The sequence below is a fragment of the Pholis gunnellus genome (genome assembly GCF_910591455.1).
Source record: "Pholis gunnellus genome assembly, chromosome: 11".
NCBI lineage: Eukaryota > Metazoa > Chordata > Actinopteri > Perciformes > Pholidae > Pholis > Pholis gunnellus.
The window spans coordinates 6,808,643-6,880,731 of NC_136538.1; the positions used below are offsets into that span (position 1 = coordinate 6,808,643).

Sequence of the window (72,089 nt, forward strand, 5' to 3'; positions counted from 1 at the left end):
GGCTCAGGATGTTTGGTGCCACCAGACTGATTTTAGGATTACCAAATCCCTCCTTGAATATCAAATTGTTCACATTGATTATTTACTTAGTAGAATAAAAAAGAGCTTAGCTTACAGGAGAGAAAGGGAAATGTAGACATCTTTATTTAAAAAATATAGTGAAATTAAATGTATTATAGTCGTCATTATTATTATTATTATTATTATTATTATAATATATATATATATATTGAATTGCCTGTGAGGGTGACAAAAATAAGATGTTATTTACTGCTTTTTCTCGTGTTGGAATAATGTTAAATATTTAACTGCAAGGTAGTAATGCGTGTTTGATACCTTAATTTGTTTGCATTAAATCATACTGGGAAGTTTGCTGAAATTGATTGGATGGCCCTACCTAGAACAGACGGCGGAGCAGAGCCTTGAGCCTTGACTGCGAAGCCTTGTGCCTTGACGCTGGAGCCTGAGTGTAGACGGCGAAGCCTTGAGCCTAGACGGCGGCCGCTTGAGCCTTGACGCCGGGAGCTTTGCCTTCATGGCTCCGCCGAGCCTGCTCGGCGGAGCAGCTCCACCAATCCGACAGGTTCCGCCGAGCATCAGGCTCGGCGGAGCGGCACCGCCGATCCGACAGTATCCGCGAGCGTCCGACGAGCGGCTCTGCTGATCCGACAGGTTCTGCCGAGCGTTAGCCTCGGCGGAGCAGCACCGCCGATCCGACAGTCTCCTGAGACTGTCGGCTCGGTGGAGCTTGTCGGCATTGGCGGAGCCTGTCGGCATCGGAGGAGCCTGTCGGCATCGGCGGAGTTTGTCGGATTCGGGAGTTTGTTGGCATTGGTATAGGCCTGTCGGTTCAGTGGAGCTTGTGTGCCAGGCGGAGCTTGTGGCTCGGCGGAGCTTGTCGGCATGCCTGTCGGACTAGACGGCGGAGCGGAGCCCGTCGAGCCTGTCTGCACTTGACGGCGGAGCGGGGCAGGGTGGGGCGGAGCGGGATGGGGCGGGGCGGAGCCTGTCGGCAGTTGACGGCGGAGCGAGCCTTGACTTGACGGCGAATGGTTTACACATTTGCTGTGTTGTGCTTTTTAGAGTGTATATTGCTCTTCTAATTGTGATATGTAGAAGTGCTTGACGTGTTAAAACCTGGCCACAGCTCACAAATATATATATATATATGTGTAGCCAGGCGAAGTGGGTGTAGGAAGGTTTTTGTACTGTCACTTTAAGAACCGTGAAGCGTGAGCTACGCGAGAGGACTGAGTTCACGCGACATGTGTAAATAAAGAGCGGGAATCAGAGGCTGCTGAGGACTGAGCTGATTAGAAATACCTGAACTACGGGTCAGCGTAAGTTACGAATAAATGCAGAATCACCTTGAAATTGGGGTTAACTGTTTGTTGTTAACTGGTGTTAAGTTGTACGCATCTGGTGTTGAGTTGTGTACATCTGCCTCGTTTAGAGGGGAGACGGAAGCTGCCGTCAGTTCCATGGGTGTGGATCAGAGCGCACAGGTCGATTGCTGATGAGGGAGTGAGGGAGTGATAAATTGTGTTCCTGTGTAAATGAATGTTGTCTGCATATCTTGGAGAGTTGAACAGCATGGCCCAGATGCCGAGGTTCTTTGTTTCTGTTTGGCAGGAGGAAGCCACTACTGTTGTGTTTTATATGTAGCTATATGTATATCGTAACCTTAAATTCAGTAAAAAGCAATGGTTTAGGTTTGCTGTAAATTGTAAAGTGCCTTAAAATCTGACTAATTAACGCTGTACTCTGTGAGTGCAGTCGGGGGAAATAAAAGACCTGTTATGTAAATACACTTAATCAGAGCGTTATGTGCTAATTAGCGGAGTTGCGAGTTACAGGTTATGAAGGGTTTAAAACTCCAGGCGGGGCGCTCTAGCACTCGCCTGTACAAAGGAATGAAAAAACTGTAACTCTGAAGGATACGCTTGGGCAACTATACACTGATATCAAATCTTGGAGTAAACTGCCAGCTGAGAACAGTACGTACCACAGCTTGAGATAGCAAAACGTAGACGTCACACTTTGGAGCCTGTTAGGCTTTCACAACATACACACACACTGAAGACTCATCGAAGGAGGATCCCGGACGAGAGCCAGTGTGAGCGGATATGCTCAGTGCTCCAACCAGGCCGTCGCTCTGCTAAAATCGATCCCGCCTGCAACTTGACTTTGACCAATGGCTCCTCTAAGGAGAACCTACAAAACTTACCGCGCTGCCGTGTCCAAGCGCCTTTTCACGTTGCTCTCACTCGGAGAGGAACTGTTAGGACCGTGCACGTGTAACTGCTCGGCTAATATCTCTGTGATAAATAAAACTATTGCTTGAATCTAAGTAAACGCCTCAAACTCAATTTGTTAACTTGTCTACACGACAGACCCACATAAAATCTAAATGTATCTGAGTGTTTGGTCTCATCCTTTTAATTAGGCCACATATATACAGAGGGGACGAGTCAGGGTGCAGGACCCTGGTAAATAACATTCTTGTCTACGGAGAAGAGAACAACCTCATCCTCAACACAGACAAAACCAAAGAAATAATAATAGACTTCAGGAAGAATCCTCCCCCTCTACAGCCTCTTATCATCAAGGGGACCGAGGTGGAGAGGACCGACGGCTACAGATTCTTGGGAATGCAGGTTACTTCGGACCTGAGCTGGACTCCTAACACCACAGCCACAGTAAAGAAAGCCCAGAAAAGGCTTTATTTCATCAGGCTGCTCAGGAAAGCTGGTCTGAGCCGTCGCCCTCTCACCCAGGCCTACAGAGGACTGGTAGAGAGCACCCTCACCACAGGCATCACTGTCTGGTATGGCATGATGACTTCCTGTACGAGCGCTATCGATTCTGCCGACACGGAATCATTTATTTACAAGACCTTCTCAAGCCATACATTTAACACCACACGCCGCATATGAAGGCAAATCACTGTCAAAATCCGAGAGCGCAAATGAGATCCATGCGGCGCGAAAATCAAACAGCCGCGAGCGTATTTTACTTTGACGAGCACTTTTATATCACTCCGCGAGCAAAATTCACTCTCGTGCGAGTGAAAGTCGCTCGCGAAGTTTAAACCTGTTCGCTCGCGAAACTTTAATCTGCTTGCTCGCGAGTCTTTTTCTTGCTCGCTCGTGAGTAGTTTTTCTTTTTGACAGTAAGTGGGCGGACCCAGTCTCACTTGTATCTCTACATATAATTGGTTAAATTCCTCGTCTTTGGATAAACCGGATATCACTCTGACGCAGATGCTAGGTCTGATAGAGGTGGTTTTCAATTCAATTTAATAGCGTTATTAAATACAATAATACAAAATGTGTTAAAGTCAAGTTGCTCAGATTGGTTTAAATTCACTCCATCATTCTATTACAGACAATGTGTGTTTGATAGTCAAACCTCTTGTGACAAACAGCTCAAAGACACTTTTTGATCTTAATTGATTAAAACATGATGATCATATTTAATCATACTGTTATGTTTACAGAAGTTAAGAGATATAATATGAGCAACAATTTGGACCCGCTCAAGGATCTGGAGCCGAGATTAGGGACCACTATTTGTATATTAACTGTTTGCCCAACTTAAATCACTGACAAGTAATTAGTGGATGAAAAAGTATTCAGATCCTCACTGCAGTAAACGTACTAATAACATACTGATGAAACAATAATCCACTACGAGTAAAATACCTGCAATCAAAACCTTAGTCAAGTATGTTATTATCAGCAAAATGTACTTTATGTGCAGAAAGTAAAAGTACCCGTGCAGTAAAATGTACATTATTTGCCCCTGACCTGTAGTGCAATCTGAAAATCTGAAAAGTCAGATGTGATATCCGGTTTATCCAAAGACGAGGTTTGTAACCAATTATATGTAGAGATACAAGGGAGACTGGGTCCGCCCACTTACTGTCAAAAAGACAAACTACTCGCGAGCGAGCGAGCAGGAAAAAGACTCACGAGCGAGCAGGTTTAAACTTCGCGAGCGACTTTTGCTCGCTGAGTGATATAAAAGCGCTCGTCAAAGTAACAGCGCGGCTGTTTGATTTTCGCTCGCGCATGGATCTCATTTGCGCTCTCGGATTTTGACAGTGATTTGCCTTCATATTGACTCACCATTCTGAATAATGTTTTAGTGCTTAGTTTTTACTCGCTCCCATGTCCTCTTGATAGCTGGGTTGCAACTACATGATGGTTGAAAGCACTCATAATTATATGACAGTATTATTAGTACACCATAGCATATCATTATTGTAGAACATGATTAAGGTGGACTCATGATAAGAATAGAGAGAATCACACACAATTTATTTTCACTGCTTCAATTGATTGAATTACTGATTATGAATAATACATATACTGATATGCCCATACACAGATTCGCACACGCATATTCAAACTCCTAGTTGTATATGGTAAACTACACATACATGTATATACACATATATATAGTACATGATACATAAGTGCATACAGTACATATATCCTCATAAGTATCTATTAATTCGTATCAGTTAGATACTCTTTGGGCTTGTTTTTATCTACTTATTCTGAAAGAGTTGAGATAATAATTTTCACTATAAGATCTCATTGGATGATGCGTTCCATTAAGCCTACTGCCAGCAGGCACATTTAAAGAAATATCATCTGATTGATTGGGGTGATGAGGCACTTAAAATTAACCTATACATTTTCCCAACACTTACGCATTTAACTTCCTCATATGCGTTCATGATCATCTCCTGCTCATCAGCGGACAAAAAAGAGGCTCTTTCTTTGAGTTTATTGGCCGTTGTACTGTTAGAAAATCATGGTTTCTGGTTCGAATTAACGAGATTGTTTGAGCGCGGATCAGCCTTTGAGGACCCGAGATAGCCTGACATCAATCATCGGGTTAATTTAAGCTGGATGATAGGACATTTGATTGACTTAGTTGAACCACGTACGAGGAACGGGGCCCAAGCCAGAAGGGGGCGATAGCGGAGCAGCTGATGTCACCCACTCTGACCTCCAGCTGTTCTGCTTTAGGCAAACATTTCACACTTAAGTCCTTATAAGCCTCACAAATGTGCCTTCTGATACAAAATTGATAACTTAAAACAGATATTTAGTCCTTTTGCACGTTTAGGAAATACAACTTAGCTCCAAACACTAAGAGAGCCCTAAAGCTCTCTCATTCATTGTAATGTTATTTAGTTATTTCACATCTGAAAGTCTGTGACACATTCCCCTGCACCTCAGACAACAGTATGTTGGTTGATATATCTTCTCCTAAAGACATCTAACCAACATGTTTCATTACAACGGCTTACTGACACTATACTCATCTCTACATTTCAGGTTCTTTGGACTTTAGTTGGTGTTAATGAAAGAGGACACAGACAAGACTGAACTCAAGATACTTAAAATCGAACAAAGTGTTTATTCATAACAGGAGTATTCTGACGCAGCAGATCAATACGAGCTCGGACCTCATCAAAACTATCTGTGACAGCAAAGAAAAAGGCGCTCCCCAAGGGGGAGTCACAATGATTTATATGTTCTTAAGGGCATTTTGTGATTGGTTGACTATTGGTGGAGGCGGCTCTTGGTTTAAACTTTCTGAGGGCCTCATTGGTGCACAGGATGTCCGTCCCCACCGGCACACGGATAGCCAGCCGCTCCAGCGATGAGTCAGATCAGTGTGTGTGTGTGTGTGTGTTTGAGAGTTCATTCTAAAGCCAAGGTCCCTTAACTACTTCTTAGTCGAAACTGTTATTTTGTACCAGGCAGTGGCAAGACCGGGGAGTACCTGGTTCCTGTTTTGTATTAGATAATGAGGGGGCCCTACGCAGGTGGAATACACTGCCTCACTCTGTGACTTTACACTTAGAGACATATTATGATTACTGCACATAGCATATGGTTTAAGCTTCACTAAATGTGTTTACGAATATATAGCAGTGTTTACAAATATATAGCAGTGTGTGTTTACAAATATATAACATATTTATTTAAGCTTATTCTTAATGTTTACATTGGCCAAGACTAATATTTAAAGGCAGTTTAAGATTTTATTGTCATGAACACTTGTATACTAAAAGAAGAAAAGTTCTAAACAAGTTAACAAAAAGAAACATGTTTAATAAAAATAATTTGATGTAGATTAGTTCAGTAGACACATCATATGTTCTACAATAAGAACATTTCATATCATTATGCCTTCAACACAGAAGCAGATCCACTCTGCTCAGTTTCTGGAGATTCTCCAGGTGAAGTTGCTTTGCTTAAATAGCTAGCTACTCGACTGATAAGTTAACTTGCTAAACACTGCTATGCACTAGCCTAGACAGCATGCTAGCGTCATTAGCATATTAGCATCGATCGCTCGCATGTTAGCATCGATCGCTAGCTTGATATTATAACCATCACCATGTATATACAATAGGCTATGTAGCCAGACCCAGACATACATTATACATCAAGCTAGTTGACATCTGTCACACTCAGATACAATATTTTACTTGACAGACAATCCGTTGAACTTGAAGATCTGAAGACTGAACTCGTGAACTGTTTTTTGTTTCGTGGAGAAAGTATTTTGAGTATTTTAAATACAAAATTACTCCACTCTAAAGTATTTTGTTACAAATTACGTTAGATTTTTAATCGGCCCTATCAAATACAAATTACAAAATACTCAAAAGTAATTGAAATACGTATTTCAATTACAAGTAATAGAAATACTGCCCATCTCTGCCTGTTTGCATCCTACCTGACACTTACCTGTGTGGGCAGACCAAAATAAACTCAAGACTGAATTGTGCACAGTGCGCACGGCATTGCATGGGGCGCACAGCGGATGTAAAACGGTTACCTGTGAAGACGGAAATTAATATAATGAAGACTGGCGGTGCACTGGTGCACGGCAGATATAATACAGCTACATGTATGGGCAGAACACAATCGGATATAAAGGGAATCAAAGGAAGAGTGACGGGGCACGGGGCACGGGCCACACGGGGGGCGGCTGTATACAGCCTTCAGAGCCCCTCCCCTCTCTACTCCCTGTCAAGAGGAAACATGTGATCATGCTGAGGTTTTTCTTAACAAGTGGATGCAAAATGTAGCAAAAATGCATCAATTTGCCGAGTTTTGTGGCTACATATATTTGGGTGAATTGTATGATATGATGTCAGGACAGGACCCGAGTTGTCGCTTTTATTAATTCATACAACAAGAAAAAGATAATATTTTGTGTCTACTCCCCTCCTGAGAACCTGGTGAGACTTTCACATTTAAAGGTTCACTCGGGAGCCGAACCTCCCACTCCTGCGTCTCAATGATCTGCGCATTCGCATTAAGGGTCTACGTTGTGTGCAGTCACGCTAAACAACTTTAGACATTTTTACTAAACTATAGAAACTTTTCCTCCAGACAAACTAACCGTTAAAAACCGTTTGCTCACTCTGACCTGCGCTGTGTTGACGTATTATATATATGTTAACGTATTATATATATATATAAGTTTAAATGAAGTTACGTTATGTCATTACTGTCTATATCCTTGTGTACGGCAGTTGTTATATGGGGAACATATTGCTGTTTATTTTCCTTCACATATATAAAGTGCTGTGTATACTTGTAAGTGTTATCAGTGGCCTGTAATGTTAACACAGCTTATGAATAGCATTTCTTATTATTCTTACTATTATTTTTATTTCCCTCGCTTGTATAAAATGTGACGGGTTGAAGTGACATGAGAGGAGTATGGAGCGCGCAGACAGGTGAAGCACTCTGTGTTCAGTGGGCTCAAAGAGTAGGATTTCCAGGCGACTGTACAGCAAAGAGCACAATCTAACTTTGTGCATTATAAATCGGAAACCTCACTGGACTACTGCAAGAAAGAGCCACCATCTAAACGGACCGTGGTGAGATAGCGTGGCTTCTACAGATTACGGAACAGCGGCGTCTCACCACGCAATTCCTTCCACCTGTTGATAATATTATGTTTGGCCTCGGGGATTTATTTATCGTCGCACTGTTTAAATTGAATTAAGGAACTTTGGGACTAATGGGACACTGGGTTTGGGGTATACTTTGTGAATGTTACGCTTGTTTATTGTGTCGGAGTACAAGTGGGGGTCTCACGGCTTTCCTCTTTTGTTCGCTGTAACTTATGCCGACCAGGTCGGACGTGAATACATTTGATTTGCATTAATATATGGTGCTATGTGCAACAAACTCTGTGTTTTCGTCTATATAGGATTTAATGTGACATTATAGTGAGGAAACGGGAGAGCCTTTCAGCGTGTTTTCGTAGCTTTCAAACATATTAGGCAGTCACACAGTGTCTGTACACACCAGGTATCACATCTGCCCGTTCCCTCAGCTGTAGCGTGCACTTTCCCCCTTAGGTGTTCATAGTAAGGTGAATAGTTCCAGCTGAGCATGCATTATAGTGAGTTTATTATTTGAATGTTAATTCTGTCATAAAACTGATTGAAGCAATGAGTGTGGCGATTTATTCATATTTTTGAATCGCTCTACATATTTTTGACAAACGTGTTTTAGTTTGATGCTTGTTCCAGCTGACCGTTTGGTCACGATGGAGAGAGAAATGCCATCTGTTAAACATCATCAGAAAAATATAAAAATCAATCAACCCTAAAACTGACCAGCAACCAATCAATAGAGGCAAGATATGAGTAATATGATCTTGTCTCTTTGAATTTGTACAAAAAAACCCCAAAAAAACCTAGCAACTGCATTTTGTATCAAGAGGCGTGAAATTGTTGAGTGTCTTGAAGTTCACCTTTTATGCAAAAGGGACTTTTTAAATATGTGTCCCCAGTGTGTCACAAATGAACCCTCTCTCTCTTTTTCTCCTGCTCCATCTATCTGAAAACCTGTGGAAAAAGGAACCGATCCAAATAGGGTGCAGCTAGATTCAATTGTAGGTCCACAGGCTGAAGTAATGTAGTAACGTTAGCTTAAAGAGAGAGAGAGAGACTGTGGACATTATTAGTAAAGTAAATGGCAAATATTTACTGGAACAAAAGCGTCAGAGAAAGCTGTAATCTAGCTTGCAGATGTTTATTTCTCTCCGATTCGGATCAGATTCTTGCTGGAACGTGTGCTGTGTTTAGCACTAACCATCACCGTGAAAACCTTTGATTGCTGCTAGACAGCTGATTGAAATGAGCTAATTAGTGCAGTGTGACAGACTTGACACAAAAGCACTCAGGACTTCTCTATGTATTGATGTTGTCAGTTATAAACTTCATTTAAACCTTACAATGCCTCCACATCTTTCCTGAATTATTGGTATTTTCCAACATTTAAAGCCAGCAGAGGACTGTAGGTTGTTAATAGCAGTTATGCTTAGGTTGCTGGTTCAACTTTGTCTTTGTAGCTGTACTTTTAATTGGTGCTTAATGTGTTTCAACTCAGAATTGAAAGATGTGAAGAGACTCATTTTCAAAGCCATGGGTTTCATTGTTTGATGACGTCAGACAAAAGAAGGCTTGTCCACGTTCAGTTGACCCACTAATCTTGCTTTGTAATGCAGGCCCCTGGTGATGTGTTAGTGGTGTTAAATTAAGCGTTTTCACTAGCTTTTCTTATCATCCACTGTAGTGTGACCCGTCTCTGCTTTGTTTATACACACACACACACATACACACACACACACACACACACAGTCAACACAATAATGCATCATGTGTTTGACAGTTTGATGACATAGGATGTGGTACTGTGACAATGTCAAATAATTTACAACTGGGTTACAGCAAGGATGTTATGATAGCTCTCGCCATACATTCTGTGTTGCTGGCTAATGATTTGGATATATACTTCAATGTGTGGGAGTGCTGGAGACGATGCTGCTTAAAACAACAGAGACATGAAGTTGGGAGATTAGATTTTAAATGGAGCAAAGCCATAGCCTAAATGAAAAAGGATAAAATCTGAGGACTCTCATGCAGGCACATTTAAAAATGTATTTCTACATTACCATGTAGGAAAATAGTGTCATCAACTGTCATAACCCGGCTCCTATAGGCTATGACAAATACGGAAAAGACACAACAGATGATGGTAAAGTAAAGTATTTATTTGAACCAAAAAAAGAAATAGTTAACTTTATGAAGTGAGTCAGTCAGTAACATCAGTAACGTCAACGTGGAATGCGTGTGATAAAGTGTGGGTGTTACAAAGAAAACCAAACATAACCGGCAGCAAATGGCAGGGATCACTCCACGTATGCTGGAGAGAAAACCCGCCGCCAGAGCAACACTGGAGCAGGGCTTTATCCTCCAGGACCAGGTGCTCTGCATCAGTCAATCAGCCACGCCTGCAGGGCCGTCACCCCCCCCCCCCCCTTAAAGTCCACCAAACTTGACATGCCTGATGACTGTCATGACTTTAGGACTTCTGCATTTCAATATTAACTCATACTCATACCGCCACCTATTGGCAACCACAGACGTAAGCAAGATTTTATAATTACAGCGGCCCAAACACTGATTTTATTAAAAGGGTTTGTGGGCACACCATGAGAAAAAGACTTCTCTGATCTAAATATGTGCAAACTGAGATGCTTGGAGAGCAAAAGTTAGATAACAGTAGGTTTTCCAAACCATGTCAGTCGGCATTAGTATAAATGAGCTGTGCAGAGCTTCTACATGAGAATCAGGTTAAATGTCACAATGAATGCTTCACACTACAATCTAAAGTTACAGAAGAGCTTAAAATGAAAACGGTGTTAAATTAAAGTGTTCAAGTAAAAGCAAATGATACTACTGTTTTCTTAACTTTCATGTAAGTCCAAATACAATCAGGACACTGCAGGGAGTTGAACCCCATCCCAGTAAACTGACAGTCTGTTATGTTACAAACACTGAAGCGCATTCACACAGATTCATTTTCTCTATGATCTTAACAGGCTTTCATTTATGATTGTATTGGAGGTACACTCAAAACATTTGAGGCTTAAGACCTGTCAACACGATCTTGTTACGCTGCTGGCCGACGCAGGAAATATCATATAACTCGTGCATGCAGTTTATGATGGTCACGGAAATGCACGGCCGCGTCAACCAGAGTCCTGCCAGTACCTTCGACGTGCGTGAACGTGCGAGGGCCCGACCAATGCTGCTCGCAGCTTTAATTTTGAAATTATAATTGTTATTTCATTATTTTATATAATTGCTGTAATGTCAAAAGTCAATGTCAGAAAATCTCATTAATATAAGCTCATATCTGTACAGTGCGGGTTTTGAGATCTGTGAGTGCTGTCAAAGACAGAATCAATCAAACAACAACAAGGCAAACTTAATGAGTTGGACACATGGGTGAGTGACTGCTACTGTGAGTGATGTGAGGACACCTAGTGATTTATGGTGCTGACACTGCATGCATTTTATCAATGTTTTCACCAACAACAAAGAAAATCATTGCACCGTTGTTATAACTCTGCCTTTATATAAAGTCTGAGCTGCAAACATTAGCATCATTGTCACCATTTCTTGTTTCAGGATGTATTCAGCGTCGCTGTTTTTATTGTGCCACACCAGGGGTGCAGTGACTGTCGGACAGGGGAAACAGGATTTTAATAAGGGAGGTGAGGTGGATGTGTGTCCCTGTGTTTTACAGACAGAGAGAAAGCACATTGTCTACATGCGAATCTGCTGTATACTCACGATTCCAGTTCTTGCTCAACCTCTTTCTCTGTGTTTTGAAGAAGAAAAGCGACAGCAAGCGGCGGGAACTCGACTTGCCTCGATATAACTTGAATTAACAATGATTTAAAAAAGGGATTATGTATATGTATGTATATGTATATATATGTATATGGATTTGTATATGGATATGTATATATATACTGTACTGGTTTTAATCAGAGGTACAACACACATCAAGTGAGCTCTGGTCACATGTGCTGCTCCTCTGCCTGGAACACTGCACACTGATAGGTTTCAGTTTAGTTTAGTGTTGAATGCGAAGGTTGAGAGTTGAAGCCTGAAACACTAGCTTGGGATCAGGAGTAGCATTGGTTGTCATTCCAGCAACAGATCCACACATTCAGAAAAACAAGTTTCCAGAAGAATTTGTGAGAGCCCGGTGTTTTAAAACCAGCATTCCTGAATTTCGGTTGAATGGATGCATTTAACTTTCTCCCCCCTGGTTTACAACTCAGGAGAATTAGCATCCGTTTTCTTGGCCAGACCTGTGCCTCCAACCAAACCGGCCTCAGTTATTAGTTGAAGGGACAAAGCAGTCCATCACCAATGCAGTGACAGAAAATCAGCTGCAATGTCCTTTCTGAGGTGAATGCACGGATCAGAGTTGTGATGGAAGTTGCTTGAAGGCAGAGCTGAAATGCCTCAGCCTGCACCGGTTGAGACCGTTTAATAATAACTGTTGCTGTCAAGAGCTTTTCACCTCTTTATATTGCTTTTTGCAACAGTTTCCGTTTCCTTGGCAACACGCCCTGACTACAGTAGCGCGCTGAGTGTCTCTTGCTAAGCCTGTGGATAAGAACACCAAGTGCTCGCAGCTAAGATACACATCAGGAAAGCAAGTGCAGGCCTATGAGTTGGACTTCCCCCGATTCCTCACAGCGGAGTGCTATTGTGACTTCTGTTACACAACACATATTCACGTCTGAATGAGCCTTTAAACTATCTGTGAACGCGTCACGCAGCTGTCGCAGACAGGTAGATGTCTCATGCACATGAGTAGAAAACTGACAGGGGACAATTGGACTTCACACTCTGTGGTCTGGCAGTAGGGTCCTGATAGTGATGCCTTATTTCACCCTGATTCTTCCCCCACGTTTTGTTTGACAACTGCAATGGGCTTGTTTCTTGCGTACAAAGGCAAATCTGCAGGCTGCTTTGATTTCTCCCCCACCCCGTGTGAGAGCTCGGGCAGATGTGTGGTGGGTGGATAAAACGACAGTGTTGACAATATCTGCTTATCTTCTGGCTTTGACCCGATGGGAGCAAGGCCATGGCTGGATGCGCCTGCCTTATCGGCATATCTACGTCTGCGGGGCCAACCCAGGACCAATGTTTTTTTTTTTTTTGTTGTTTTTTTCTTTTGCACCGCCATGCCTCCGGGTTTCAGCTGGGCTTTTTGTTCCCCGTGCAGGCAGAATGCAGGCTGTGGGCTGAGGAACAATACCGTGTTCAGAGAGCAGGGAAGAAACTGCACGTATACAATCCTGACATCATATTATGAAAGGGAACTCCCTGTCACCTCTGTCTCCAAGCAAGACCGGCTGTCTACCTCTCTGCAGGCGAAGAGAAATAACCTTTTAGAGAGCGCACGTATACCTCCGCCAAGTCGATTAAACGTTGATCGTCCCATTCATGTGACTTAATGGACTAACTCTAAAGGTCAGCGAGGTCATCGTTGTCGCTCGGTTGTTTTCAGAGGGAAAGTTTCCCAAACCGTTAATCATGAACTTGTGCGGACGAATAAGATAAAATGAGAAAACGAAAAAAAACACAAGCATCTGACAAGATTTTTTAAATAAATACAAAATATCTAATAAAACAAGTGAAGTATTTACGTAAGGTCAAACACTAGTTTATCATTCTAACTGTCCTCCAAAAGACAAGCCATTTGTAACACTTGAATAGAAACCCAGGAAGGGACAGCTCCATGTCCACTGACTAAAGGTCCATGTGATAACACGTGTACTTAGTAACTTTTTAAAATCCTGGTGCACACTTCGTCCAAGCTCCCTGCAGGGACACACTGGTGGGACGAGTGAATCGTAGAGGTAGGTCTTTGTTTTGAACTAGAATAAGGATTTAGAGCAGCATGGCAGTAATTTGTATTTTAAAATATGTAAAATCATGATGTATTGATATTAAGTAAAGACAGAAGTAAAGGTGCAACACGTACACTGTAAACATTCTATCTGAAATGAAAACTCATCAATTAACTTATAATGATCAATGAGTGCCTTTAAGTGCATGTCATTATCACCCGTTCTTACAAATAGTATTATGCAACACGCTCCTTACACTGTGGCACCTCCGGTATTCAACTTTGCTCACTGATTATTCCCTCACGTGTTGTGATGATATGGTTGATGAGAACTCTTCCCTAGGAATACAATTCTGGCACAAAAGATCAAAATAGGGTAAAGTGCACCACTAGATCCACATCTCTGTTGGTAACATGTCAAAATAGCAACCTAACAAGTTGTTAACAACCAGTGTAATACAAACCCTTATGTGCGCAGTAATCAAATGCTTCATCACAGCTTATTATATCGTGCATACATTTCATTACAAAGGGTGCTTTAACGATCTGAGGAACATGCCTGTTTATCATTTCAGTTTAGAGCCAATGGTGTTTTCTGAGATGAGATAGACTGTGGTCCAGAAAGACAAGATGTTGTAGTTTCATTAAGGTAATAAGACAGGATTTCTCTTTAGTTCGTATAAAGGATAGGACTACTTATGCTGCAAGTATACATAGGGCAGCATACAGTATGTGAGGGCAAACGTCCTGTAGGACATATACAAGTAAAAGTTGTACTGTAAATGCAGAAATAGTGACTAAAAAGTTCAACCCGTACAGGAAGCACAAGCTGAAAAATTGTTTTTCATATTTCAAGATGTGTTGGATTACAGTGAAGAATCTTTAGCCAACCAGAGATTTTCAAAAGCTATTGCAGTCGCTATGTTCATGAGGAAGAAGTAATGTCCCCAATTCCCCAATAGTAGACAAAAGAAAGCAAGTTCCTTGTGCAATAGAATCCAGGAACTCTTCTTAAACAAATACAGAGTGGGGTCCTTGAAATATAATGGGAGCTTCCAAATTTCCAGAACAAGGACTTCTAGGTCCCTTAACCCAGTAGGTGGAAAGCAAGAGGTAATTGAAGGGATGAGCTAACCCTCCTATATTCCTGCACGTCAGGGATAACTAGCAGGACGTGCAATGTAAGGTGCAGGAGATGATGTACTGCAAATGTTGCATCACTTCCTGTGTCCAATGTAGTGTTAGAGAACACGCATTAAACATGCTTTAGACCACATAATGTAAATTTCATGTAAATCCCTTACATAAAGCTGACTTCCTGTTGTTCCTCTTGCCAGTAGATGGCGCTATATGAGTCATTTCGGTCAAGGAGATGTCTGCAGGAATGGACTGTGAAATATATAGCAGATTGGAAAATGTAGGCTCAAGTTACAACTTTGATGGCAAAATGCGCTTTATTGCCAACACTGCAAGGGCGTTCTGTGAAAACTGATGATTTTAGGTCATTTTCATGATCAAATTTCATACATGTAGGTGAAACATAAAGGAGCGGTTTAATTCTAGCAACTTTCTAGGGGGTGCTATCGAGACATTTTGCCCCCCCCCCCCCCGGAACACCAGACTGATATTAGATCTACATTTTTGCCACTTTTGCAAAGTTTCGTGAGTTTCTGATCACTTTTAGCAACTAAAAATGCAATTAATTTGATGGGTGATCCTAGGGTCCAAGATATACAGTAACACGCCCAGGCAGACCACACTAATGGACATTTTGACTCGTTTTTAGGTGACATGAGTTAGTTTGGATTGAGGGAGGGGGCACCTGGTAGAAACATGCAGACTCCACACAGAGAGCACGCACCTGTGAGGAAGCAGTGATGACGTGAAAGTGACATTTAAAAGATCGGAGGTCATAACAGGATCAACTTAGGTCAACTTGATTTTTTGCTGACGATTTATTTGCGCCAAACTTATAATAAGACGTAAGTAATTTTCATTGTGAGGGTCCCCACGAAGCCCGGAACGCTTCATTGTGGCGCATGAGCACACACGGAATGTTTTGACGGTTACACCAGTAAGCTTTCAAGCCAACAGAGGTGCCTCCACTCTTACCTGTGCAGTAAGGGCTCTAAAATGGTCTATTTTGTGGTATTTTAGAAAGAAAATGTTTACGTAACGTCTTGTTGTGATACTGTATTGCTGAAACTCAGCATATAATGCGTTTAAACCGTTTAACCTCCGCGAGTAACTTTTTTTCCCGAGTGTTAGCACAACGTTTGGCGACTTTTAGCTAGCAGCAATACTTTCGTCAATGACAGCGAATTAACATATTAACGCGTAATGACATAATGACATTATGAAGTTAATAAGCATGACGCATGCCTGAGACCCCCGACAGTCAGAACTTCTCAACTGTGGTCTGGCTTTATAGAGCTGCTGTCACTATCTGACTTTTGGCTAACACCCTCGCTGTGTGATTAGTATGTTGATCCAATTATATAAGCTAACTTTAGTTAGTTGGTGTTGTGGTCTGTTTTCAGACAGTTAGTCGTTCTCTTATCTCTCGTTTATGAACTTGCTTAAGCCTTCCTTCACCATAGGGTTTGCATGAAGTTAGCCTTCAGGGCTTTCTGCCAGGAATCTCCCAAGATTTAGGCAACCAAACTAGTTGGTGAGGTTTAGTAACAGTTCATAGTTTAGGTTAAACTCCAAGTACTTTATGTTTTTGCTTCGAGGCAGGGTAAATGACAGGAGGCACATTACGAGGACACACAGGGAGAATGATGTCCTAACTTAGATAAAGACACAATGTTTTCATTTTTGGAGAAGCCACACGTTGTTGTGTCCTTGTGCTTCCCACTGAGTCGACAGACTCGTCCTCATGTAATAACCTGTTTGTAACCTAAGTGTCTGAAAACAGGGAGGTCTGTAACTTTGTCAGCCACCGAGAGTACATTGTGTTACTGGGTTAAAAGTGGAAGGTCACTCTCTGCTCATTTTAATTAGTACAAATGTATCAGTTTACTACAAGTTACATTTAAAAAATAGTTTCAGTGTTCATTTTTTACTGTTGTCATTTCTCATCTGATTATATTATATCATTACAACAGCACCATAATAACGCAGAATGTCAAAATGAACACATACTCTGACTGGCTAGCTTGTAAATCAAATATTACCTTTATAGAACTGATTATCAGTTGATACAGAGTTAAGTATTAACATTAGATGCTAAATTGTTTGACTGTTGTTCAAAAAAGGTAATTTAAAGGCATCATTTTGGGGAATTTTTTCACTATTTTCTGGCATTTTGTAGACTAAATAATTTGTTTATCAATTGCCAAAGTAACCTGAGTCCCACATGTTCCTTCCTTGTTATTTCTGTCCGTTCTCCGCAGGCCTGCAGGATGGCCCAGGCAGACGGCAAAGTGCTGGTTCTGGGAGCGTTGGCTGGCATCGGTTTGGCTGTGGTGTTCTACCAGGGCTTCAAGTCGAGGCGAAGAGGCTCGTGGCCGCGGTGCAACCTCAACCACACTAATGCACCGGGCTCCGGCCTCACGGTGGTGGACGGCCCAGGTCTGCCCTGGGGGGGTCAGGCTGAGGTGCTGGAGCGCCTCGAGGCCCTGATCAAGTGCGTGTCCGAGCTAAAGGAGGAGATGAAGTCGTTGAAGAGTGCTCTGCCGACGCTGCAGGACCAGGTCAGGGAGGAGCTGAGGGGACGCGCCGAGGCGCGCCGAGCCAGCCCTCTCCACAGGAGCACGCCGACGCGGAGGAAAAGGGCTGCAGGCACCATCGCTGGGGCCAGAGCCAGTGGGCGGAGCTCAGAGGAAGCAGAGAGTGAGGGAGGGTGAGTACTTTTTCTCAAAAATGTGTCCTCGCGTAACTCGCCACGCTCCCATCAGATTCTTTCAAATTGTCCAAACTCACCTTTGCTGCAACATGTTCTACGTCAGTGATGTGTTTTCATTAAGTTGACGCCCAACAGTCATAACTGCAACCCCCTCACAATGACACAGACGTAAGACTTTAAAGTCTACCTTCAAGTTTACAGGATTCAGACGCTCACACAAAGTAATAACACAAAATATTTTTAAGCTAAACACACTCGCACACTCTGACCCCTAAATCAAATATTGCTATCACACGGCAGACTTGGACCTTTGATCACAGCCAGTACTTTGGATCGTTGCTCCCATGACTCATTAATTTGCCAGAGCACCCTGTGCTCAAAATGCGGTATCTTCATCACACTTTCTTTCTATTTGTACACAAATCACATTGTTGTAGATGAATATACATTTTTCCCCCTGATTTTACATGCACCCTCTACGGCTGTTAGGGACTCCATAATGCATCTGCATTGAGGTCTTTCTGTGTGTCGGAGCTGGTACAGGTAATGTGGAACCAAAGTTCGGAAACTTTTAGCCGTATGGCGTTAGCAACAGGTGCTGAGGTTAACACAACGTGCGGCAACATTGGCAATAAAAAAGGGTTCTAAGGGTTCTAAGGGTTCCTGGTCAGCTACAACAGCAACAGAGAGAGAGCGGTGTTGGCAGGATGAAGCTTCATGAAGCATTAAAGCTTTACAACAAATTTGAGAGTAAAAGGATTCATTTCTCAAGGCTTCATGTGCTCACAAATCCACCTGGCGGCGTATAAAACAGGCAGATAAATGATGGTACATATCGTATATATTAAGGCAACACTCCTTCATGATCTCTACCTTGTGATCTGTGATATAGGCCGCTGTATTTTCTGCCAGCAGGCTATTTATCTTGTGAGTAATGCATCAAATGCGCGTACATTAACCCTTTACAGTTTTAGAACACTGACATTGCCACTCCTGCCAGTATTTAAATATCATGATTCAATTATCGACCAAATCATTTCTCAACGTGTTTCGGCTTCAGACGTCATCGATCACGTCGTTGGTCTAAAACGATACAAACCTGGATACGAGCTTCACGGAAAACTTCCTGGATTACTTGACACGCGATCGTCACTACCGTCACCAGTAAGACGAGGATGATGCGTCCGTGTTGCTCCACCTGTTTATGAATGGAAACTCATTGAGTGACATTTGATCGCATCACCCAGATAAGGAAAAGACGAGCATGTTTATTTGTATAGCACGTTTCATACACGGAGGCAACTCAGTGTGCTTTACATAAATGAAAGTAAAAGTATATAGAATAAATATATATATGTGTATATATATATATATATATATATATATATATATATGTGTATATATATATATATATACATTTAGAAATAAAGAGAATCTGTGAAGTTTTGATACATTTGTTGCTGCATTTCAAATATTTGCACAATTTTAATTCCTGTTTAAGTTGCTGGTGTTCCATTAATGACTTTAATAATAGATAACAATTCAGTACATTAATGTCGATGTATTTATTTGTTGCCTTTAGTTTTATGAAGTTAGGAAAGCAATGTTTAGGTCAATCGTAATGCCGCCTTACACATAAGAGAATGATCCTGTCACTTCTGCACAGTGAGGCTTACAGCTTATTCATTTACCAAAGGTATCGGCCGATACCCAACGCCCAGGGTTCGGTATGGTGGCGGTATCGGGACTGAAAAAGCCAGACCGGTGCATCCCGAGAAGAAACTGTGCACGTAACAACTCCGAATCAGTGTCATCAATACATAGTTTGTCCAGCAGACTCCACTGTTTACAGTTCTTAGCTGCTGCTCATGAGTGGGCACAGTGCGACAGCTGAGCAGATGTTGGTCTAAGGGGTTGTCAGAAAAGCTTTCAATAACTGTCTTTGTTATGATCACAAAAGCTGTATGCATCTCTATCAATAATCCTTTTATTTTTTCTGAGAATTATCAGCATCGACTTCAGCCTTCATTTCTTAATGTAAATGATTCCAGTAGATAAACACAGGATAGATAAGCAGCAGATAACTATCTCAACAGGTGGCAAAGTGTGAAGTGATTTCAGGTTGTTTCTTTACTTTAACAGCCTCGTCCGGCCATCAGTGTGTGAATCCACAATCTCGTGGCCCTCCGAGTTCACCAGGCTAACTCTGCTCGCTCTATGTGCTAAATTATAGTCCTGACAGTATGTACATTCGCCTCAGGTGCACGCAGAGAATAGCAGACTAATCATTCACTACATGCCCAGTCATCCACCTCCATCCACGCCCAAATGCCTTGAACTTGTGCCATCCACAGATAACATAAACAACAGATGTGTTTCTTTCGAATCTCACGATCTCATAAAACACCAACAGGTAAATGGCGGTGATTACGCCTGTGCTTTAACGTTTTCGGGCTGTCAGGCTGACTTTTTATTGGACACGACTGAACACACCGGGTTGTTTGGATGCGGCGGGACCAGGATTTGGTTGGACATCGCGGCCGTCACTCGAGTACTCAACTTGATTTGACCTTTGCTGCGTCGGTGTAGGAAGTAAGGCATGTGAAGTGCCAAGAAGACGTTCTGACACTCAGCTGCTTTTACACCCTAACCACACAGATTTTAGGTGTGCACAGTGAGCCTCAGGTCAGACCTGTGCGGCTCCTCCCCGTCACCGTTACTGTCCTCGCAATGATTAATCAATTACCTTTACAACTGTAACAACATAAAGTCAGGCCAACCGAACATCCAGTGCACCCGGGATCATTAATGAGTGTTGTGTTTTACCGTCTGTGTCATCTTAAGAGTGTCTCTACAGTGCTTGTAAAAAGAAGAAAAAAACAGATACACACTTTTTTTTTGGCACTATTTTCTTGGCAAAATGTGTGACGTAGGGCCAAAAAAAATGGCATTAAAAGGACTAATAACGCCCTAAAAGCATTGCTGGTCCGTACGTTTGTAGACATAGGAAGCGAGACGGCTCATACGCGGGTAATAACACCGTATCGTATGAGTCTCCTTTCATGACGGATAAACACCTCAGGTCAGCCTACCTCTACTTGTGTTACCATCGCCCGCCTCATTGGCTGGGGGAGCAGGTGGAAGTGTAAAGACTACCCTCCAGCAGATGTGGTTCGCAGGTTTTGAGTGGCAGCCGTCGGCCACATCAAATGCTCTTTAATTACAGCCGGGGTTATTCCGCCTTTAAAAAGAAATCACATCACGCACACTGCTCCCGTAATTGAAGAGCCTGTCCTGCCGCTCTGTTATTTGTACGAGCAGAGCGTGCGGCGTGGTTACTGGGTATGGTGTGGCGAAGAAATTCCAGCCCCTTAGGGAATGTGTAGCCCCCCCCCCCCCCCTCCCCCCCGTCGGCTTGAAAGTCTTTGGAGAATAGCATCTCCACACGATATCCCCATTAGAGCAGTGATGCTAAGAGTTGTGTAATAGTTATTGCATGTTTGTTGAAATCTAAAGCCTGAAGAATACATTTGAAGATTAGCGCATTAATCGCTCGGTGCAAAAATGTTGAGTCTGCAAACATCTCGGTTGAACACATTGCCGCCTCAAAAACTTGAGCTGTATGCTGGTCAGTTCTAATAATTATAAAATAGTAAAACGTGTCTTAAACGGCAGAGTTTACTCAACTTTCTCAACTGTAAATGATGCCTTTAGTGGGGCAGCAGATTTCCAACAGGGGGCATTAGTGCAAGTATGAACAGGGCCTTCAGCAAATCCAAGTCATGAATAGGCGTAGGCTTGTGCTTATACTCTCCTGGAGATGATTGCTTTTATAAGCTTAATGGTTTTCCCGACATTTGTGTTGAACATTTTTTTTTTTTAATATATATAAATCAGCTGTCCTGTGTGTTAGCAGAGATGTGTTTAAAGTGTGACCGGTGTTACCAAATCGTCTGATAAAGCGGCGCAGCTCCAGCCTTCTGTCAGCGTAATGCTCGGAACAATTAGTGTGACATAATGTCCAAATTATAGCGCAAAAACGGGGAAACACGCCGAACGAAGGGGTTGAAAAGTTCCAGCTGTTTATTCGGTTCGCTCCTCGTGTGTCACGGCGGCTTCCTCAGAGAGGAGACCCATCAATCACCCCGTCGGTGTGCCAAGCTGTCAGAGGCCTCGTCGAAAAGTGTCTTGTAGGAACTTGTAATTTCTTGAATAGTTCCCACTGAGGTTATTCACATCATGTCGCTGTAGCTCAAGGACATTACCACTTCTTTTTCTTCCTTTCCCCCCCCAAAAAATAGCATTTATGATGTTGGATGGTTGTTGATTTAAGCAGATCTGAGCAGGAGTTTTGTTTAGTGATGGGCAAGCCTGATCAACTGGCGCAGAAATGTTTAGAAAGAGAAAAGGGAGCTCATTGTCTGCTTTGTGATTAAAAGCTTTAGTCGAACTTCCCAGTGAACGCGATGGTACGTGCCGCTCCGCAGCTGTCCGCATCCGAGACATTCACGTCTAGATCCTCAGGTTCATGCTTCAATAAAAGGCTTTTAGCCAAACAAACACTTATTTTGAATTGCACACAATGTATATGCCGTGCACACGTTAAGCTGTCTGACGTGTCACCGGTCCCGCTGTCTCTGACCTGTCTCTGACCCGTCTTTGTCGACTCTCACTCTGACCACCCACACAGTGTGTGATTTGTGTACAAATAGATAGAAAGTGTGATGAAGATACCGCACTTTAATGGCCAACGCTGGCTTTTCTGTCATCCCACAACCTCGACTGCAAAAGGCTCCTTTTTGTACCTTTTTGGGAACAATTAAATGTTGCTCTCTGAATATCCATCAGTCTAAGTGATGGACCCACAGAGAATTATCGTCCGACTCTGCAGTTCCTTTCAGAGGGTTTTAGCATCTGTTAGCATCTGTTAGCTCATTGTCTCCAGCTGTGAGCCTGGGTGGAGATTATGTGTTCGGTCGTGTGTGTGTGTGTGTGTGTGTGTGTGTGTGTGTGTGTGTGTGTGTGTGTGTGTGTGTGTGTGTGTGTGTGTGTGTGTGTGTGTGTGTGTGTGTGTGTGTGTGTGTGTGTGTGTGTGTGTGTGTGTGTGTGCGTGTGTGTGCATCTGTCTGTCCACGGCTAATCTCGCATACTACTGGACCCATCAGCCTTTTTTTTTTTTTTTTTTTTTTTTGGGATCATTTATGACCGAATGCTCAAGGACCTCTCGTGATTGCAGTGATTCACACTTTTTGAAAAATGAAAAAGTTTCGTAGCATCACAGACTGCTGACTCTGCTCTCCTCCTCACCAGCTGGTAGAAGCCGCAGCTGCATAGATTTGAATGAGAGTATCTATTGCGTGAAAAACATGGCTGACATTTGTGGTTTGTATTCATTTAATCAAACATTACAGCATTGGTCGTTGCAGATACTGCAGTGCGTGGACCTTTCTAGTCATTTTGGTTTTCTTGCCCTCAACTTCATTATTATTATTATCTATTATTATAATATATATTTTTGACATTATTAGAGGACTTTTCTTTAGGTCACCCTCATCAAGCAAGTCTCTTTTTCTTTCATTTTCGGCTTTTGTTTCTTACTTATTCCCTGAGGTTCATTCAAGGTGTCATCCTGCCTCCAGTTCAGATCTATTTCTTGCCTGTCTGCCTTTTGGCGAAGTGACAAGCCAATTGTCATTTGTATACGGTTGCATGCTTTAAAAAAAACATTTGTTTCTTCCTCTTGCTATTTTAGGAACCATGTGTTGCAACATCTAAACTGAAGTGCTATTTATGGTCGCCCATTACAATTGAAGCAACGTCATGGCATGAACACGCGAGAATAATTACTACATTCAATTTTTGCATTGTCATCATGTGTCTGTGACAAATTAATGACGGTTTTTCCCCCGACTTACCACATCAGAGGAGGGCATTAGAAAGCCACTGATGCTCTCAGCTAGGTCAGTGATAATTTAGGAGTTAACAACTGAAAAGTGTGTGTGTGTGTGTGTGTGTGTGTGTGTGTGTGTGTGTGTGTGTGTGTGTGTGTGTGTGTGTGTGTGTGTGTGTGTGTGTGTGTGTGTGTGTGTGTGTGTGGGGGGGGGGGGGGGGGGTCTCTCTCTCCAGTCAGTCAGCCCACTTTGCAGAGCAGGCTTTCATTGGTCCTGTCACCAGTGCTACACAGGCTCAATAAGCTGGACTGCGTGTTCCGAGGCCCGGCGACGTTGGGATGGTAACTCGGGTTTGTTTTGAACTGCGTAACCGCGGAGACCGCCTTTGCTAAGCTCCAGTGAGAGATCCCGTCAGTGCCCCTTTGGGTCTGTATGCTGAGTGGCCGACCTCCCCGAGTGAGCACACAGCCTGTTGAAATATGAAGGTTAAAGCTTTCCAGGCTTTCACTTTACCAAGGGTGTTACACAGCACGGCTCGCTGAATACAAAACCAAATGTTGCAGTTCTTTCTATCGTCAATATATCATACTGTTTTTGGCACAACAGTTTATTTCTGCCCTTCCAAACTGAATCTGCCAGGTATAAAATGACATTTCTTTTCACGTGTGAGTCACAGAAAGGCCTGTTGGGATATTATGTACTTAGTCGGTGTTGAAATGCTAAAGACAATATTTAGACTGCTAGTAACATTGCAAGGGCAATAATGTTTCCTGCACAAACGTATACACACTACATCAGCACACACAAAGTAATGCAAATAGATCCGTAGCTTCTTTTTCTTTCAACTCAAGTGATTCATGAGCCGTGGAATGGCGTGACAGGAATGCGCTGAACACTCAGCCGCCTGTCTCTCCAGCTCCACTGAGTAAATAACTGCAGGGAGGCTGGCAAACCGAACTGCTGAATGAATACAAGGACAAAAGGATGAATGAATTAGGAAATGAATGAATGAATGACACAAGTCCAATAATGTGACTTACCTCGCTGCAGATAAACACCGGGCCTGTCTGTTGCAAGGCAGTGCTCTTTGATACGGAGCGGGCAGACAAAAAAGAAAGACCGCAACAGTCAGAGTAAACACGGAAGCACACACATTCAGATTTTTTCTTTTTTTTAAGCTTGGGTGTGTTGGCCAATACATGGTTTGAGCCTTGCCTGCAGGTTTTTAGGGTTTACTCAGGGGTTAGTGCAGAGATGGGGATTGTAGAACGGCTTAGCACACTATTTCAAAATGACGGTATAAACACAAATAGAGATTAAAGTGAAGCCACTGTAAAGTCTAGTTTCTGGATGTGAAGTACAATCGTTGTACAATTTGGCCATAACTCAAGAAGTCGTATGCTAAATTTGACAGTTTTACACAAATGTCTCGTGAGGAAGTGATGACATTTTGGACAGACGTGGATGTAAACTGCAACGTGACTGGTTGGCCGGAGGTACGCAACCGTGAGGCAACTTGTGCTGCTGTTACGCTACGTTGTATCTTTAGCCATCGTCTTGTAGCGATCACTTGTGACCACAGTGCTGTTCAGCGAAAGTGTAATAGGCTCACGTTAAACCAGGCGGCAACCTCCGGGTTCTGCCGAGGGAAGCCGATGGGGAAGTGTCTTAAAACGTGCGTTCTCTCTACTGGCCAGCAGGTGGCGACTCCTTCCGTCTTCTTCAATACAGCGTGATGTTCATTGACTAGAATTATGTCTCTATGCCACTCCTCCGCATTCCAAATACGGTAACGTCCGTTTATCGGTTGCAAAAAAAAGCCAAGATGGTGCCGCGTGTATTCCGAGATATACTCAAAACGGCACGATGACTACGCCCACTTCTTGTATACGGTCTACAATGTTTTGGCCTCTTGGGGGCAGAGTGAACAAGTCATTTGATCCATTGTTTATATAAGACTATTTAACATATAAGCTTTAAAACCGATTTATTTCTATTCAAACAACACCACCCTGACATATTATCACTGTAAAACAGGACGGGATTCTTTGGTCTCAGCGTACCGTTGCGGGCTCATCTCTGTGTTGTTGACTTTGTCGGACGTGGCGCGTTGTTCTTGACAGCTCCTTTCTCGACTGAGAAGAAAAGAATCTCTTCAGCCCAAATGCCCTCACGTTACTACTGTAATCGCGGCACTCGGGTTTGAAGGTGTGAGTTGTGGGGGGGCGGAGCCAGGAAGCGGCCTCGGGGCACCTGTTGGTTCTGTCTGTGGCCCGCTCTGACACATCCCTCCAGAACCATGGCTCGCAGCCCAAAATACTTCCCTTAACCACCAATGACGCACATGCGGCCGCTGCCAACACTTAATGGAGGCTTTTCATATTTTGTCTTTCATTTTTCCCTGTACCTTTTTAATATAGCTCTTTATACTGCTGCTTCTTAAGTGTTAGCTCAGGGTGTTTGTACACGCTTACAGGAGTTGAAAAGGCACCATAAAACATCTAATGCAAGTGTTGCGTGCCTCACCCCGACAAACAAGTCTCCCTGTGTTTTTGGTTTTTAGTTTTTTTTTGTGAAAAAGCCTTTAGGTATCCACTTTAAGACGTCAAGAGTTTCTTAACAGCTAGAACTTCTAAACAATTAGGTGACCCACTTATGTAAACAAACCCGCCCGCCGTTTATGTGTATACAGGCAGCGAAGATTGATCCTTTTATAAATCAGCACCTGGCAGAAAACGGCTTGTAAAAAAAGCTCGTTAAGATTTTTGATGGATATGAAAAAGCTCTTCAGCCGAGGTGTTTTCATTCCACCTCACAAGTTGAACATGGCTTTGGATTGAGCTAACATTTCGACTTTTTATTGACGCTTCCTGAGGCACGACTTGCTGATCTTGCAGGACGGAGACGGTCTGGCCTGGTGTCTGGAACCACTTGTTCAGTTCGCCTTTCAATTCCACCTCAGTAAAGTTGAATTGTATACGCTGACAGCAAACTGAAGGTACACGTTTCTGTGATTGTTTGTGCTTTCAGGTATATGACCGCGCTGACGGACTCCGAGGAAGAAGAGCCAAGCGATGCGGAGCAGGGGGAGGAAGAACAACCTGCAGACCGGTTATGTGTCCTCCTCGAGAGGATCGACGGCATGCGTCAGGCCACCGAATCGGACAAAAGGGAAATTCTCGCCCTCCTTCTGGAGCAGAGAGAGGAGGTATGTTGACTCCTGCGTACATTCGATTGACACATGTGATCCTGTAGCTCAATCAATACGGAACAGTGTGTCCTAACACTTTGATACACTTCTGTAGTTCGGACAGAACTCAACCTTTCTTTGGCGGCTGATCCGGGCTTACTGTGATGTTCACGACATCAGCTGCACTCTGGAGGAGAAGAAGACCCATGCGGAAACTGGTAATCTACTAAACCTTGGTTGTGTTATACCTCATTTGCCACGCACCCTACTCTGGATGTGAGATGCTATAGCGTCATGACCACCGCTGTTATTCTGACCAAACCCCAAATGTCAGTATCATGCAAGTCTGTATTCCTGCAGTGGCCTCAGTTACTTTAGTTTGAGTTGTTGACCCACAATGACGTCAGAAAAACAATGTTTGGCAACTTACAATGAACATGGACCAGATAGGATTAACATCCATGTTAGTAGGAAAGCACACATTGGTGCTAATATGTCATACTACATACAAAAACTACGTCATGGTTATTTATCCAATTTATGTCCTTTTAATGAAGTGGAATCTCTGGCTGTTGTGGTGGAAAGAGCACTGTGCATTAATTGAAGATTGAGCATTTTAAAGGCCTCTTTACACTGTATGATTTTGGGCTGTTTCAGATTAATAGAGAAACAGTGAAATCATTGTTTGTCGATCAAAAACAATGTTCCACTGACGGCAGAATTACTGTTGAGCTTCAGCAGGCCGCATCAAAAATCTGAAAGTTTAGGACCAAAATCTCAATGTCAGTTCGTTTTGACAGAAAAAGAACATATACACACATACAGTTCTAAAATAATACAACTTAGATAACATAACATAAACCGGAATGAATACAGCACACAGATGCAGACTAGGCTGTTTATAAGAAGTGGACGTAGTCATCGTGGTGTCACCCATTGGTTTGTGGGCTGCAGTTTTGAAGCCTCAAGTTCGGCGATTTGGCCGTCGCCATCTTGCCTTTTTTGCCTGGCGGCGGCAGCGACCTGTCACAAACTTTTAAGACACTTTTGCCATGGCTTCACTCGTCAGAACTGGAGATACAGACGTATGCAAGATCTAAATCCATACATTTATGCAATGCATGCATGCATACATACTTACGCATGCACGCACATACACACGCACACACAAGTCAACAAGGACTTGATACTTCATACATTCTCTCAAAACCAACGTTGCAAAATTGACATTTCATGATGCCATCTTTACCCTGGTGGCAACCACTTCCTATCCTATTCTTTTTCAATGTATTGAAGTACTAGTTTTTTTTTTTTTTTTTACCACTACAATTTACCAAACATTCATCTTACAAGGTTAAAGATGGATCTCGTAAAGTCCTGCATGGACTGAAGTTTTTTTTAGAGCCATCTCAAACAATGTGACATATAATCCACCTTGACCCATCAGCAGGAAATTACTTTACAAAGTGTGTATTCCACACACTGTAAATGGACTATGCACTCGACAAAGAGGACACCTAACAGTCTTAAAGTCATCTTCCTGAGGACAAAACATTTTTCTCGCTGATCTCCCACAGGCCCCTTTAAAGCAGTTTACAAGGACTTCCCGTGCTTTGTAACGTACTCCATAATGCTTTTTCTTCTATTATCTCAAACAGAGGCTGTTTTGTGATTCTGCTGACTGGACTGACCTGTTTCTCTGTAATCCTTCCTCATCAATGTGCCTCTAATCAGAGCCGGCCAGGTGCTCGCCGAAACGGGGCTATTTAAAGCAACAGGGCATCATATTTGACATTCGTTCTGATATTAGTGCAGCTGGAATGAGACGCTTTCCACTGAGTGATGAAGGATTTACAACTTAGCGCTCTCCTTGGATTGCATTTCATGTCACTCGTGTTTGTATTCTTTAACGCAGTGCCCTGTGATGTTTCATTACCTATGAATATCCTGTTGTTCGTCTTCACTAATCCACGCTCTCTCGTTGTGTGGTGTGAGAACGTCCTTGGTGAATCGAGTGTGTTGAGTTTGTGTTCCAGTGGAGCATCATTATCTATTGTCCGTCTTTCCTTTTGCTCTTAGGGAAGAAGGTTGGCGAGGAGGCGGTGAGCCTGAACCCTACGTGTGCTGAAAGCCATCAGTGGTAGGTTTGCCTCGTTTCCTTCCTTTCCACATTCAAAAGCTGAAACTGCAAAAATGTCAAAAGCAAATCAGTCACGGTTGCTTGAAGATACACTTTGATGGCATGTGACTCGCCGTCATTGAGCCCCATGTTTTTGTGAATCGCCCGTGGTTGCGTTCTAATCCAGTTAAACTGTTTCAGTAAAACGCCATGAGACAGAATGAAAGCGTAGACACAGGTACTTTCCCCAGACGAGAGGCGCTGTGCTTTTGAGTGACGTGTCGGGCCTCGAGCAGCCGTTCCTCAGCATTTGAGTGGATGTTCACTCAGGCATTTCTTTGAGCAATTCTAGCAAATTTGACCTGAATGAATCCAGAGGAACGTCGCAGAAAACACACGGGGGGGGGGGGGAGCCGGAGTGAATCAAGTTTGAATTGTGTCCGTTTAACTTTTGGACCAAACCAAAACGGACCAGAATATGCAAAGAAAAGTGTAGTCAAATGAAAGAATTAAATCGTGGCAGAGCATCGCTGCACGCTTTGCAGTCATGCAGTCATGTTAGACTGCCGGTTACACTGGATTGATGTGATGAATGGTCTTCTGTACATATTTACAGCGGTGCATATTTAGTGCCGGGGGTCTTGCTGTTGATCGTTTGGCGCTGAAGCATTGTGTATTTGTGACCAGCTCAATACATTTGTCTGCATTTCATGTTCTGTCTTCTTGTTTCTGTGGTTCAATGTCTGACTTGTCCCACAGAAATAAAAAAAAATACTTAAAAGACACATTTTCTGCATCTGGCTGATGCTAGTGGACATTTAAAAAAAATGGCGAATTCTCTCTCTGAGTGGATATTAAGTCGAGGGGATTTTCGCCGCCGTAGGTGATTTTCAGACAAAAGAAATCGGGAGAACCTCTTCCACCCTTGTGTACCTCCCCAGTTGCTCTGTGAAGCAGCGGGGGAAAAATCCCCCTGCTTTTTAATTAGTTGTGAAGAGTGGGCCTGGTGGCATGCATCCCATCTGTATTTGTGCAGGCCCCAGTGGTGCATTCCTCATCTGAAACAGCGCTCATGTCAAAACTTGACTGCTGATTAGACACGGAGTCCACGGCTGGAGTAGAGAGATGAAGATTGCACCAGATGCAGCTCCGAGATCAGTTTGCAACTGCAAAGGCTTCAAAACAACTGCAAAAGTAGACTTCTAATGCAGCTGCAGTGAACCGATACAAAGCCCTTTTTACTCTGCTTTGCTTTACTCGTGTTCAACATCGAGCCCTGAGCATTCAGGAAGTCCACACAGCAAACAGTGTGCTGCGTTTGATTGCTTATATAACAGTAATAGTTTCCCCAGTGTGTGCATTTGTTACCATTACATTCCCTGTGTAAGGGAGATCATGCAGTTACTTTCTGCAGACACGCGTGTGAAGTTCTCCCGTGGAAAACCGGCCCAGACCGCCCGCTTGGAGCCAGCCGCCCTGTTTACTCTGTTCGTTAGGGAATGATTAGCATTAGCTCATGCACATACCGCAGCACTCGAGACGTCAAGGGGAATAGCAGGCTGAGTTTGTTTAGTTAATTAAGAGCAACAGCTTTGAAAAAGCTTAATGCTTAATCCTATATCCACTAATGGAATTTGTAAGGTTCTTAAACCGAGCAGAAACGCGGTCCAAATTGAACGGACAGGGCAAAGTAGGTAAAGCCGCGCTCCGGGAAGGGGAGGAGGCAGAGGACTGGGGACGGTGCCAGGCGGTGTTGCAAGGAAGTTTACGTCTGAGGTAACTGTTTACTTAGTGCGCCGATGCCGTGAGAAAACGTGTCACCTGTTTTCCTGAATGCCGCCCAGCTTGTCACAATTTGACAGGTGATGTTTAGATGCTCTGCCAGTCAGTTCCCGCTCTGCCACCGAAACTACTTACACATCAGAGATCTCTGAGTGACGGCTTAGCAGGCAGGGTTAGGAGGACAGTCTCAACAAACCTGTTGTATTTGTAACTTGCAGGGCAAGTCACAGAGATTAGTAAATATGCTGGTACAACCTGTGTGTTATGTTCAGGATAATGTTAACGTTCAAACGGTAGTTTATGGATGAGAGTCTTTTGAGTCAGCTGCTCTCTGTTATGTTGCCCCCCCAAGTCAGGTCACATGGTAGCACATACAGGCCGGATGCCATTGCATAACATTGACTTATTCCCAACTTGTTTTAAAGGGTTGGATAATGTTCACTTGGTTAGCATGTTTGGGTCAGTTGCAGTTGATGCGCTTGCTAGCTTGTTTTGCTAGCAAAGGTTTGAGGTTTGTGAATCAACTGTGGCTAGGAGCAATGGTTCCAAATGTGTGTTGGGCATTGTTGAGAGAGTTGGATAGTAATGATTGGGGTCAAACTAGGGCGTGGAAGCCCGAGTGTATGAGTCATACCCCGGCTAATTACTGGCTAACTGTACCTTCTTACTTTGCTAGCACCGTCTCCTCAAACGCAGTGTTAAAGGAACAGTGTGTGAGATTTAGTGGCATCGAGTGGCGGTAATAATCCTCACTTCACCTCACTTTTTCTAAGCGGACAAAAACGTAATGATTGTTAGTTTCAGGTCACTATACACCAATGAAAACATAGTTATGCATATTATATTCAATTTCTGCCAATTAAATCCCTTAAATGTTACACACTGTTCTACAATAGACCAATGTGAAAACAACAATATCAACTGATATATTATCAGAATTTGCCCTGTTCACATTCACAACATGTTATATATTGAACTATGAGTTTGTTTTTATTTGTATAGCACCAAGTCGATGGTGAATGATCTCCGATTGTTATCATAGAACCAGGGGTTACGCTAAATAACTCAATGTTGATGTGCAGCCACAAGCGCGGCACATTTGCGAACCTCACGCAGTCTAAAACAGCCTGTGCAACCGGCCGTTTGAAGAGCTGAAGTGATGAATGAGCGTGATGTCCGTATGACGGTCATCACTTCACGAGAGATTACGCATACTTTCCCAATCTGTCATGCACCAAATCTCTGCGCCTCTTTCCCAGGAGAGGTGGACGAGGACTCTTTTGAAGTTGGACGTGTATCGAGGCAGTCAACGAGCGACACGCTGTCAGCATCTCCACGGCTCTCCTCAACTTGTCACCTCCTCATTTTTCATTTCATTTTTCATGCTTCAAAAGGCAAAATCCAGTAAACTGTAGCCGTCGTGTCGGCCGTAGAGCTTCCTAACAAACCACTTTCTAAAAGAGAGCGTGCGGTGTGCTTGCGTGGGGTTACATGGGGTGCTTTCGTGACAGTGAGTGTGAAGCCTATTTGTATAATCTCGGCGGGCTGACGATGTGATTGCAATGATCCCACCGTGTGAATTCGGCCCATGTAAATCCCTGGCTATAGGGCCTCTCTGAGGGTACAAAGGCCCGCGGATTAAGCAGGGAGCCTGTGGCAGTGCCAGTCCGAAGGGGGCGGGGGGGGGGGGGGGGGGGGGGCTGTTGGCAGGGGAGGACAGGGGTCACTTTGACCTCCACAAAGACGACTTTAATTTCAAACACGTGCCTTTGTTTGCCACGGCCGCCGTTAGTGTCACCATGGCAGCGTTGCGCTCCCAGTAGCCGTGGAAACCCTGTGTGCCCGTGAACTTTTGGACCTCGCTGTGCTCCGGTTCATCGCCGTGAGAACACTTGGCCAATTTACAAATCCCACCTCCCATGCAAAGAAAAACACTATCGGCTCATCCTGTCGTGGGCCCCCGGTGCGTCTACACACAGGCTGTCCTTGACTCCCTGGAGGTCCTGCTCCTGTTGCTGTACGAGTTTTAGCCCGGAGTCCTGCCTGGTCCTCTCCGTCTTGAATCTCTATGTTTGGATTTGAAGGCTGAAATCAATCTGCTGTTTCCGCCCGAGCAGCTGACACTTAGGCCCTTTTGTTTTCGCCCGGTAGAGTCGGGGATTTCACTGAGCCGCGGTACAAACGCGGGCCAACCTTGCGCAATTAAGTGTTCTGTTCCCGTCATGTTTTGCTGCCGCCCACCTTTCCTCCTTCTCTTGATATTTCCCTTTTCTGGACGGGTGGAGATATAGTATTTCACCTCGGTGAAGACAGGAAAGTATAAACAACAGCAGGTTGGCTCCTGAGGCTAGGCGCACCTCTCTACACCTCCACACTTCTTATACGCTCACTTCTCTCCGCCTCTCGCCTTGAAGGCCTGGTGCTGTTTCACACAATGACAATAGGTGTTGCATAAGACCAAATTCGACCTCCCGCATGGTGCATTTGTGGATATTATTCATATAGAACACAGAAGCGCGGGCCGAGGAGTAACTTTTGACAACAATCACAAAGGAAAAACCTGAGAACCCCCCCCCCCCCCCCCCCCCAGTCCAACTCCACAGGGTGAAAACCAGGTGCCGAGATGAGCCAACATTATCAAATGCCGTCGCAATTATGAGCAGGTCTGCCATTGGCACGCTCCGGTACGCATATTTCTCAGCAAACACTGCCAGAATTGCTACATGCTGATTACTGTGAGAGCTAGCCAATCAAAGGGAAGCAGAAATATGTCTTGTGGTAGCCTGGATGTTGAGCAATCTCTCCCACAGCCCTCACCTGGGCGATGCTGGATCTCAATTCTGATTACCGTTCCCCTCTGGTATGCTGCTCTGGTCGCTCTCCTCAACTCGTAGCACGATGCAAGATTTATTGCATGTAATCACATCAGCGTAGCGCCGTAGTGTAATATTGACTTGTATTATCGGCTTGTTGGCTTATTTTTTCACTAGTCAGTAAGGATATGTTAGGATTTGTATTCATCTACGTATAATTAAAGCAGCGTATTGCATAAGGCTGTCAGTAATGATTCTTTTTCATTAGCTTTTTCACTTGCAGCTTAATCATCGGTGTCCAGTAAATGTCCTACATTCCTAAGTGACGTGTGAACATTGCATGTTTCCAGCCCAAAATTCTGAAATTGATTTTCTGTTGATTGACGAATCATTTATTCGACTAATTGTTTCATCTATATTTGCTGGATTACTACAAGTATTAACAAGACAATATGTTTATGTCAGGCTTATGTGTGGGTTAAGTTTACCATGTTCAGCATCTTAGTTTAGCATGTTAGCACGCTAACCTTTGTTAGCCACCGTTAAACCAACACTAAAAGCTGTAAACATTGCGAGTATTTGGCCATAATCCAAAGTATTGGTCAAAGTGAAAGTTTGTGCGGGTGACGGCGCTAGATGAAATGCCAATCCATCCAATAGTTATTAACAGCGAGCGTGGCTAAAACGTGTTTAATCAAGCAAACGGTCCCCTACCTGTTGAGTGTATTTTTGATAAATGTTCATCCAATACTCCAGCTCCAATTGTTCACACTTTTGAGCCGCTGTTGCTTTAGTTTTCTCACCTTTTTAAAATGATATCCATCCGTGGCTTGTGGAACCACCTCTCTCTGAAAAATCGTATTAAAATGTGGAGGCCAGGCGCAAACCAGCTGCCGTCCTGGCTCCGTTTCCTCGCGGCAGATACTGAGTCACCGGTTGATGGATTTGCTCAAAGCTTTCACATCCAGCAGTCTGTTTTCATTGGAAGGCTCGGCAGCACAACTGCAGACAGATAGCATCTGTGCTCCTGTGATGCTGCGGAGCTCTCCACTCATGCAGCGCCAACCAGTGGCAGCCTGGCCGCGCCCTGCGCTGCCGTAAGAAAATAAACCGATCTTTTTTTTTGTTAATTCATCTGCTTGTGCTTCCTTTTGCAAATAGTATTCTGGGCACGTGATGCGGTTAGTACTTGTCTTATCACTGTTAATTTTCCACATTAAATAAGAGTGATGATGGTTAGCACAAAGATTAATGTTTGCATGATGTTTTCCCTCCAATTACAACTACCTGAGTTACGTTCTTTTTTCTTTTTGTACATTTTCATAAGTCCGTGGTTGGAACTTTGTCAACTGAAGTCAAATCCCCGTTTTTCTTACTTGCGAATGAGAAAAATCATTGTACCAACGTTATCTTGATTTAGTAATTACCAATTTTCAATTTTCATTTTTTCTTTCATTTTCCTGGTGTTGTAAGCTGATCACAGACAGAAAGAGTGAGAGCTACAACGGAGAACAGTAGCCCGCCGCCAAATCATGCCCTGTTAAAAAAAAGAACCCATTCACAGATGTCAGACACCTCTGTGCACGCACGCACGCACTGTTGCAAGATTTCAACTACCATCAGCACCGCCACGTCAGACGACACTGTCGGATGACCTTTGTACACGCCGGTCCTTCATATGAAAAAGGTATTCGTGTCGCTCGGTGGTGTTTGACAGAGTACCAGCAGGATTAAAGCAGCCTCGCGGTGAAAAGACTTTGATCAGCTCTCTCCTCTCCTCTCCAAACCCACAGCGTCATGCTGACTTACAGATCCCGAAGCTGAGATCGCTCTTTGTTTGCCCTCCACCTGCCCACTGGTCCAAGTCAGCGTATTAATTAGTGTGTGAAGGAGTAAGGTGAAGCGGCTTATCTCTGCTGATGTTGCCCTAATGAGGAGTCTCGCTGAAGAGGGTTGAATGTTGGTGTTTTTTTCCAGTCCTTCTGGTTCCTCATTGTTAGTGACCCAGAGAAAAGGTGGTGTGACTGAAAAGTGAAGTTCTCTCCAGCCCTCCTCACTAAATGCAAAAACTTCACCACTTGACTTCTGTACTGTAGTCGGTCCGGACTGGGCAACCCAAAACTGTGCCGGTTGCGATCATTGTAATTCTTTGAATTCATGTTCTATTCCTCCAGTCGGATCTCAGGTTTCCCATTAACGTACAGGCACAGTATCGACTAAGAGTAACAAAGTTCTTTGAACTAATGTGTCCACCAAAGCATTTTTCCCCAGCTGAAAACACCAGACTCTCTTCTAAAAACACCCAGCTGGGAGTATTTGAGTTTTTAATGTTGATATGTCCGCCATCGTTTTGTTCAGATTCACACTTTTATCCCACACGAGGAAATTAGTTTGGTCCAGAGGTCCAGAAATAAGTCCACTCACGTCGCAAAGAAGCGGGGGTTTCAGACACCGTTCAAACATCCAACAAGCACTTTGGTTGAAGTTCTTGTCTGTGTGTGTCTCACACTGATTTTTTCAGTTGTGCTCTTAAAAAGAGGATCTATTTTACTGCCAATCATGGTGGTCATTGTTATCTTGCAGAAGGACACATTTTGGGATCCGGGGACATAAAATCTGTTCAAACTTCATTTTTCAAACAATGAGCAGTATAACCTGTACACACCCGACACACAGCTGATCAACACACTTGTTGTCCCTCCTCAGGTATGCCATCATGTGTGGAATTATGGCAGAATACGACACAGTGCAGAACAAGATAAAGAACGGATACATCTTTAAGGTAAGTCTTGAAACAGCCTGTACTCCAGTCGTATGTTGTGTCTGGCCCTCTGCACAATCTCAAGCGTGTTGTGACTACTTAGTGAAACTCTTGCACTGTTCTGCGCGTACGTTTCTCATTTCTGTGTTGAACATTGCTTCTCCCAATGTACTCCGAGGAGAGGGGCATGGCCACTCGTATCACTTAAGCCAGTAAGCCCCTCCCACAGCCATTCGGTTGCATAAGACGTGACCGAGTGTGGAACAACGGCACGTAGCATTTTATCTTCTGTCAGCGGCTTCCCCCAAAACACTGTGTACCTGTAAACTCTTGACAGGTGAAATAGAGAGCCGTGGAGCGCCGGAGAGGGAAGATATGACAACAAAAAAAGAATGAGAGAGAGGGAGAATGGAAAGAGGAAGAGGGTGTGTGACAGCCAGGAGTGTGTGGTCGCTGTGCGAGATCGTGTGTGTGAGAGGTGTTTGTGAAATACTTGTGGGTTGGTGAAGCAGGACAGATCAGGTCAGAACAAAAGGCGGTGGAAATGGCAGCCGTGTCATGAATCAACAGTGCAGATCTTCACCCCTGTCTCTGTGTCTGTCTGTGTGTGTGTGTGTGTGTGTGTGTGTGTGTGTGTGTGTGTGTGTGTGTGTGTGTGTGTGTGTGTGTGTGTGTGTGTGTGTGCCTTCCCCTCCCAGGATCATCTGGATAAAGCCATCGAGCTGAAGCCGCAGGACCCCATGTCCTACTACCTGCTGGGCCGCTGGTGCTACGCTGTATGTGACCCCTCCCGACACGCTGCGCAACACATATATCTCTCCCATCTCTCTGCACATACACAAACTGTGAATTGATGGAGGCTGGCATGTCTGCATGCCCCCCCCCCCCTTTTGCTAACCCTCCCACGGTTTCCCCTGTTTAGGTTTCCCAGAGGTTTGTTTTTTTCCCTTTGCAATATTCTCAGAAAGCGTGACGGGAAGGTTAACACCAGCCATTGTTAGCTATAAGTCAGATTGTACCAGTGCGACGTTTTCATCCTGTTTCTGTTCGGCTCGTGTTTTTTCGACGCGTTTAGTTTCTATGACGATCGCGTCTCGTCCGTCAATCACCATTGTGAAAATGTGAATTTGAAGTTGTCAAACTAACTGCCTGAAAAGGAGGGAAGGTGTTGCAGCGATCGCTCTGACTTCAATTATATAACACTCGCCTACACTGAGGAGTGAGGTGATGTTTTCGGGGATTGAGTTTTCCGGGCTGTCTGTGGTGCGTTCGTGTTCAACAATGACCTACTGTTTGTGTTCAGCCAGCGGCTCCGTTTGAAGGGTCCCGTGACGACGCCGCAGCAACGCTACACCTGCAATTAGACGTCGCTCTGATGAATGGTGCGCGGCGGGAACATTACATGTTTGACCAAGACTTCTCCTGGCCATTATCATCTTCTGTGAAGAGTGTCAGTCGGAAAGTATCCCATGCACAGAGTACCCGTGGTCATGGAAACACTGGAAAAGTCGCAGACGGGAAAGTGTGTGTGTGCTCTTCTGGCCTGGAATAGTTAAGAAAAATGATTTGTTACCAAACCGGATTGGAGATTTATGGAAACGAATACCCACAAAATCCATTAGCTTTGTTTCCATTTGACTGTTAAAGTTCTGCATGTCGTTCCCTGTTGGCTGCTCGCAGATGTAACTACGTTTGATGGGCAAAGAGTAAAAATCTCCACAATACATTTAAATCCCAATAGATAGCAGTAATATGCCCAAAGAAGATCTGATGAGAAACTCTCTTTAAGTTTTGAAAAGTTAAACGTAGATGTCAACAAATTTTGACTGTAGAATTTTGAATGTAATTGAAAAGTAGTATTTTGTAAATGTGAGGGAATTCCTTTTTGGATGTTTTTTTGTAATTGCATCAGTGAAAAAGTGTTTTAAGTCGATGGCCACACATATTGACAACAGCTCATTAGTGATGTCTTAAAGAGTCATTTGACATCCTCTGAATATCTTGTTGTTCCTGACCTCCAGTGGTTTCACTTGCCGCCTTGCTTCAGTGATGTACGAGTGTGACATCCCCCGTTGGGTGTCGTTACAAACGCAAAGCACACTACTTACCGCACCCAGCCACAGAGAGAGCTTTGGAACCAGAGAGGGCCGTGATGCACTGCTGTTTAGCCTGCCGTTCGGTCACCGACAAGCTAATGTGCAGAGTTGCTTTTTGACTTTGAGGTGTTCTCACTATTTTGCAGGTGGCTCAGTTGTCGTGGATTGAGAGGAAAGTCGCTGCCACGTTATTTGGAGAGCCTCCGAGTGCAACAGTCGAAGATGCGCTGAAGAATTTTCTGAAGGTACATTAGAAACTTCATTCTGCAATCATTCTCCTTTTTATTGAACATAAGTGTGACTCCTTAAGGTGTGAGTCTGCTTAAATACACACACTGTCTTTGCAAGGTGTCGTTCACATTGTGAAAAGTGTTTATAGCTGTTTCACTTCTCATTAAAAACGTGGTGTGGAAAGCCCGCCGTCATAGAGAGGGTGAAACGCAACGAGTACACACGGCACGCATTCAAAGGTAATCATGGTGTCTTTAATGCAGGTACTTAAGAGTTTAAAACCTGCCCCTTTTCTCACCTCCACACACCTGAAAAAACACTGGGCGTGACTTTTGGTTTCAGACAGTTACAATAATTGTCGGATGTAGTTGCTCAATTCCGTTGTTTTCATAAGGTTTTGGGGGCGGGGCTTTCAGAAGCTGTTTGACGATCCGATGAGCACTTCGTTCTTTTTAGGAATGCTTCCATTGCCAGGTATATTAATACAGTTAACTAGAAAAAAATATATACAAAAATGGGAACTGACTCTGACCTTTTCATCGAGCAAATCTATATTCCCACATTACAAATGTTTATGTAGTAGTAGAGAAATGCTCCGGGCCAATATTCCTGTTGGTGCCTCTTCCTCATGTCTTGCGTATCTCACCCTCCGGTGAGGCTGTTGAGCTTCAACAAATACATCCTGCAAGGTTACACCCGGGTCCCCGGCCTCTAACCTGTGGTTATCTGTACTTGACTAACTGTGGGAGAGCTGTTTGGGGTGCAGGAGCTGCAGGGGAGAGAGAGAGAGAGCGAGAGAGAGAGAGAGAGGCAAGCGAGTGAGTCGAGGGGAGTGTAATGATGCAGTTAGGACAGTTGACCGTGCCTGCGTGTGCATTATGAAGAGATTAACTGTCTTTTTAAAAGCTGAATAAAACCCTTTTTTCTTAATTCAGGTTGAGGAGATCCAGCCAGGATATTCCAAAAACAACTATGTGTTTCTAGCTAAGGTCAGTACCAGAAACCTCCATCGCCGTTGTCTTGTTTTGGGACTCGTCTGTGCACTGTTCTGTGGGGATCCTGCTGGGACTCAACAATGCATTGACAGTTTTGTGTTTCTGTTCTCTGGCAGTGCTACAAAGACCTGGGGCAGAAGGACAAGGCGAGGGAGATGTGTGAAGCTGCTTCTTCAATGAACACTGTGACCAAAGAGGTAGACCTCATCGCTGTTACCATTGCAATGCTGTATTCATAGCCGTCTCACACGGTTATTCCATCTGCAAGATAATACACGGTTATTATCATCTACACCAGTAGATAATGAGATGGGTCATGTGTGTGTGCGCGTGTGTGAGTGTGCGCATCTCTGTGTCCGTCCACGGCTAATCAATTAACCCTTAACTAAGCCACGCCCTTCCATCGCAGACCAGCCAATCATAGCGTAGCCAGCTATTGTTATTATTAACTAGCGATAGCACATCTACGCTACGCTAGCTACTGAAGGTATACACTCGCTGCTTTAATGATTGTAACCGTGAGTAAAGACGAGCAGGGCTTTACAGGAACAGCGTTGTTGTCTTCTGTCTCCATCACCAGGTGATCTGTAGACTTCTATCTTCATCTTTCTCACCTGTTTTTACTGCCGTTTGAACTCCTGGATATGTCCTTCAAACGCATATTGTAGACACTTCTGTGTCCTTCTCTCTGAAATCGACACAATATTCATGCAGTCCATTGTAGCTCTGACAACTTGGCGGGGCGTGGGGCGGGGCTTAGCGAAGGGTCAGTGGCGGGTTGTATTCGTTTAATTGCGGCGGTGGTCGTTTTGCAGACACACCTGGCAGAGATTTTGCACTCTGCTGAGGGCACCGCTCTAGTTTTATTTTATTTTGAACAATGTTTTTTCTCCTCAGGATGAAGAGGCACAAAAGGAGCTGGACGTACTCTGCCCAGCGCTTGGAGTGTGACGACAGTATGCACATAGCACATTCTTTTGGAACTGTATTTTCCAAGTGCTAGTGTGTGTGTGTGTGTGTGTGTGTGTGTGTGTGTGTGTGTGTGTATATAGGGTATATTGAGAGGCCATCATGTTAATTCACTCTGTGAGTGGATGGAGGTGTACTGTGACACTAACTCATCAATCAGAACTGTTCTAGCTACTTTAAAATCTGATTTGTGTTCTAATTGTGTTTTTTCTTTAATGGTGGAAAACAAATGATTCACACCTGGTTGTACCAAATCCGTGAGATGATTCGTTTTCACTTCCTCTGCTACTCAAGTCTATGAGGGGGATTTGTGATGAAATGATGTGTTGAAGTTAAATTCAGTGTGATTGTTATCGTGTGTGTTTTTTATCGATGTGATCTTTTGCTCTAATAGCGAAAGTCTCTCCAGCGGGTCTCGAGGATACCAAGTTTCCTTGACAACAAAGACCTGTCGCCTTTTTGTGAATTGACCCACAGGACTCGCTGTTCCATCCTGTTTTTTGTTGCGTCTCCCATCACACATTCGAGCGCCAATAACAAAAGCACACCAGACAATGGCGCGCCCCAAACAACGGTCTCGGAATGCGGTGACCACGGGACGACCTCTCGCCCTCTTCGCTCAGACCGGCTTCAGTGCTCGCCGGCTCACATCCACATGCAGACTCTCATTTAATCGTGCAGTTAACGCACCCACTGGTGATTCGTGGCGTCTTTTGTTTTGTTGGCATCTGTCCATTGAGGACATTCATTATTCAGTTACCGCCTGCTACAGTGCAGCTCCTGTGACAGTAATGTCGCTCCAGTGTGACTGCGGGTTAACGATCCAGCATGAAGACGAGGTACAGTCTCAGACAGCCCTGTAGGTGTTTAATGTTGTTACAGGACCCGTCTGATACGGACCCGTCATCGACCCTCACTGACTTGGAACTTGGAACTCTCTGTGGGACTTTTCAGAAGAGAATATATCGGAGTCTGAGTGACTTCCATTTGCACCTGGATGTTTCATGTATAGAAAGTAATTGATAATTTAAAGAGTATATATACAGAACCTTATTTGTAACTCATACTAAGGGGTGTTGTGCAGCATCTGTAGAGGTGTTTTTTGGGACAAACTCCCCCTTTTTCAGTCAGTTCCTGTTGCAACCTTTCAGGGAGGTTTCTCTTGCTGTTGGGGACGGGACGGGACTTCCTGAATCCTTTTGATTTTCCACATTATAGGTATATTATAGGTCTTATATTGTTTTTTTAAATCGCTGTAACCTCGAGCCATCTGTTTCATTGTGAACTTTTCCAATGCCAGAGAAAGTGGAGAGGCCATCCAAAGTGGCAACGCCCAAACTTGGTATGCCAAGTTAGAAAAATAGAAAAAAATGGTTTAATGTTTATAGAAGGCTGCGATTACTCTACATATGCAGTATACAGCAGCTAAGTATCCCGCTGAAGGTTCCATTAAGGTTTTTGCTCAGGTTTCAATTGATGTAAAAAAAAAAAAAAAACACACCCTGGTGAAGTCCACACTGACCACAATGTGTCATCCACAAAGTGACAAAAGATGCTTCATCAGCGCACTGAAGAACACGTAACACATATCACATTAAGGTGTTTGATAAGTGACCTCACTGGTGAGCATGTTAATGGAGTACTGACTGAGAAAGTGGAGGGCAAGTTTTGGGTTTTGTCGTCTGTGTTTCTCTCTGTAACAGAAACGTTGGACCAATGGCTCTCTAGGAATACTGTAGCAGACGATGCAGACGCGATGTGATGGTGCGTAATGTACGATCACATTCCAGGTCGGGTAACTAACAATATGACCCGATCTGACGGATGTAACTTTTAAATCTTTCCCTTTATTACCGTCTCATGCATTCCTAATTATGGTACCGTCGATAATGTGATAAGTGCGATGCATTTTAAAGGTGCATTATTGTGTGAAAGCATGAGGCGTCATTTTTTTTTTTGTTGGGGTCGCATTTAGAGATGGATTCAGAGTGTGATTCATGTTTAACGTATGTTAAGGTTTACGGGAATTGAAATGAAAATTACAAAAAGAAAAAGTTAATTTGTCACTTTACAGATTTTTCTACCGGCACTACGAATGTATTTGATTTCCTTCAACTGCCATTACACGTACACTATTCCTCAAATCTCATACACTACATAGAGAATATACTGTACAATGTCATAGGCTGAATGATTAATGGTACAACAGTCTGTAATAAAATCTGTGCAATACGAGGCGTCGGGTTTGTCACGTGTGTTGCTTGCTTAAGAGCTTGCTTGTGTGATTGTTGGTTTTATTGCAGTTCATTAAGAGTGCTCTCTCGCTCTATGCTTTGTAATCTTTAACTTATAATTAAAATGCGCAGTGATTTTTGCTGGGGGGGGGGGGGGGTCATAAACTACCTTGGTGTTAATCCAAAAACAAGTCAAAATGTAAGAAGCAGGCTCCTGCATGACTTCCAGTGATTGTGGAGTTCTCTGGCATCCCTTCCCTTTTCCCCCAGACTGTATATTTTGTGCCAGGGCAATTTGGAATCTGCTACTGGATCAGATTCAGCCCACCGGTCTAGTCATGTTGCAGCCTTCTTTTTTTAATTTTTTTAATCACGGTGGATCCACTCTAAATGAACACAGGTGTTTGTTTATACAGTCGTATAAACTTCACCTCTCCCTGACTGATTTCATGAGCCTCCTGTGCACGTCATTTAAAAGCCACAGTTGAAACAGCTGCAGGATTCGTGTTTTCTACTGAGTCACAGGCATCGTGTAAAATGTCTTTGTAAGTGATTGCATCTGATCTTTATGTCTGTACATGCTGGCCTAAAAAAACAAGGACTCGATTTTGCATAAGAGTTCAGAGGCTGCAGCTTTCACATGTTGTTTTTGGTGATGTCCAAAGAGAAGGTCACTTTCCCCTGAGTTTGACTTTTTTAATGACACTTTGTCTTCGTCTCAGGCACGCAAAATGTTTTTTTTGTTTTTGTGGCCCTCAACACTGCAAACATGAGTTTGATATTTTGGGAAATTCACTTGTTAGCTTTCTGGCAGAATTAGACGAGAAGATGGATACCACTCTAATAGCTTTCCTTTTAAATTCTAGGCCGCAGCGGGTTAGCTTAGCTTAGCTTAGCACAATTACTAGAAACCGTTGAAACAAGTAGCCTGGCTTTGTCCAAGTGTAAACAACATCCAGCACCTCTAAAGCTCACTAATTTAAACAGTATATCTTGTTCGTTCAATATGTGCGAAAACAGTAAGAAATGTAAAAAAGCAAAAAACATTTTAAGACGCTTTCTAGTTTTATTGGGGGGTTATGTTTCGCACTAGTTATGGAAAATTGTAATTCTCACACTTTTCGTGCAGATGAAATCAAACAATATGTGACTTAAATTGGTGATCTTTAGCGGTGCTTCTGAGCAAATTTGCAATTGAAAACCAAACTATGCTAAGCTAGCTGTTTCCCGCCTTTATGCTAACATAAGCTAACTAGATGCTAGATGTAGCCTTATTATTTAACATAAAGATAGCAGAGTGGTGTCAGTCTTTTACTCTCCAGCAGAAAGTAAATAAACGTATTTCCCAAAACTTACCACGTGTTCCTTTAACCCTCTTAAAGGCCCGAGGCCGGCCACCAGTGTCTCCCTCTTGCTGTGCGTATTTGATAGCATTAGTAATACGTTTCTGCTAACTTCATTAACCACAAACGTATCTGGGTACATGTGCCATGTAAACACAAGATGAACTGAAATAATAAAGGCTTGAAAATTGTATTCTGAGCTTCTCAACAAGAAGAGGCCTCAAGATTATGTAACAATGCAGGTGTCCTCTTTAGACCCTTTCATTTCACTCTGTATAGTGCTTTAGCGTTGCATGTATGTAGTATTACCACAAAAGGAAAACGAATACCAAGTATCAAATTACCACAAACTAATTGCCACACAGTGAACCCGGAGCCTTTGGGGCCCCTGAGGCTGTGGGGCCACAGGACGGACAGTCGCCTGCCTATAGTCTATGCATTGATTACTTCTGTTCACGTCTTGATCTTCAGTACCCCTGTAGCAGCAGGGTCGTCTTGTCCACAGCGCTCTGCTTAGGAGTCAGCTGATAGTCGTGACTTTGAGCCCTGCTCTGACATTTCGGCGCTACTGTTCCTCCATTCCTGAGCTCCTATCGGTCGATCTCCATGCACAGCCTGTGACCTCTCTGAACGCCACACCTCTAAAGTCTCGCAAACATTCATTCAAGGTCTCCGTGTATCCCCTCATTCCCAATCTAAGCTCGTCTTAAATTACACAACTCGCAGTCGGCTCTTCCTGTGTGCACGTTTTTATCCTCGGCCAGTGCAGGATTCGAGCTGAAATAGAAAGATGATCTTGCTGTAATGCAGATTTGACAGGTGTAAGCTGTAATGACATAAAATGCGTCTTACCACCACTTTGTGCGATATTTCGTTTTTTTTCCCCACCGCAGCACCTGCTTTGCCGTGTAAGACGTGACATTTCTAAACGGCACATAACCGCAGATATTCGTTGTTTTCTTTTGTGTTTATGTACCAAGTTGTGCAGCATATCGCAGCTCTGCGGCTGTGCTGTAAATTAGGAACATTTGCTTCCTCCTGCAGCTTCCTGTAATGCAAGGAGGGAAAACACAACAAAAGCAATAACCCCTGGAGGCTGACATTGTCTGCTATCATAACTCAAGTCATTATCCCGCTGATACGGGCATATTACCCGTGAAATTGTCAGCGTGTCTGATGCTTGTTTGTCTTTGATGAAGTGTCGGCTCCGCTCGACTCCGTATTTCAGCAGAGAGGCGCAGAAGCAGGTGTTTTGCTTCCGACTCAAACATATTGTTCTTGGAGCGTTGCCACGCATGACTTCACTGGCTCTGCTTCGTCGTCGGGTTCTATGTTGTACATGTCAAAAGAGGAAAAATAAATGGAGCAGAGACGTATCGGTAATTATCTACTGTAGTTTTATCTGAATTTGTCACGCACGAAAAGTTGTCTGGCCGGCTGGGTGCAAGCTGATCGAGTACAGGATGTTCTGGCAGGGTGAGATAAAAATGCTTCCCTTTTGTCCCTTTTGGCAACGTACCATTTTTTTTATTATTATTATTTTTTTAGAAGGTCACATTCAGACCTTTTTTTTATCAGCGTCAAGCGCAGAGTCACGTTAGCGTCAAATCTTTTGGACACAGTTGAAACAAATACATTCTAAATGTGTTGATTTCACTTTCAACCTTGTTGAAAGAAAACTACCTCAGTGAAAAAACTAAATAATAGTTCACGTGTCTGTTTATTATGTAACTGTACAATATCATTCAAAACAACGTGCAGGCAAGCGGGTTGAAGAAGCTTCCGTGCCTCGGCGGCCCTAGCTCCGAATGTTATCTAAAAATATATATATATATATTTTAAAATAGCTTAAACTTGTGTCATTTCGCCCTCAGTCCCTCAAATGAACGAAGCGATAGTTCCAATACTGGGGAAATATCGCCATCTCTGTCCACCCTAACATTGTCATGACGGGCTCATATATTCTATGCTACTACTATTTGATCATTTTCTGAAATCATTTTTAGGCATTCTGTTCTGAAATAGTGTATATAGCTGTCTTAAATGGCACCAAAAAAAAGCCCCCCCCCCCCCCCCCCCAGGTTTGGGCTGAGCCCCGAATGTTTAAAACGCCTGGCTGCGCCCCTGGTGTGCAAAACCATGTATTTCATGACGGGACTTTCTTTGGCCCACGCTGACCCACGATGTCATTTCAGCGGTGGCCTCGCTCTGTTATTTTACAGTAAAACTTTTTGACAAAAAAACAGTATGTGGAAGTTAACATTTTTGGTTTATTGAGGAAAAAGGAAACACGGCTGATGCAATTCATTGCTGATCGTACTGACTGAACTATGCCATCAGTGGTGCCATTTCACTAAGATTATGTTTTCACTCCATCATCCAAGACTGTCATTTTTTTCATTGTCTCTAGAAAGCAGTCCGTCAGGGTTGTTGTCACACTGAGGGCCATCTATGGATATACACCAACACATATACCTGGTCTGTTACTTGCTTAAAGTCACCAGTTATTTCAAATAATCATCTGAATTACATTATTCACAAAATGCTTCGGCAGGAAGCCAACAAATCCAAGTCTTCACTGTCAGTGCATTAGTCTCTCATGCTGAAGCAGCGATTACATGAGTCTACAAAAAAAAATATATATATATATATATATTTACCCTGTGTCCCAACCTGACAGTGTGACTATGTCTGTTGAATAAAAACAACACAAAGAAGAGGAAAGAACGGGGTCACTGGCATCTTGAGCGTGGACATTAAATTACGGAGTTGAAAAAGGTTTTCCACATAGCAGCATTCTACAACATTTAAACTTAAAACAAAGTCCTTAACACTAACACAATGCGAGAAACAAATGACTGAATAACACCGACGTACTATTAGTCTTTTCATACTTGCGTTGGACAACAGTTCACAGACACAAGCAGAAGGCCTGCTTGCAGCAGGTCTGTTGCGGCGTACCCCGACACTCCTTTGCCTTTTTGAAACAGCGTCTACAGTAGATTCAGAATGTGTTCCATGAAAAGCCTTCCAGTTAAAATAGTGTTCGACATTTCATAGGCCTTATTCCTGAGTAACTAAGCTTTTACACTACATATATATGAAAGACATTGTATGTATAGACATTAGGCTAAAGGGCTGATGTACTCCATGAGCTTATTGGTCTGTTCACGCAGAATCACTGCATCGGTGAACTGCTGGTTGTGGGGGGGCGTGGCTTACGCCGTGTCTCCTCTAAAACAGACGCCCTACCTGCCACTATAATGCTTTAAAATGAGTCAGTAATCAGTGATGAGAATTTAGCCTGAGATTTCAGCTTATAAATATAGTTTTCAGCCCACAAACATGAGCTAGAGTTCATTAGTCTTTTGTGTTTCAGCCTTCATTTGTTTTGCTTATTGCAGTGTTTATTTGTGTCTTTCTGTTTATGAGTCTAATGAGGGCTGGGCCTTGACCTCCTCCTCGGGCACGGCCTGCCTGGTAGCCGCATCCAGCAGCCTCATATCTTCCCGCAGAGTCACTGCTATGGAGTAGGGGTGCGGTTTCAGAGTCAGGCCGTAGTTGAAGTCCAATTTGACGGGCCGGGCCGGGTCCACGGCGATGTGGCACTGGTGGGCGATCAGCGACGTAAAGAGGAACAGCTGCAGCTTGGACAGCTCCTCGCCGATGCACCGCCGCTTGCCCAGGGAGAAGATGAGCACGCTGCCGACCAGGTCCTTGTTCAGCGCTCCGTCCGGCCTCAGGAAGCGCTGGGGCTCAAAGGTCTCCGGATGGTCCCACCGGGCCGGGTCGTGGTTGATGGACCACTGGTTGACGAAGACGACCGTGTTCTTCGGGACGGCGTAGCCCATGATGGAGGTGTCCGCGGTGGTGGAGTGGGGGATGGTGAGCGGCACGAAGCTGGTGTAGCGCATCACCTCGTAGACGAAGGCCATGACGTACGGCAGCCGCGGCTGGTCCTCGATGGAAGGCAGCCGGCTGCGGTCCACCACCTTGTCCACCTCCAGCTGGAGATGCACCTGCATCTCAGGGAACCTATACGTTCACAGGTGGAGAGCTATATGTTTTAATGGCGACACCCTCGCTGATGGAGGTTACACTCATTTCTGTTTCACTTTACATCGCGACCTGATAAGTGAAAGTGTAGAAAGCTGCCTGACATTCAGTAACACGGTAAGGATGTGATGCGTGGGCACATTTAATGAGGGTTTCACACAGCGAGTTGTAGAAAAAGCACTAAAGAGGTCTGACCAACAACAAAGAAATAATAGCTCAAGACTACATCAAGGCATCGTAATGTGATCGAACAATCACGCGAGATTAGAAAAAGGATCTCCCTACTTGCTCAGTAAAATGCTGACTGGGCACTTTCACTGGTGGCCAGTTTCAGCTGCTGATGTCACGCTGCAGATACCTGCCTGTGCCTCTCCCCCCCCCCCCATGCTGTTACATAACACACATGCTACTGAACTTCCTCAAGTCTGTGCAGCCTCAGCAGCGGTATGATGTATTATTATCTGATGTTGCTTGCTTGTGTCTGTTTCTAAAAAGCTCTGTAAAAACGAGAGGTAAAATGTTGCTTACTTGACGAGTAAGAGGATGATCCACTGCAGTGCAGTCGACAGGGTGTCCTGACTCGCTCCAAATATGTCCCCCAACGTGGGGGCCACGTAGTCCTTCCTTGGCGCGGGCCCCGAATTATCCCTCAGCTGGTCCATCGCCACTATGAAGGCGTCCGTCATGTCTCTGATGACGCTCGACTGGAAGTTCTTCCTGTGCTCCATGACTTTGTCTCTAATGAACGAGCTGAACTCCAGGTTGAGCGACTTAAAGTCGTCAAATATCGTTTTGATGGGGTTGGGGAAGTACTGGAGCCAGGGCATCACGTCCACTATGCTCCCCGCCCCCACCGTTTTGGTGAACTGTTCGTTCCTGCCCACCACCTGCAGGAACTCCTGGTCCTCGATGGAGTACCTTTTCCCGAAGCACACCGCGCTCATGATGTTGGCCGTGGACACCACGAGGTTCGTCATAGGCTGGAAGTACTGGTGCGCCTTGGTTTTCTCCACAAACAGCAGCAGCAGCTCCCTGACCTCGCAGAGGACGTGGTGCTCAAACGCCTTCTTGGTCTGCGGGTTCCCGGTGGAAAACATGCGGACGGTGGACTGGGCCACCCGGCGGTGCATCTTCCACCAGTCCGTGTTGGTGCCGAACGCGAGGCTGTCCCCGCCGCTGATGTACTGGAAGGAAGTGAAGTCCGGTCTGCCGGCGAACTCGGGTCCCTGCTTGACCAGCGCCTGTTTGATGGAGTCCCCATTCAGCACCACCACGGTCCGAGAGCCCAGTTTGATTTGGAAGACGTTGCCGTATTTCTTCGCCATGCGCGCAAAATACAGGTGCGGCGCGTTGCCAAGTTGCGGTGCGTTGCCGACGAACGGCCAGGCGAGCGGACCGGGCGGGCCGGGGTTCGAGCGCTGCCGCTGCAGCCATCGCCACAGGTGGAGGGAGAACAGCAGAGTCACGCATGCCAGTAACAGAGCTCTTGCATTTGCCGGGTTAATTCCCTCCAATGTATCATCCATGATGGGGATCCTACAGGAGGATACGACAGTAATATTAAATGCACATAGTATTTAAGGTTTTAATATATTTAGGTATAGGATGTAGGCTGGTGAAGAGAAAAAAAATGAATTCAGTTGAATCAAAAGGTGATTAAATACTTGCTTATGTCCTTTGTGCATCGAAGAAATAGCAGGCTTTACAACGTATCCAACATATTTACTGCTGTTTCTGTTTCGGATCCAACTTCAATGTGTTTATCCATGAACTGAATGGAAGGACTACATTGTCAACCTTAAAAAGATTAGGTCTTTTAGTCTTAAAATATATAAAGTTTCCTTTACTAAACTAAATATCTAGAAAACCAGCTTGATACAAATAAGTCAAGTGCAGCCTGGTGCGTAATGCAGTGTGCGTGCGCGCACCCCCTGCTCCCAGTCCGCTGCCTGCCAATGCTTTGAAGCCCCACTACAACAAGTGAAGTTATTTATCCCCCAAAAAAACAGCGCAGCATCACGTCACACCGTCAGCGTCTGGTTGTGTCCCGGCTTTGTTACAGTGGGCAGGTTTGTTGCAAAGGGTGTTAACCCACCCACCCTCCCACCATCATCTCCTCCTCCTCCACCCACCTCTCCCTCCCTCCCGTAGTGTATTACCTACAGGCAACAGACGTTGTTGTCCGACCTGTAAACGGGAGCATTCGAAGTTGAGAAATATGAACTGAAGTGGTTGAATATTCGTTTTAGGAGACAAAACAATCGGACTTTCTAACTGCAGTTATACTGGTAGAATTAAACTTTTAAAAATGTTATATGTTAATATGTAATATTAATAAACGTTTTAATAGTTAGTATAAACAACGTGTTGTTATTATTATTCATCAAGATGAATTATTATTACTACTATTGGAGGGGTTTATTATTGATGGTGGTGATATATATCGGTATTTACTACGTGTGCATCTTGTTTGTCTTTAACATTTTTACCATATTATAATATAATAATAATCGTTTTTAGGCTATTATTTGTATTATTAATATTCATATAATTCCTAGCGCCATATCAACATGCAGATTTCAGCAGTGCTAGAAAACCAGGCTTGAAGTCGAAGCGCTTAACAACGCGCGTCTCTGCCTGAGGCGAGGTAACACCCGACAAGTCAACGGAGTTCAAGCTATTCAAAATAAATGATCACCTCCGATCCAATGTAAACATCCATTTATAGCGGCTGCTTTGCCGTATAGGTTTGACGACGCAATTATTGTTTTTTAAAATATCGCAATGTAACCTCATCAGATTTTTAAAAGTTAAAAAATCATAATACAGTTTTTCTTTTCTTATTTTTTTGTACAGGCTTAAATATATTATATGCCTATATTGTGTTTGTCTGTATATATATATATTATTGCTTCTATATATATATATATATATATATATATATATATATATATATATTTAAATATATAAATGGTTAAAAAACACAGAAAAGTCTCTACACGTCTTCTCCTCAGAGAGCATGTATTTGCTGGAATACGAGCCTAGTCACACACTTGCAGTGTGTGCTGTGTTTCCCCTGATGACAGTCTGGAGTTGCTTCAAATGAAATGATAATTGTGGGTGCGCTTTCCTATCAAGCCACCAGGAGGAGGCGAGCCCCGTGTTGTAACTCATTAATTCCCCCGATTAACAAGCATACTGATTGTCAGACCTGTTCCTGCAGAACACAGTCATTATTCCATTACGTACATTATTATTATTATATTTAATTACATTTCTCTTCTTCTTATTATTTCTTCTTATTGTTATTATTGATATTATTATTATTATTATTATTATAGAAATAATTATAATCCATCGCATCAGTAGTTATCCAGGGTAGATGCCCCCGGTCAAGGCTGGATGATAATAATGAGTGTTACTCTCTCGGCTATCGGGGTTCGGACCTGCCTCATCATTTTAGCAAACAGACCCCTGTTTATTTGCTTTTCTGTCCGTTTGTTTGGATGCGTTTTCTCTCTCATTCTGCAGGTGATACGTGGGTCTCTGTCCTCTGCTCGGGCCTCCCTGCTCAGGTCTGGTGTGGTTGGGATGTGATTCGGGGATCCTGCTTCAGCACCGCGGACAGCGGCTCAAATGAACCCGGTGATGCCTTCTCATCTTCAAGTCTGAACACGAACTATCGACACAGTTGATGCTCATAATTGTGTGTTTTGGTTAAAATAAATAAGTTTTAAAAAAAATCTCTCTGATTACCAGCATGATGAACATGAACATAACGATCTTATTGTACATAATAGAATTTATTAACTTCTATAATATCATCCTAACATAATGCGCGCTACGTTTTGGCACGGTAATAAATTCCAACAAGGTATTATTTTCCATAGTTACTACACTGCTACAATTTATGCAATTTTATATATACCTCACTTAATAATAATAATATACATTATTGCTTCTACAAAATGCCAACGGTCGCATTTGGCCTTTTAAAGAACATTGGCAAGATTATAACTAATTTGCATTTGAATTAAAATATCACCATGCATAAATTATTAATTACAGAATTAAAGATGAATTTCTACCCTGTTTTAAATTGTAAATCAGATTAAGGTAAAATGAATGTAAAGACACTTACTGAGTCTTGACACTCCAGTTGTCCTCCACTCAATGAACCTGTGTTCTTGCTTTATTCCAGTCATCACCGGATCCACGAGGGTGGAGAAAAACTAGAGAATAAAAACTACTCCCAGCCTCCTTTACTGGCTGGCTCCAGTTATTAGACCAAACCCCAGCAGGTCCCTCTGCCTTTTTAATCCCCATGATCTTTGTTTATTTGTTTTGTAAATCTTTAATTACTGAAACAATTATCTTTGACTGATAATTCATTGACTGGTGGGAAACGGCGAACAAAATTGTATTTATTTGGATTGATCTTAAACACAAAATGTCTCTCTGTCTGTGTGTGTGTGTGTGTGTGTGTGTGTGTGTGTGTGTGTGTGTGGTCAGTAGGTCAGTGGTCAAACTATGAACCTGAACATCCCGTGGTCATAAGACCTTCATTAGCCTCTCAGTAAGTCTATGGTTTAACCCCGTTTTGTCAAAGACCACATACTCTGCGCCTGAATGGCGATAATTACTCCACAGTTTTGTGTTTTTATTAAAGCTAATGTTAGACTATAAAGGAATATACAAAACCAGTGGCAACCTCCGAGTCTGACATGTCAAGCCAATGTGGAAGTGCCTTAACCCTGAATTATGTCTAATGGCCAGCAGGGGGCGACTCCTCTGGTTGCAAAAAAAGTCTGATTGTATAGAAGTCTATGAGAAAATGACTCCTTCTCATTCTCACTTGATTTATTGCCTCAGTAAACATTGTGAACATGAGTTTATGGTCTCCATCGCTAGTCTTCTTCAATACAGCATGATGTTCACTTAGTAAATGATGGTCCATTTAGAGTCAAATAGACTATATAGCAGGGTATGCTTTAGGGGCGTGGCTACATTGTGATTGACTGGTGGCTATTGCTGTGTTGTCCGGTCTGGGAGTTGTCCTTGTTTTCTTCTTACAATTTTAACTCTTTCACAGTGTGTTGTCAGTTCATAAAAGTTAATTGTAACATTTGTGGTCACCTAAAAGTGTCTTGTTCAGCATTCGGTTGTCTCTCCTGGTTTCAAAAACCAAGATGGCGATGGCCAAAATGCCGATCACAAGGCTTCAAAACTGCTTCTCATACATCGTCTGTATACACAACGAGGCTGTAAGGCGGACTAGTCGGCATGATGCCGTTTTATAGTCTCATTTAGCCACTTGTTAGCAACCGGCTCTTTAAATACACTTAAAGAAGGTATTTACTGACGTATTTTAAATTGTAGAACAAAATGTTAAAATATCTTCAGCTTGTGTGAACCTCAGACCTTATTTCAGGTATCTAACCAAAAAGCCATCCAAAAACACAAAGTAACCGGAAGTGCAAAAATGCTTTAGTTAAGACTCATTCCCACGCCCTGAATATGATGAGCGGTTACGGCTAATGGATGGATAGATGACTCATTCCTGTCGTGCTCTATAGCCCTCGTCATACAGAGTTCTATCCAATGAAATTCAGATATTTCTTCACTTCTTTGTCTTTTTGTCCCGCTATTTGTGAGCTGTATAGAAAGAGACGAACAAATGTCTGTAGTGCACCAGGATTTTATTTGAAATTCCTTGTTGTTAGAATGCAAATATTAATGACAAATGCCGCTTCATGCATAGACTCAATCACCAGTAAGCTCATTTTCTCTGCAAGACTTCTAAATATAGCCCATTAATTAAACACACATTTGTTTGTGTTTGGATGCTGAGCCTTGTCGGTAATCCCCACACAGGTGCAGCGATGTGACTTCAGCTGCAAAACAGCCGGGCCCCCCAACGCTCCTCACTGCTAGCACGTTCAGTTTCGACACCAGTTTCCGTTTCGTGACTGACAGCTCAATTGCTCATCGCGTGTGAGAGAGCGTGGAAGTCAGGGAGGAGCTCAGGAAGGTGTGTGCAGGTGATGATTTGCTCAGACAGTAAAGGTACAGTTACATTGTAAAGTTCCAGCCTGGTGGGGCAGCGATCACGTCTGATTCCAACAGCATTTCTCACATTCAGAGCATAGTTTCGCACAGAGGAAATCAGAGTGAGCCATATCAGGAAGTTGCGTCATCTGCAAACAGGAATGATAAATGAAACGTGCCATTACTTTGATTTATGCCTGTAATTAGTGGAAGCATGCACAGGACCTCGGAAGAGCTGCGCACCTTTTACAGCACTCATGGAGCTTATCTTATTATTAGAATCAATGCTGTGAACTTCTGGGCAAAACAGAGGAACAGAGGGGACAGCCCAAGGCTATTCTAAAGGTGCCGAGCAGTCACGCACATGTGCTTCATCATAGGGGTGACAACTGAAGGGAAAGCCACTGACAACTTGACTAAATACAGGTCTACCACCGTGTGCTTGTCAGGGTTAGGCACAGAATAGAGCTGCTTTCTAGGCAGATGTTGACGTGCCAGAGAGGTTCTGTCAAACATGCATCTAAACAATGTGGTCATATTTAAATGCTATCATAAGTTAAGGCATTGATAAGGCATTAGAGGAAGTTCAGGATCCGACAAATACTACTGATAAAAAAGGTAATTTGGAGACAAAAATGCAAATATGTCACCTAATTTAAATTAAATATACTGTACCCTTTAATTTAACACTAAAAATGAGCCTCAATTAGCTTAATAGGTTGAGATTTAGGATGAAATTTTCGGATGAAAAAAAGTCCAATGCAAGACGAACATGAATTATAGGGTGTGTATGATTATATAGTGGAACAATGACCCTTTTCTAATCATGTAACAGGTTTTAAAATGAACAATGATTTATATCCCATTGCTTCAAGATAGGCAAATAAAGTGTATGAGTGTTTTTAACATGCTATGGATTTTGAGTATATATAACAAAAATACAATACACAACACAATACTTCCTAACTAACTAACTCACGGGTAAAGACGCGAGGAGAGTTATCAGCTAATAACGTCTGTCAGTCGACGCTTTGTTCTGAGTTTTCAGAGCAATAAGAGTGACGGACTATTTGCATAAAACTACAGGTGCATTGGTCAAGAAAAATTCTAAATGATATAAGGCTTCTCTCATTAATAATTTTACATGAACAAATATTAACCCCATACAAATTGTCTTTGCATCTTTCATCTGTGTTTGTTTTGGTTTTACAGCCCGCTACGTCATGATTTAGTCTCACTGCTCATATGAACTCTGTATCCAGACAACTGCTTTTATATATATATATTTAAAAGACGATCAATCAAGCATCTGAAGGGTATTTTATCTCTATAAACAGATACCTGTACAAATGCATACAACAGGAGAAGATTGTGGCATCAGAAGAACCTGTGTCTCGACTTCAACTCCATTCCGCATCTCAATTTGTAAATCGGAAGGGAGAGTGAAAATTGGACTTACATTTGTTGGATGGCCAGAAAAACGACTCTGAAAGTATGCTCGTGTTGCTCTGTAACTGCTGGATGTGTAAGAATTTATTTTCTAGCATGTTACCCACAAAGCCTTTATACGGTGACAATATGTCAATGTTGTTGCTCCGCTCCCGCCAAGTGGCTAAAAAATCAATAATACTGCTTTGAAGTACACGGAAGTTGCCTGAAATAGCATATGTTAGCATACCTTGCTAACTGGAACATTCCACCATCCTAGACAGCTAACAGCACAAGTTCTTCTTTGTTCTGCTGCCCGCAAGTTGCCAAAAAACAGACAAAAAGACACTCAGGATCAGGGATGTGAAATGAACGCTACATGTACATAATGAGTTGATAAATGGTGCTGCTCGGCAGTCACTGCAGCAGTCTGTGCTTCAAGGATTTAAAGTCCTTTACCACGAGGCGTTTACATTCATTCCGTCTACAGTTCGTCTGGTTCCACCATCTGTAACATTTAACAGACAGGAAATGTACAAATAGACAAGTGCACACACACACACACACACACGGATAAACACAGAGAGACACGCACAGACACACACATCAGGATTGTGCGTTTGGCCCCGTCTTGTTAATTGCTTTCCATTAGAGATGAATCAACCTGCCGCCGTGTGATTGGTCTGACTACCACCAAAACGAACTGTCATCTGGCTTGGCGGTGGATCAGGGAGAGTTGAGCGCCGGGGCAAACCATGTTACTTTGGTCCGACCGCGAGCGCCTCATTACGACTGAATGACCCCAGTGACTCCAAATGTCAAACTGTCCCACAACAACTCCCCCAGACCCTCGCCCCAATATTTCCCAGAAGTCCACAAATCCTGTGTTTTTCTTTTCTTTACCGACGCTGGAAAAAAACAAAAACAGCCCTCCATTTAAAGTTCATGAGAATGATGCTAATGAGTGTTTCGAGGATCCTAATGGCCTTGCACATTGAGGTACCTTTATCTTTTGGGTCTTTTTTTTTTTTTTTGTCCAGCCAAGTGCTACGGAGGCCCTTGCCAAAGCGTAGTCAGCAGCCCGTGAAGGCGTCTCCCCTCCATTCTCACACTAAAAGGGCATTTTTCCCCCTGAATTCTGAATCGCCGTGCATGTCGACTTTTTGTTTTGTCTTTCTGGAGGAAAACCTTTTCAGGGGTCTGTAGAGTCCAGTTGAACTGTTTGCACTTCTTTGGAAAGAATGGGAGGCGTATTACGTGTTCAGCCGCATGACTGCGCTTTTCAAATCCACGCCAACTAAAAAAAAGCCTTGCCTGCTTCTTTCCTTGTAACTGTTGTCATCAGTCTTTGTTTTTATTGGCCTAATTGCAGAGACTGACAGGAAGCCCATGGAAAATAACCAGTGAATAGAATGTGAACAGCTTTTGATGAAGGCGGACCTGTTTTGTTTTTGCGGATTGCTGTGTGTTAAAGGGATGAACCGAGGATTATGTGGAAATGATTGTCGATGACAAGTGTGATCGAGACCTCACATTTAAAAACTGGTGAAGACACATTTTTGCCCTTTGTGAGTTTAGTCCCAAACTGCAGATCTTGCAGAAGCTGCAGCGGTGTGCTAATGAATGGAAACTTTGAACCGAGCTGCGTTCACATCTGATGTTAGTGCACACTTTGCAGATGAAAATGCTAATTTGCGCCTCACATACAGACAAATGCAGCAGAAAACAGAGCAGCAGAGCCCGTTGCTTCTCTCCTTACCCTGCTTGATGAGCCCTAATCTTATCTGCTATCTGCATGAGGACAGTGTTGCTATTCTAACCCAAACCAGGTCTGTCATTAAAAGTCACTGAAGCTTAGTTGTCTCCCCCCTTGTGTTTATCTCTCTCCCCCTGTGAGAGGTCAAAGGTGAAGCAGCGCTCATAGGGAGGCGAGGCCTCTCCCCTGCGACCCCCTCCCCGGGCCTGTCTTCCGTGTTTTTATAAGAAAGTAATGATGACGGACAGTCACGCGCGATGGACCACGGCCCGCAGAGGGGGAAGTCACGCGAGGTGCTGCGTCGCGTCCCAGGCAGAGCTCTGCCCATCCGCCACATGAAGCGAAGCAGCAACGTTGCAAGACGTAGAAAGTAGGGAGGCATGATGAGAAGTAGCTATAGCCCAGCAGACATCATCTCAGGAAGGAGAACTCCTCAGATTATACAACCTGTCTGTCTTGCAACAGGCAGTAAAAACAAAGGCTTACTCTGAAGTTAAGAACTTTTGCATAACACCAACTTTTGAAAAAATTATTAAAAAAACTTCTGTAAAGAGGTACATCAGCGATATATTACTTCCATAACATTAGGGAGCTCAAAAGAGACAAAGTTGAAAAAAAAAAAAATCATTATCAAAGCAGCAGAGGCTGAGATATCCATACATTTAGTTCCTAATATGGGTCAAGCTCTGAAAACACTGGATCCTACATTTCCCATAATGCAACAAAATGGCATCTCTTCGTTATACCTTCCGTGCCTCATAAATGCCCTCCTTTCCTTCAAAGTCCACGCCCGCCTGTTTGTAGTTTAGGCTTTTTGGCCGATGACATCATCAGGGTTATTTGCTCAGACTTTGGAAAGCTTTGGAAAGACATCGTACGGCTGTTTGCACGGGCTAATAATTCCCTGTGACAGGTAAACTAACATTGTTAGACTCTGGAACTACAATGACAACGACGAAAATAATAATTTCATATGAATCTCTTCATATGAAAGAGACGGTTGAAGAACAAAAGCGCTTGGATGTCCCAATTGTGCAAAAGCGCTCGGTCTTTGTATCACATTACAAATTGTTGTCTTATGTTTGTGTGTTTGTGTCTTCATGGCTGGAAAACCCCAAACAAATCCGGCATCAGTCCTCTGAAGCATTAAACTGTGACTTATTTTGCCAGTCATGTGAAAACAAAGGGTGTATAAAATGCCCACCAGCCACAACTGTGGGATGATCTGATTCCAGTGCCCAAGAAAGTGAATGTTGCAGGCTGCGCATTTGTTTTCACGGAGATGATTGTACTTTTGGGGTTTTTTTACTCTTTAATTGTTTGTCTAATAAGAGGGTCGACTCGCAGGTCTTCTACCGTATTGTACTCTGAGCTGTTTCTTCAGATATCAGTCTTGCCTCCAGAGGTTCGTAGGATCTTCAGCTGTTCTTCTGACTGCATGCGTACACGGTTCTGACGGTTCTTCTTCTACCAGACATCCTGGATATAAACATTGGGGGGACAGGCACAGGCACAGGCACAGTGAATCGACTTCATCCTGGGTGTTTTGGATTAACGCACCTCCACAGATGATTATACTGGAACACTGGACAAATGTCTGTTGGAAGTAAGACTGAATTTGACAAAGACTGTGTTTGAAAATGTTTGCTTGATTGCGTTGGTTGAAACTTTACGGATTTGCTGTCATCATGAGGTAGATCATAACGCCTCTTTGGAAGGGTGTTGCATGAGCACATATTTGTGACTGTAACATGGATGAGGGAGGTGATCAAAGAAACTTTCATTTGCTTTTTTAAAGGACCGTTCCCATGTTTTTTGTGAGTTTTAGCTCCTTAAAAACAAAGACTTTGCCTTTATCAGCATTACCGAGATAACGTAACATCTAGTAAACGAATGCAGACTTTTAATGTCAGTTTACTCAAGCAAGTTTTAAGGGATTTTTATATTGTTTAGAAATTAAATGAAATCAATGGAAATGTTTATCCAAAATTGTAAAACACCGCCATTTAAAGCATGTGTGATTTATAGTCAACAGGGTAAAACATGCAAAACATTTGGTACAGTCCTTTTACAGTCATTATCCAGGTTTTATCACGCATGATTCTGTGATTTTTCAGCTACAAAATGAGGTTGTGTGCAGTTCATCGAGGGCATCGTATGGCAATGTGTCGCGCAGCAGGAAGCCCCATGAGATCCCTCCCTTACAGTCCCATACGAGCGTCTGCTCCGGCTATGAACTGTACGTCCTTAGCTTATTGTTTCTAACTGTACGTCCTTAGCTTATTGCTTCACACTGTACGTCCTTAGCTTATTGCTTCACAGGGGGATTGGTATTTGCTTCGGCCCGTGGTTTCTGCCGTCAAGGAATTCATAGTTCATCAGATAGAGATAGACTCATATGGAAGCAGAGGAGGTCATATAAGGTTGTTTTTTTCTGGCATCAGGTAAATGCTGTGTCAACACATTTCTGCCATTTAGTTTTTCTTTCTTTCTTTTTGATGGCTCAGAATGACTGTGGGCTGAAGAAAGAGAGGAGGAGGCATGACTTACTAATTGTTCTCTAGTGCAAAAGCGTAATGAACTAAGTACAAACATTTGCAGTTTGGAGATGGTAGTTTATTTGACAATATACTATTTTTACACAATGTACACAGTTGAGTAATAGGAGTACGTCAGTGTTTTCCTTAATTATAATAAAGTAACAATTACCAACTAAAAATTGAAGCAAACATTTTTTTACATGACCTAGAATTCTTTAAGGTGTCCATTGTTTTTAACATTCTGAACATTCAACGACAACAAAAAGATTAGGAAAAGGTCAAAATGAGATTAAACTCAGACCCCTCTCATCATCAAGAGAACCTTCTTTGACCCTTTTCCTTATTAGAGCCATTCGATATCAAACCTAATTTACCTAAATAGTTTAGATTTTAAATATGTGAGCTTTTCTTCTGGGCATTGTGCAGACATTACTCAGCCTCTGTAATTTGAAAGAATGTATACAGTCTATTAGCCACATTGTTTTCATTGCATGTCCTCACACTGGAAAAAGAATATATATATATATATATATATATATATATATATATATATATATATATATATATATATATATATATATATATATATCATACTGATATCATGGACAGTGATGGTCAGTCTTTAAAGACCATCTGTTAAAAGCATAAACATGCTCAAACAATTGTTTTGTTTTTTATTTCCATACCAGTTTGAATACCAGAAATGATGCCATAATATTTATAATTTATTCGAAAAACATAATTATGAATAGAATATGACTCAAATACCTCAGTTATGTCATCTTTTCTTAAAGTTAAATGTGGTTCATCTCAACCTCCAGCTTTCATTTGAGCCGACGCTGGTAGGTTTTCATAATCGTACGTTTTCTTTCACATGTTTTAGTGAATGTAAAATACAATATTGTAGGAAGACAAATCTGAATAATTGTAGAAATGAAAGTAATGAAGGAAAGAGATGGGTGGTCCTTTGTGCTAAAAGAAAAGGCCATGAAGAGCAATAAATACCAGTGTGTAATATGTTGCAATAACCTACCGTGGAAACAAACTACTTCCTCTCCACCCACATCCAACTTCCCCCCTGAAGACTAAAAACCCCCGCACAGATACGAAAGAGTGTCCCAGCGGATCTGCTTCTTTTGAGAGAAGGAAGGGTGGAGGGATACAGAAAGAGCAACACAGCAAAACATACCTTATCATCTGAGCTGAAAAACAACTGCAAAAACACGCATGCTCTAATCTGTTTTTATTTACTTAATTAGATAAAAAAAATCTTCAAGGGAAACAGCTCATTAATAAACAGACCATATATGCTTAGATTTACATATTGGTGCAAAAATCAGCCCTTTAAATTCATCATTAAATAGCTTTGAAACATATTCAATCAAACTGAAACTAGTTTAACAAGTGTTGACGATAGTATTAAATCTCTCTTTATATTCATTTCCTTCACAGTGGTTAGAGGGTGTGAGCTGAACGTTTGTTAAAAAGTCCCGTGTGAAGCAACCATGTCTCTAAAGTTGTCCTTATTTTTATCCTGTTGAGAAGGACAGACGTCACGCAAACAGATGCATGTTTACCTTGGATGACACACGTTCTCTAATAAGCAGTGAAATATATAATCGTTAGCAATACAATGAAAGGCACAGTACAAGGTGCAGCTTTTGAACTTGTGCCTGTCCAGCTGTCTTAAGATGCAGGTTGGGACTTCCGAGCACCAACTGTCACGGAAGAAGAACCCAAGCAAATGAGAATAAGCCAATGACTCAATGACTGAAGCGCTTTTTATAACCACTTCTTTTTCTATACAAAACTTTAACTGAGACTTAAATAATTCGAGCTTCGGTCGTTTAAAAAAACAATCTGATTTGGCACATCTGCGTTAAAGCACGTTTCAAACTCAGACTCTAGGCCCCAGATGTCTGTGGGAGTTAATGTGTTAATAGAATAGTGGCGATTTGGCCCCTATATGACAAAAGGGCCCCCGCTAAATAAATAACCCATAAAGCGTGACAGTCCCCCCGTTGTGTTGGGAGGAAACTGTCTCTCACACACACACACACACACACACACACACACACACACACACACACACACACACACACACACACACACACACACACACAAAGACTCCAACTGACTGTGAGACAGTGGCAACAGATCTCTCAAGCATGACGTTCTCATCATGTTGCCACAACATTATCAGAATGTCACTGCTCCTGAACATGTTGCAGATAAAGGTGACACGGGGGGGTCGCCTCACAAAGTCTCCCTACACTGTGAGGTGACTCTCATTTGAATTGGAGAAAATACATTTCATAATTCTATCATTAAAGCGGCACTTATAAATCTTGTTTTTGTATTAACCGTTGATCAAAAGAGTACATGTAGCTTGAAACCCCGATGTTACAACCAAGCTAAAAGGAGTTTTAGGTATAGAAACACTATTCAGAATGAATGCTAATATTGCTTTGTGTCTGCTAGATATGTTAATCGGCAAGTGTTTGTATACAACAACTTAACTATAAGATGGCAATCAATGTTGTGTTTGTTTCGCTGCCCCAAAGCGGCCAAAGAAATCGGTTAATTCAAAGGAATATTCGGGTAAAGCAGTATTAACTTCCCAAGTGCGGTCTCCCAATTGTATTGTTTTTGTGACTGTAACTGTTTCAAACAGAATCCATATGAATGCTTTTCTCTCCGTCTTGGGCTAATTTTGAATATATGTCTGTGATTGTCTTGACGGTGTTGGTGAACCGACGATACAAATGTTGACAGGTCTAATTGAGGTCAAACGTATGTAGTTGCCAGACCTCAGCCACTGTTTGGGTGTGTCTAACGGTCGACGGCACAAAGACAGACATGCTCCAATAACTCAGACTGAACTCTTAATTAGATCCAAGCGTTGGTTTGTCTCCATTTGGTTGGATCGAGTCCTTCCCTCTTGTCTGGATCGACAGAGGGACCGCCAACTCTCACGGCCCTGATGCATCATTGTCCATCCACCGAGAGCTTCTGGCGATTCTTCTCTCCACCGAGGCCTTCAAACACACACACACCATCTTTTTGGAGTCATCTGCAGCCTTCCCATCATACGACACTGCATATCCACTGACAGCCTTTAACGGCAGGCACCCTTGGTTGCCAGGGCGCTAACAATGCGGACAAAGCACTGCCAGGATCGCGTGGGTTTGTTTTGTTTCTCCGACTTGAGGTCGAGAGAAAAATAAGTGCTGTCATGGCTTTGGTACTCTGGCTGAGAGGTGAGAGGCTGGCCTGTCACTCTGGATTACTTCTGTCTCAGCACGGCTTTGATGTGCACTGACAGCCTCAGATACAAGCTGGAGGAAGATACGCTTCCTCTCTGTGTTTGGATTGGCTCCCATGGACAGGGCACTTATTCATTGCAACTTTTCCAGGAAGAAGAAGAAGGAAAAAAAAATGAAAATACAACTTCAGCCTATTGTCTGCGTGAGCTATCTGCATGTTTTAGCTTTAGAGAGGAAAAGATCAGCGTTAACTCACTTTAACATATTGCAGTTTGCTGTGTTATTCCCTCTGTGCAGGCAGTTTGCTCCGGATCACATGACGCATGTACATTCAGCTGGATTTATGAATGGCGTGCGAGAAAGGCGTTTATCATTCATAAAAGTCTCTGTGTTCTGCCCTGTGTGTCTTTTTTTTTCTTCTTCTTGGCATGACATTCTTTGTCATTTGTACATTCCTGTTTGTTACCAGCTAATGCAAATGTGTGTGTGAGTGTACCAGACTGAATGGAACACACCGAACTGGATGGACGGGGTTGCAGCGGCAGAAGCACGCAACGCTCTGCAACCTTCAGAATCCTGCAGGCACGCATGTATGCACGCAAACATTTTTGGGGTTTGAGTTTTTCAAAGATCAAGGACTAAAATGCATTCATGTTGCATTGATTTTATCTATTTTTTGTCAATACTATGAGCTGCCTTTTCCAACCGTGTGATTTCTGAATAGCAGGACTTGGCCTTGGCTGCTCAGTAGACAGGAGCAGATGAGGTTGTTCAGAGGTAAGATGAGCTGTCGACGAGTTATTGTTGCAGCGCAACCATCACGTGCGGCGGCTCTGCCCTGACAGCTTTCTGTTGCACCGTCTTCTCACGAACAGATTGAGCGAGGGAGGGGAGGAAGCGCAGCGCAGTGCAATATCTAATGATCTCTCAGAAGTTGCTATTAGAGTCTGTTGCATCAGATAAACGGTGAGCTTGTGCGGGTATCAAGCCCTCGACGAGCTCAGCTCAGCGGGACGGAGCTGGATGGTTTTTCCTGGCACACTCGGGAGGGCGACAATACAACAGACAAATGAGATGAATGCTTGTGTCAAGGCAGCATCGCATATCAAAGTCAACAGGGCCTGCAGAGGAAAATGTGTTGAGCTCTGCGCAACATTTGATTGTTGTTATTTATTCAAAAAGGTCTCGCAGGACACTTGGCATTGGATTTTTTATATCATGATAGTCAATACTGAGGATCTTATGAAACAGTCTAGACACACCTCATGCTGCATGATGATGTGAATGGCAAACCCAACATTTTGAAACTTGGCTAAATTATCAACAGCTGTTTGTAAAGGCCCTCAAGGCGCTGAAACGCTGTGTGCGAGGAGTGTTTTTTAAATCACACCCCTAGAAACAAAGGTTTCATCCCAACTGTCTGATTGATAGATGAAAGACAGCTGTCTCTCTCCCTCCTTTACATTTGAGGTATTAAAGTGATATGCTTAAGGCAAATCTTGCCATGGCCTTAATGAGTCCAAATGTAGTATCAGAATAGAGAGCAAAGATAGGACAAAAATAGACTAGTCTTTGAAATCTTTGAAAAAGATTAATATAAGACAAGCGTTTTATCATGTTTTTGGTAGATTAACTATGGTTAAGCTATGCACACAACACAATTTTAGCCCTGATTTGCAACTTGCCGACAGTTTTTGGAGATCCCCAACAAAAGCATCAGATCAGAGCCCCAACTGTACTCTCCCCATCTTCCTTTCTTATCCATCCTTTAATATATATATATATATATATATATATATATATATATATATATTGCAAAAGTGTTATTGTTTCCCTTCAGTTATCCTGAACTGTAAAGAGGGAAAACCCAGATATTCACAACGTTTGTGATGAATGACAGGTAGTTTCATTGTGCATATTCGATTTGGTGTAAAATTCAATTAAGCTGCTTTATTTTAGGGGTAATTTCTACCCTTAGGACAGGATACATCATTTAAAGACTACATTGTTTGAGGTTATAGAAAGATTGGGGTTATTGTCAATGAAAAGTCAAATCCATTGTAGTTTTACAGTTCAAAATCATAAGATATTTTAAATACACCTTCTATCCATAGACCCTTGATTTGAATTAGGAACTTCCACGAAACAACAGTGTAGACAGAACAATATAACAATAGTAAAATTACAAGAAATCAAAAGACAATATGAAGGTAAATAGAGTGCAAACATACATGAAGAACTTCCTCTTTACGAAATGCAAAGAGGACAAACTGCAGAATCAGCCAAAATGAAAGCGATTGATGATGCCTCTGGGAGACAGTGCCCGACTACCTGCCTTTACTAGTTTTCATGGGAAACATATTTGTTGACTTCTGTTATTTCCCGGCTGGGTTTACCTCCCTGTTAACCATAATCTGTCCTCATTTCATTTCCAAATTTAAAGATTTGTGCCGCTTCATTGAGAGCCGCCACTTAAGTGTAACCTCTTTGATCGAGGCCTTTTCAGCCGCACTCGAGCCGGGCCTCCTCCTAAACTGAAGTAAGTGTTTCGGTAATTACCGGACTACTGTTGGTGGCACTGAGAGCTTCCCATTGTGTTGCGTAAGCCCTGCCAGTCCTTTTTTTGGTGTTGACATGTGTGTGCTGAATTTAACACGTTCCACTGATCTTAGTCACAGTCCTTTGTTTTCATCTGTTTACTCGTTGCTAATTGGTGTCAACATCTGCTACTTTCCTTCTTCCACCCGCCGCAGATTAAATATAACACCTGAGAGAAAAGATACAAAAGGTCAAAGGTCATACATTTAGAATTAATCCTCAAAAAGCACACTTAAAGTAATTTTAAGGGTGCTCCCTCTGTGTGGAGTTTGCACGTTCTCCCCGTGGCAGCGTGGGTTCTCTCCGGGTTCTCCGGCTTCCTCCCACAGTCCAAAGACATGCAGCTTAGGTTATTTGGAGACTCTAAATTGTGAATGTGAGCGTGAATGTTTGTCTGTCTCTACATGTGCCCTGCGATAAACTGGCAACCTGTCCAGGGTGTACCCTGCCTTCGCCCAATGTCAGCTGGGATCGGCTCCAGCGCCCCGTGACCCTGAACAGGATAAGCGGTTTGGATAATGGAATGGAATGGAATGATCCATAGCTGTACTTTATTTTATTGCAAAGCTTGACAACGAATAAGTTTGAATAGAGCACATTTAAGTATGACGTGACTCTACCTCCATACAACAATGTCACCACCATGAATAGAGTGCTTTTAAAAGCATTTAGGTGTATTAAAGCGATCTCTGTCCCACCCTAGGGAATAAAGCAATGCACCTCAACTGGAACCTGGTATGAAAGAGAGAGAGAAAACCTCCTGGGTGACGGTGATACAATGAAACTCAATGTGTGTTACGGTCTGTATATCCTAAAAAGTGATTGTCTACCCGTGCCGTACGTGATGTTGCCACGCTTCTATTTTTAACGCTGATGCATTTGCTGGTCCATGCTGTCGTTGTGTTTGCACAGTTGTCCCGGTTATGTGGCTTTGATGTTTGGTTGGAAAATAACCGTCAGGCCAGGTTAGAATAAACAACAATGTGGTGCCATTTTGTCTGTCTCTTTTTATCAAACCATTTACATCTTCCCGGTTTCGGATGTAGGGGGGGATGGGAGAGAAAAAAAGTCCCTTCGGCCCTACCTTCTTACTGACTTTTCACATCATTTACAATGCGGTTGAAGTCAAACGCACAAGGGGAGTGTGTGTCTGTGTGTCTGTGTGTCTGTGTGTCTGTGTCCATAGGTGTAGGAATTGGTCAGAGAGAAGGCTGGGATATACTGTTGGACCAGTCTTTTCATTCATGAGACTGCATAAAGACGGGTTTTCCAAGAAAGCCATGGCTGATACGACATACACATGTCATGAGAAAGATAATCCGGTGGCGGGATTAGGCAATAAAACCCGACAATTATCTGTGCAATAAACACGTTGTTCCCCCTGAGAGCCAGTTTGAGTCATCAACACCATTCCAGGAATGTAACCATCGTCTGGGTCCTCTTTAGTGTATACTAGCACACCATACCAGCCCTCACAAACCCAAGTCCCAACACATCATTATGAGCTTACTCACCATTCCTTAGTCATGGAAAATGATCTAAGTCCCAAAATCACTTTATGTACCCTCAGGTTACAGCATTCATAACAACACGGGCAGAGATTCTCAGAGATCACAGTCTTTGCTAGTGTGGATGTTGGCCGGATGGCAGTGTTTACTCCACAGGATGATCTTTTCATATTCTTATAAATCTCTTTCATGATAAGATTCAAGGGGAAATGATGGGAAATTCGATGTTTAAAAGCAGCTAAAAACTGAAAACATACCGTGGAATGATGTTTTATCGTTTAGTAATTTCTGTTAATACAAATGTCAAAGTGATGTCAGAGGAGGCTTTCTTACTTCTGTTCCAGTTTCACCCTGGCTGTCTGTAAAGTTGTTGTGGCAAACGTGCAAAGAGTTGCCTACTATTGAACATCTAGCAGGCCCGGTTCAGCATTTATTTGGAGTTTGTGGCCAGCAGACCAATATAAATCCAACGTTACCTTACTGTTTAGCCGTGGCCTGGAATCTACCTTCTGCTCTAGGAAATATTTTGTGCCGTAGCGACTAGATTCACTTGTCATTTGTCTGTCTGCCTATGAAACAGTGGGTTTATAAGAGCTTTGTTTGCTGAAAACATCTGTGTGTTGCAGCTGGAAACAGGTTGAAGAGAGCGTTTGCTCTGAGCCAAAAGAGTAAAGTTGCAGGTCGTAAAACCAAAACAGAGAGCTGAAAGACATTGAAATCTGAGCGGGGTAGTGCCAGTTTCTAATATTTCCTATTTAGACCTACTACCCGCTGTAATAGTTTGTTATCATTACCATATTATATATATTGTGATGTGCAAACTCAGTGAGCCATAGCTCAGCTGATCATTTGATCTACCTCAGCCAGAAACCAGCAGATAAAGACTGCACCTCTACCCACATCCTTAGATACGGAGACACAGGTGTACCTGTCCTCAGAGCGCAGGCTTCTGATAAGAAGAGGAGGTTGCTGTTTGACAGAGAAGGCCCCTTTGTTGTGCATTGGTGCTGCCATGCCATGCGGACAACAAAGGTTCTGTTGAGCCTCAGCGGGCCGGGTCAGAGGTCCCGTTCCTCTCAGCCAGGTGAGATAAAAGACGGGTCTGGCTATCAGTCTCCCTGGGGGCCGTCTGTCACCAGCTCTTATCAGCTGAGAGGATCTGCGAAAAAACTTCCAGGATGTTCAGCGTGGAATGTAATTCACCAGCACCCCCGCACCTCTTATTAGTTCCACTGAGTCATTAGATGAAAGACTATCCGTAAAAATGGCAGTTGAATGTTCTTGGCCTTCCATTTATGTGCTGTAGATCTAACTTTAATGCCACAGTCACATACTCTCGGTGTAAACTATGCAGTCTTTGGAGTGGTGTGTTAATGGGAACTGGTTGGAGTAGTTTGGAGCAGGCTTGCTTTCATTTCCCTGGAAACTAAATCCACTTGATCCAATTATGTAATAACATAAGCCATATAGTCACTGCTAAGAGCAGAAATCTTTGCAGACTATTCCAACTGCCCGAGGCGAAGGATGCATGAGAAACGCGACTCCATGCAGACTCCAAATTACCATAACCTGCTTTTCTATTATTTACATCAGTCTGATATAAACTAAATAACTAAACTAATAATGTTATACTTCTTTTTATTCATTTGATTACATTGTATCAATGTTTTGCGGTGACAGGGGGCTCAGTTTTATTCTGATGCTATGGGAGCAATGCGGATCTGATCTCTCCATTGATCCATAAATGTGCCTTTTATAAGAGAATATTGCTTTTACCGATGTTGTACGACAGAGAAATATTATAGCATCATAGCATTTCATAGCATCACTGTGTGTGTGTGTGTGTGTGTGTGTGTGTGTGTGTGTGTGTGTGTGTGTGTGTGTGTGTGTGTGTGTGTGTGTGTGTGTGTGTGTGTGTGTAACATAATTATGTTCTGTATATTTAAAAAAGAAAATGCGTCAAACCAGCTTTGGCAGTCAGTCTGTGACAGCTGGACGTGTAGCATCTACCATCACAAATATCTGGCACCGTGAGCAGGAACCGAGAAACAGGAAGTGCATCGGCATGGGAACCACTGTTGTACCTGCGAGGATTTATGCAACTAAATGTGAGGATACTCTTTCCAATCGGATTTAATCATTGAATCTGTTTTAAAAGCAGTGTATTCCTTTAAATGTCTGCTGTGAAGTAGAGAAAAGGGAAAGCAGTTTTCTCCTTCATGACTCTTAATGCCAGTCGTACGTCGGAGGTGACGGGCGGATGATCTCACAGTGAACTTGTGAAGGACGGGCACGAGTCACACACAGAATCCATATGGAGTCATGTCTCCTCCACGTCAACACCAGACCCTCCATCTGGAAGCATCTTTTAAATGTCGGCAATCGACTCTGCACATGTCGTGTCATCAACACTCCTCCCCCGATGAAGGGGGGGAAAAAAAAAAACTTCAAATGGAAAGTGTCAGCACCCGGTGCATTCAGAGTCAAGCAGCTATACACCATCTGTTCCCTCCACTCCCTGCGTTTGCACATCCTGATCCAATCAGTGAGTGCGAGGAAAAGAGGGACTTGATTGGGTTTGTTTCCTCATCCTTGAGCAGGAACCTGCAGGAATATCCAGTGTAAACCATGAGCAGATGGCAGAGTATAAACAAGGAAAGTAAGGTGCAAGAAACTTTAATATGCTATATTATGTATTGAGCAAGATACATTTAAACTTTTTTAGTAATGCTTTATTTTGTTGGTACATAAATTCCAAATAGTGTCCAATTACTTAGGAATTTTAAATAACCATACAATTAGTACACTTGCAAATAATTGATAACAATTTGAGGAATGGCTCAGCATTTAGATACCACTTATATCACATATGGATGGTAAATATGCAGCAACATCCAGGAGCAGTTTACCTTAGATCAGCATAAAGACTGGAAACAGCTTGCTTGGCTTTGTCCTGAAGGATGACATTTTTACAGACTAATTGAAAACGTTGGATTTGTCATGTCTCCATGAGCTATCATCAGATTGTCTAAAATTACGCTGTGTTGCTCACACTTAATATAGTACTGTAAATTCTCATGTCTCAAGCCTGCAGTGACAGGTTCATATGTCGGCTAGGAAAGGGCACGATAGTACTATAAACCTTTGATACCTTTTTCTAATTCACACCATAAACAACCACTAAACCCAGAGGCGTCAACATTTCTACATAGTCTGAATTATTTCATAAATAATCAAGGGCTCCGATTATGCCGTGCTTTAAATAAGAACAAGTTACCAAATGTCAATAGTCCTATAGTGCCCTTCCTGCCAGATACATCTTGAGCTATCTAATCTGACTTAGCTTCTTTTTTGTCATGTATTTGACTTCTTCTCTTTGGGTGTCGGACCTTAGAAATCACTGCACCATATGAAAATTACACAATCTCAGGTCTGATCTGTCCACTAACTACCTGAGCTACTTGGTCATACCACTTCCATCAAATCACACCTCCTAATAAAAAAAAATCAATGCACCTCAGGTTGTAAGTGCTGTATAAATACAGTTCATTATTATCATTGTTGCAACCTGAGCTCTCCGTTGACATCAGGACAGCAGCAACTCAACAAATCTTCCATTGCAGACTGAAAACACATCTTTTCTCACTACTTATATTTTGGTGTTGCATCCACATGGTCAAATGCACTTATTGGAAGTATAAATGAATATGATATCATGGTACTAGATTTCCTTAAAATTAGCTTGAGGGAAGAATTTATATCCTCACAACTTCGCAGTAAGAAGGCCCTTTAGAAAGTAAGTGTACTTCCCAATTGTGCCTAAGAACTACACATTGTAATAGTTCAAAATACTGAATTGTTCAGATTTTCTCCTAACAAATCCTACAGAAATACAGAAATCTAATAGATTTCTAAAACTTTCATTAAAGGAATCAATCCACTCAAAAAATAAAAATATTTCAGACATGGATGTGAAACTGAGGAATGAAATCTGCCCTCCCTCTCCTCAAAGCTGGATGTAGAGTATATCTGTATAGTTATCTGTATATCTATATATTCTGACAAGAGAAGTGGCTCAGCAAGAAAAGCCTAATAGTAGTTGTAAGTTGTAAAGCTTATAGTGGAAAGATCAAATCCTTCGATCAAATAGCTCAGGATGACAGGTCTGTAAACTAGAGGTTGAGAGTTCAATCCTTGTGTGGTGCAGTGAGCGGAGAACGGAGAGTAGAAGTTGAATATGCTGTGAAGCAGTAGCTACGTGTGCAAGGTGAGGTAGCCCAGTGTGTTGGTAGCATAGTCTGAACACTGGAAGTTGTGGGTTCAATCCTTATATGGTACACTTGATTTTCAGCCACCCAAAATGAGGAAGTCAAATAAACAGAGTAGTTTAAAGTGTGCATGGCATGGACGCTAAGTTCGAATTCCCATTCATGTGACGGCACCACCGCGGAGGTGGACAAGAGAGAACATGAAATGTGCATCTCCTGGTGGTGTTTTGGAGCGATAGGAGGAAGGGGTTATGAAATAAAAAAACACCTGATTTTTTATAAATGTTTTTATTTTAATTGAAATGCGGCAGTAATGACCCATCTGAGCACATTCATTAAGTAGAAGAAGATGGGGAAGAAGTGAGTGAAGAAACACTGGTCGTCTTTAGTTTGGGCCTGAAAACTTATCTGGAGACAAGAAAAGAGAAGGACGAGATAATAATTAGCATGGTGTAGACCAAACAATTACTCTAGAAAATAAGTGTAATAAATAATGAAAAAAGTCATTAGTTGAAGAGAAAAATGTTGGTTGGAAATAAAAAAACTGCAACAGATGTTTTATGACTAAT

General features: G+C 43.0%; 2 protein-coding genes across 3 annotated transcripts; one reads left to right on the forward strand and one right to left on the reverse strand.

The window, feature by feature from the left end:
• Nucleotides 1–15,856: 15,856 nt before the first annotated feature.
• On the forward strand, nt 15,857–42,712 carry rmdn2 (regulator of microtubule dynamics 2). The gene is made up of 11 exons (XM_079169372.1): nt 15,857–15,897; nt 17,177–17,625; nt 26,550–26,727; nt 26,825–26,927; nt 28,789–28,849; nt 36,130–36,205; nt 36,883–36,960; nt 38,427–38,525; nt 39,447–39,500; nt 39,623–39,703; nt 40,404–42,712. The coding sequence occupies exons 2-11, from the start codon at nt 17,186–17,188 to the stop codon at nt 40,455–40,457; spliced, it is 1,224 nt and encodes a 407-aa protein (XP_079025498.1). The 5' UTR covers nt 15,857–15,897; nt 17,177–17,185; the 3' UTR covers nt 40,458–42,712.
• A 3,613-nt stretch (nt 42,713–46,325) lies between these two features.
• On the reverse strand, nt 46,326–50,052 carry cyp1b1 (cytochrome P450, family 1, subfamily B, polypeptide 1). Of its 2 annotated transcripts, none has more exons than XM_079168580.1 (3): nt 49,777–50,052; nt 48,637–49,644; nt 46,326–48,087 (listed from the first exon to the last, which is right to left on the reverse strand). In XM_079168580.1, the coding sequence occupies exons 1-3, from the start codon at nt 49,791–49,793 to the stop codon at nt 47,478–47,480; spliced, it is 1,635 nt and encodes a 544-aa protein (XP_079024706.1). In that variant the 5' UTR covers nt 49,794–50,052; the 3' UTR covers nt 46,326–47,477. The 2 variants fall into 2 exon arrangements, with proteins under 2 accessions (XP_079024706.1, XP_079024707.1); XM_079168581.1 differs by having other exon boundaries at nt 49,773–50,052.
• Nucleotides 50,053–72,089: the final 22,037 nt, after the last annotated feature.

What these genes read in the sequence shown, in the direction of transcription:
- rmdn2 (XM_079169372.1), top strand. Translation starts at nt 17,186, where the DNA reads ATGGCCCAGGCAGACGGCAAAGTGCTGGTTCTGGGAGCGTTGGCTGGC. An exon ending in TTCTGGAGCAGAGAGAGGAG is followed by an intron (nt 26,728 to 26,824) that starts GTATGTTGACTC and finishes ACACTTCTGTAG; the next exon opens with TTCGGACAGAACTCAACCTT. An exon ending in TGGGCCGCTGGTGCTACGCT is followed by an intron (nt 36,961 to 38,426) that starts GTATGTGACCCC and finishes ACTATTTTGCAG; the next exon opens with GTGGCTCAGTTGTCGTGGAT.
- cyp1b1 (XM_079168580.1), bottom strand. An exon ending in ATCATCCTCTTACTCGTCAA is followed by an intron (nt 48,088 to 48,636) that starts GTAAGCAACATT and finishes GTGAACGTATAG; the next exon opens with GTTCCCTGAGATGCAGGTGC.